This window comes from Glandiceps talaboti, chromosome 14, assembly GCF_964340395.1.
Source record: "Glandiceps talaboti chromosome 14, keGlaTala1.1, whole genome shotgun sequence".
Classification (NCBI taxonomy): Eukaryota; Metazoa; Hemichordata; class Enteropneusta; family Spengelidae; genus Glandiceps; species Glandiceps talaboti.
In genome coordinates, this window is record NC_135562.1 from 18251010 (window position 1) to 18311957 (window position 60948).

Here is a 60948-nt window from a genome sequence, read left to right on the forward strand (position 1 = left end):
GCAAGCGGTACGGGTGGTCGAGTCTGAGTGACATACGAGCGGCAATAAATCGCCATCTAAATTCGCCACAGTTCCACAGAAATATCAACGTAATGCAAGATAGAGAATTAAATTCATCTAACAACACGTCCAAATGCCTCCTGATCATGAAGCAGTTGACATAAACCCATCTGCACTGCAGACTTGAATAAATTGCGCGGGCGATTTAGCAATCACTTGTTATTGATTAATAGTGATCAGGTCATTTCTGGACTCCTTGGAAAAGACGGTGATGGAGATGACGACTTAACAACATCTCATTAACTAAGCATTGCACATCTGATGGGTTAAGAATGAACCGTGGGGGAGAAAAAGACAAAGAGAATGGAAGAAGAATAGTAAGATTCAGAGTGAACACAACCGCGGGGGGGGGGGAGAAAAAGACAAACAGAATATTAAGAAGAGTCGTAAGATTCAGAGTGAACACTTTCAGACATCAAACTTAACGATGGAATCTAAAAGACATTTCACTGCAACCAAGACAACAAATTTAACCCGGAATAAAAAAAGAAGCACCCCCCCCCCCCCCATGACAATATAGATTTATAGCTGATGCCGTGCCTACATCAACTGGTTCTGTTTCGGATTGTTTTCCAGACTGCAAGAATTGATACTACTGACTTATTTAGTACCAGTTGATGTCACAACTTCGGATCATCATGATCATGCTATGACACTTTGCGTATTGTATAGTGTATCTCTATATTATGACTACGTATACACACACCCAGTCTCAATCAGTCACTTTGTTACCAAAACTCCCCGGGATAGCAGCAGTCGGCGAATATGTACATGAACATATAACAGGAAATGTGGGTAAGATTGAAATAGGGATATATTAAAGTTCCTAACACGGATCGAGTCTGAATGTAGAAAGTTCAAATCACATTGTAAACGCCTGTGGATTGTACCGATGAATTATTGCATTATAACCCGAGGTGGGTAAGTCTACAGCACTCACAATCATAGCAAGTGATTAACATTTTAGCTCCGCTGTCAGCGAAAGCTGAAAGCGTAGCTTTAGGTATAGGTTGTATAGAGTATAGAGAGTAGAGTGAATCATAGGTGTCCGTCAAACTTTTATATTTTCATTATCTTATCCGAAAGTGACAGTCAGAATTCTTCGATATTTGGTGTGCATGTTCCCTGGGGGGAGGCTATTCAGATTTGTTCATGTCCCTTTTATCTAATCCTTTCGTATGACAAGGAGTACAGACTTAGGTTTTATTTCCTCTATATTAAACAATTGCAAAACTCTGGAGATGTACTGTATATCATGGCGATACGGTGAATACGATCCTATACGGTAGATATAAAGTCTACTAAAATTGTGTGCTGACATGTATCCTATACAACCAACGCTTGATGTCTTTTAGCTTTAATGATTCATTGGAATAATTAAAGGTTTTTAGGTAATTAAGTAATAATGTAAGCTTCAGATGTCCGATTCCTCCTAAACTTAGGTGCATATACTGATAACAATGAAACATAGTGTCATATAAAGCTTGATGAAGGTTTTTACTTGAAAGGATACTAGGATTTTTGTCATTCGGCTGAAAAATGCAGTCATCAAATTCCCTTTCATTTGGTACATTCATTGATGATAACGAAGTCTGCAAATGTAGCTATACATTTTAATGAGTAATTTGCATGATTAAGGTGTTTTGGGTAATTTGGCAACATGTATATTCAAAAGCTGCACATGTAACTGTAATAACAAGTCTTCATCGAAGACATATCCCCCAACATTTAAACTTTTTTTCTTTCTTTTTTTAATTTAAATTTTTATTACTGAAAGGATACAAAAAAACACAAGACAAAGGAAGACAAAGAAGGAAAAAGTCAAAAAACTGCAACAAAAGAAACGAGAAGAACCTAGCCCAGTATTGCAATATACATTACATTTAGATGCAATCAAGGTAGATGAACAGAAAAAATAGAGTTGACAACAAGATATATTACAAATATTTCTCAAGGCTATCAATTATCTTTTTTGTCTTTGGTTCGTAGGCATAACACTCTAGCAGCTTCTTATAGTTCTTGAATTTTTCAGCATGGACAGTGATCATTGGTTCAACTTTGTTCACTTTGCAACTAAAAATATATCTCTTAGTCAATAAACAGATAATATTCCAACTGTAGACATTAGGGTTTGTGCTAATAATACCTAACAATATTTCTTTTTCTGAAAAAGTCGTATTGCAAAGATTAAATACAAAGTTCCAGACCCGTTTAACAATTTGGCAATCATAAAATATATGTCTCAAAGTTTCAGTTTCTAAGTTACAGAAGGTACATCTCTCGTGATCAAGGAGTTTTCGAAGGAAAAGAAATCTATTTGTACAAATTATGCGATTGAGCATTTTGTATTGAAAAGATTGAAGCGATACATCATCTGTAATTTTTTTAATCAATGCAAAGTAATCCCAAAATTCATCTTTAGATATATTAAATATCTCACACCACTTCTCCATACATTTCTGGGACTTTGTCTTATTTTTTACATTATTATCTAAAAACGTTGTGTACATAGTTTTACAAATCTTGTCTGTAGTAATAGTGTTATGTTGAAAAGTGTTTTGAGATTCAGAGGATAGTGTAATTTTCCTTTTCCATGCTATTGGAATTGTATCAATAATGCCATGGAATGTCAAAAAATCAACAGGTAATCCATATTTTGTACAGAAATTAGTGAAAGATAAAAACTTGCCTTCTTCATCTAACAGGTCACTAATTTGATTAACTCCTTTGTTTGCCCATGATCTATAGTATACAACATTACCATTAATTTTAATATAAGGGTTTAGCCATAAGACTTGATTCAAGTAATCGGCGGTATTTTTTGGAAAATAAGAGACCTCAGACCAGTTTTCTAGGACCTCTCGCCAAAAGACATTGTCCTTAAATTTGCGAGCGGTTACAATTTTAATCTGCTGACTATTATAAAATCTCAAATAACTAGTATCCAAGCCTAACATGGAAGTGAAAAGACATTTCCATGAACTCTTATTCTTAGGATTAAAAACTTTTTGAAGCCAGGAATGCTTTAAGGCCTTCTGATATGTTGACAGGTGCACCATGTTTAAGCCACCATCTATTACCTTCAAACAAAGTCTATTTCTATTGATTTTATCACCGCCACCATTCCAGATAAATTTGTAAAACAACGAGTTTAATGTAGAGATTTGTACACTTGTTAGATTTGGCAACACAGATAGGCAGTGAGTAAGTTTCGGCAATGCCATTGTTTTAATGACGGTAATTTTCCCAAATAGGGTCAAAGGACGCTTGGACCAGGTTATTAATAGTATCTCAATTTCTGAAATTTTAGGATCGTAGTTCAACTTGGATATATCATTTAAATCCACGTCAAAAGTACAGCCAAGCACCTCGAAAGGGTGATCAATCCATTGTAATTTTTTCTCTGGCAGCATAACCTTCTTACTATGACTAGAAGCCCCTATCCAAATTATTTTTGTCTTCTCGCTGTTAACCCTCAGGCCAGAGACATTGGTGAACCTGTCAAGAATATCTAGCACCCTGGCAAGGCTTTGCTCTGTCCCATCAAGAAAAAGGAAAGCGTCGTCTGCATACTGACCAAGGAGAACATCAATATTATATAAACTGATACCGCGGACATCAGGGTCGTTTTTAAAGGCAATGGCTAACAACTCTGCAATAATAATGAATAAATAGGGTGACAGGGGATCCCCTTGTCTTACTCCTCTGCTTAAATTGAAAAATTGAGAGAAGTAGCCATTGTTTAAGATACAACTACTGGATTCACTATAAAAAGTAGCAACCCACTTCCTTATCCCTTCCCCAAAATTAAAGAACTTCAGAGCATTATCAATAGTTGCCCATTCAATCGAATCAAAAGCCTTTTCGAAATCTATCAGTACAAGCATACCGTGAATATTCTGAACTTTGGTTTGGTTTAACACATCATAAACAAGACGAGTGTTTTCTCCGATAAAGCGACCTTTGATAAAACCTTTTTGGTCCGAACTTATTATATCATCCAGTACACTTTTGATACGTGCGGCAATTGATGAAGCAGCGAGCTTATAATCTGTATTTAATAAAGTGATTGGTCTCCAATTCTTGATATTAAGCCTGTTTTTTCCTGGCTTTGGAATACAGGTAATTACCCCTCTACGTTGAGAAATAGAAAAATTTCCATTTCGAAAAGACTCGTTTATACATCTAACAATTAAACGACCAATATTACTCCAGAAGAGTTTATAGAATTCTGGGGGAAACCCATCACAACCAGGGGTTTTACCGTTTTCCATGTTTTTTAGTACATTACTGCATTCGTCATAAGAGATTACACCGTCTAAAATTGAACTCTGGTCATCCGACAGCTTATTGATATCATTACTATTAAAATCCCTCATAAACGATGAAACTGATTCCGTAGTGCCACGACTGGTATAGAGATTCTTATAGAAATTTGTAGCTTCAGCAAGAATCTTTTCTTGCTCTGTTAAAACTAAACCATTATTATCAGTCAACTTTTCCATCGTTTTGTTAACATATCGACGTTTTTCTAAATTGCAAAAGTATTTCGTTGGTTTTTCACCATGCTGAACCCATCGGGCTTTAGAACGAAGGAGTACTCCCTTCATATGATGTTCATGTAAAGATTCTAATTCTAGTTTTTTCGTTTCAAGTTCACCAATGTTTTCCTGATTTTGCTGGCATTGTACCTCAAGGCTATCAATTTCTTTTTCTAGCTCAGCTGTTCTTTTATTGCGTTTCCTTTTTTGTCTAGCAGTATACTGAATAATGGCACCGCGGATTTTCAATTTCATTGTTTCCCATAACAACTGGTCGCTAATAGAAAACTCAGTAAAATCGACCTCTGCACTGTCGACATTACCATTGATAGAATACTCATTTAAAGTTTCATGAATAATAGTCTTTACCATAACAACATAATCTTTATCTGTAATAAGACTGGTATTCCATTTCCAGAACCCTTTGCCTCTATCTGTTTTAAAAAGATTAAGGTTGAGAATAACCAAGGAGTGGTCTGTGCGGTAACCAGATTTGATACCACAGTTGGTAGTCCTAGCTTCTAGATCGGGAGTGATGAGAAAATAGTCAAGACGTCCCTGTTTTAGGGAACGTTTCTGACGCCAGGTGTAACAACGCTTCTCAGGGTTCAGCGAGCGCCAGATGTCCACTAAATAATATTCATTAATTAACCCGTCAAATGACCGTTTTGCATTTGGATTGTTTGCATTCATGTAACCCATTGTGTCCAACTGATAATCACGTACAACGTTCCAGTCACCGCCACACAGGACGGATTCATTACCCATATCATCAATAAAATTACGCAAATGATTTACAAAATCGGGATCGTCCACATTTGGGGCATAAATATTAGCTAAAGTACACCTATTTTCACCAACAGACATATCGACTACAATTACTCTACCATCAGAATCCCTAGAGGTTCTGTGAATGTTGTATTCAAAGGAATTATTAAATAGTATGGCGACTCCTCCTTTCTGACCAGAGACAGAATTTATCTCGCAATGTAAACCCCATTCAATTCTCCAAATATTTTCCTGGCCAGGAGGACAATGTATTTCTTGCAGAAAAATAATGGAAATGTCTTTACTTCTTAACCAGTCAAAAACATCCCTTCTTTTTTTTGCGTTGTTTAAACCCCTTACATTAAGGGAAGCTACTGAAAAAGGTTTTAGCATAAAGTACAGAGAAGGTCGATAAAGTTTGCATAATTGTGGGTTAGGAAGAGCAAGCACGGAAAAGACAGCAAGAGAAAATGAGAATCAACAAGACACGAGGAAAAAAGAGCAACAAAAGAGGAAAAAGCAAAAACGGAAAAAATGTGAAAAAACATCCCGAAACAAAAACAGGGGAGGCACACAAAAAAACAAAACCAAAAAAACGACTAGGAGAAGCACAGAAACGCCCTGGCAAACATATATAAGCGAATGACGTTTAAGACCATTCTGGTTTACGAGAAAAAAAGGTCATGTTAACTAAAGCGATAAAGCTCGACTTATCTAAAGTGTCAATTTCAAGTTCTACTTGACCAAAGTGTCAATTTCTATGAATTTCACCGGTGAACTCGATCCGGTCTTCTTTGCAAAAGTCACACCATTTGTTGTCCACGCACTGTGCCATTTCTTGTCTTTGACCATTTTCCTGGCGGCATAAAACACCGCAGCATTTTCTTTAGTGAGATTTTCGGACACGAACAGACGTTTCGATCCGTCTGGTAGGCCGATTTCAGTTACGTTCACATCTTTCAACTTTACACGTGCCTTGTATACCAATCTTGCCAAATGACACGATTTGAATTTAACCAGTAAAACAGGCAAACCTTGACTCTTTTTCTTTAACTGGTGGCAGACATCAAAGTCATGTTCTACGGTATTAACACCAATGGCTGAACAGATCTTCATTGCACACTCAGTGCACTTTTTAACAGACTGGTCCGGCACACATTTAAACTTACCAATTCGTACTTTGAATCTTTATGATAAAATATGATCCCATTTGATCTTTACCATGAAGGTTCCTATAGTGATGTGCATTATTAGAATATATAGTATCTGATAAATCAAACATTAAAAAGCTCTCCATGGGCACATTTAACATTTTTGTTCTTTTGACCCTGAAATCAGTGGTTATGATCAAAGGGTACATTGTTATCTGAAAGGCATCATGGATTTCGTGGAGACATTCAAATGAGGACACAACTACAAGGCTTCCAGAGAAAATGGAAAACATTTGAATTTTTAATATTTTAGCTGTCTGACCTTAAACGTAAAGGTCAAAGTCAAAGGTCAGGGCCTCATTAGAAAGCTGTTGATTGGGGAACATGGGTGTAGATAGCCATGAGGTATAAGCTTATGTATTGTGCGTTAAGTGTGTTGTCAAAATGAATGTTTATGACAAAAATGGTCGCAACCAGACATTACCGCAAAGGTAATAGAATGAAGTGATGAGCCCATGTGAACTATTATATACCTGATATTTTAACAAGGTTTAGTACAGATCATCCCACTTATGTCACCTATGCATATGCATTTTAACAACACATTGCCTATATGACATTGAAGTTGAGGGTGCTTCCGGTGTTACTCAGCAAAATGTGAATTTTTACAACAAAAATGGTCGCAATTTTGGATGTTATTGCAATAGTCAAGAATTGAAGCAATGTAAACATGCACAGGATAGCTACAGTATTTGATGTTTTCTAAAAGTTTGGTTGAAAGTGGCACATGCATATTTTTCACACGGAGGTGGACACGGACAGATGTGTGCATGGTACCTATGGAGTAGCCCCCCTCTCCCCCCCCCACTTTGCCTTTGGGGGCTTATTTAAAATGGTACTAAAATAAAGTGATGTACATACGTCACCTACAGTACACAAAATGTTAGACTCTCACAATCCTTGGAGCTTTCCATGGCTAAAATTTGAGTTGTTTGTATGTACCGAATATCCTTGTACTGTGCGCCCTCATCGATTACATAGGTCTAACCATTCGTCGACGTGTTAGTGCAAAGCCGGAGGACTGTTAACACTTGTTCAAATTTAGCCTGATAATGGCTAAGTTGGATGGTCCTTTGAAAGACCACCCAATTTACTAAATATGAAGTCCATTGGTTGAAACGATTGATGCTTAAATAACAGCATGAACTTTGTAACAAGAGGTCAACCTGTGTTCTTAATCAACTATGCAATAAAAAGACATTATTACGTTTTCCAATTATGAATAATAAATTCCATAAATTTCAAGTACGCCAAGTAATGCTTCCTGCATTAGATTATATTGAACAACAGATATAATTCTTCAACATGGCTTCTGATGCAAACTTACAAGAGGTTATTGAATATGCCAGAATTGAATGTAATGTTCAAAGTTTAAAGGAAAAACAAATGGAAGTTTTTTCTCGTAGCGCAAACAGTCACTCGACCTAAGAGAACAGTATGTAACAGAGTCTTTCTATAAATCTATTAGGCACACCATTAGTAAATAATTGTAAAATTCCATTCCCTATCACTATCAACCTGAAAGTAAACAGTCCGTTTATTTAGTTATATAGTTTTCATATCATGTTGTGAAGGGTCCAAGAATCCCAGACCATCTTTGTTCTCAAAGCCCAAAAAACTAAGCCATTATCACGCTAAATTTGAACAAGTGTTAACAGTCCTCGAGCTTCACATTAACACATCAATGAATGGTTAGACCTATGTGATTGAGGACGCACAGTACAAGGAATTTCGAGTACAATTATACGGTAGATATCGGTTCATACAAAACAACCCAAATTTTAGCTATGTGAAGCTCCAAGGACAGTAAGAGAGTCTAACAAAATGTATGGCATGTTTGATTGATCTGGATTTATACATATAAGGAATAGGGCACTGATGATAGATATCAGTCATTCCCATAGCCCTCTCCTCACTCTGCCTAGTGGGAGCAAATAAGGATGGAAACTGTCATAAGAATGAGTATAATAATAATAATGCTTTATTGAAATTTATGAAAATATATTACATTTCAAAAACAAAATAACAGTTGAAACATTTTCATGATATTAATAATTAATATACTAGTACATGCATATATACACATGTGTATATACTGTATATGTATGTAAATATATAATAAATCAATCATGAAAATAGCTACAAAATGGCAATTTATACAAACATTTTACGTATGGTTGAGTATACTCTAAACAATGTTCACAAAAATCATAATTATACAAGAAATTGGTTTTCATGGAAACAAGACTGAAATGTTTATGATGGGGAAATCAATAACAGTGGTTTTCTATCACAAATAGTTATTATTTGTACAAAAATATCTTCATATTTAAGAGGTGACCATGTTTCACATCATGTGACAATCTACTGAAATGTTGCTCAGTTACAGTGGTAGCCAGTAGTTTACTGTAATACACTGCTGAACCACTTTGGTTTGTTTGGCACAAAAATAACATAGTCTTATATATTCAAGGGTAACATATAGTGCTTATTCAAAGTACAGCATTAGGAACAATTATGGACAACGTAATGGAGAACAATATAAAAATTGGCATATTGCCCAGAATTTTTACCATTTAGCATTTGTTTTTTTTATAATACTGTATTATATTATATTTAGGGGCAAACAGAGACAAGTAGATGTTAAGGGTTCTATTCTAATGAGAAGGGACACTATTAGTGAAGTAGATGTTGTCCCTTTTGTTGGTCTCCTTATTGATAAACATTTAAAGTGGACTAATCACATAGCACATGTCCATAGGAAAGTCAAGACGATGTGTGGTATGCTATTCAAACTAAGACATTTTTTACCAATAGACACTTTGATTCTCTTGTATTCATCCCTTATTCAGTCTCATCTTACCTACGGTCTAGAAGTTTGGGGAAATGCATATTCGACACATTTACATTGTATTTTGACAGCACAAAAGATGGCAGTCCGTGCGATGACGTTTAGCTCGTATACGGATCATTCTGCCCCATTGTTTAAACAACTGAAAATCCTAGATATTTTCAAACTATACAGATTTTCAGTCAGCTCTTTTATACATGATTTGATGTATCACAAGTCTGCACACTCTATTACAGATTACTTTACTTTTATAGATCATCCCTATGATACAAGGCAAAGACATAGTGGTAACCTTTTTCTAGAGTATAATCATACATTTGGTCAATCTTCCATATCATACTCTGGCGTTAAAACCTGGAACAATATGCCTGTTGAGATTCGGTCTATTGGCTCACGCACGAATTTTAAAAAGAGAGTGAAAGAGTTGTTATTCTCAGAATATGTATAACTATAATGTCATGTACAACTTTATATTTCTTTCGTGAACTGACTGTGGTGATTGTATGTGTATCAATTTTACTGTTCCACTGTTATTGTTGTACCTTGTCATTTTGTTATGTTTCTTATTTGTTATAGTTTCTATGGCAATCTTGAACATCGAATATATACACCTACAAGTATGAATGTGCTTGTTAGTCACTAAGGGAATACAAGCTTGACTAGCTTTAATATTTCTTGATCCCTTTTGCCATTTATTCTGTATGTGTATCTTTTTAAGAATAATTTTTATTATTATTATATTGGTGAATAAACTTATTAAACAATCCAAGTAAAGTGTAACTATTGCTCAATCCAAGAAAAGTGTAACTGTTTTACAATCCAAGTAAAGTGTAACTGTTTTACAATCAAAGTAAAGTGTAACTGTTTTACAATCAAAGTAAAGTGTAACTGTTTTACAATCAAAGTAAAGTGTAACTGTTTTACAATCCAAGTAAAGTGTAACTGTTTTACAATCCAAGTAAAGTGTAACTGTTTTACAATCCAAGTAAAGTGTAACTGTTCTACAATCAAAGTAAAGTGTAACTGTTTTACAATCAAAGTAAAGTGTAACTGTTTTACAATCAAAGTAAAGTGTAACTGTTTTACAATTAAAGTAGTGTAACTGTTCTACAAAGTAAAGTGTAACTGTTTTACAATCAAAGTAAAGTGTAACTGTTTTACAATCAAAGTAAAGTGTAACTGTTTTACAATCAAAGTAAAGTATAACTGTTCCCTTATCAAACTAAAGTTTAAAAGTGTAACTGTTTTCCAATCAAACTAAAGTATAAATATGTAACTGTTTCCCAATCAAAGTTTAAAAGTGTAACTGTTCAAAAATCAAACTAAAGTTTAAAAGTGTAACTGTTCCAAAATCAAAATAAAATTTAAAAGTGTAACTGTTTCCAATCAAAGTAAAGTGTAACTCTTCCCCAATCAAAGTAAAGTTTAAAAGTGTAACTGTTCCCAAATCAAAGTAAAGTTTGAAAGTGTAACTGTTCCCTAATCAAAGTAAAGTTTAAAAGTGTAACTGTTCTCGAATCAAAGTAAAGTGTAACTGTTCCCAAATCAAAGTAAAGTTTAAAAGTATAACTGTTCCCCAATCAAAGTAAAATTTAAAAGTGTAACTGTTCCCTAATGAAACTAAAGTATAACTGGTCCTGAATGAATGAAAGAAAAGTATAACTGTTCCCTAATCAAAGAAAGTGCAACTGTTTCCCAATCAAAGTAAAGTTTAAAAGTGTAACTGTTCCCTAATCAAAGTAAAGTTTGAAAGTGTAACTGTTCCTCAATCAAAGTAAATTGTAACTGTTCCCCAATGAAAGTAAAATTTAAAAGTGTAACTGTTCTTGAATCAAAGTGTAACTATTCCAAGTAAAGTGTAACTTTTTCCCAATCAAAGTAAACTGTAACTATTTCCCTATCAAAGTAAAGTTTGAAAATGTAACTGATTCCCAATCAAAGTAAAAATATAACCGTTCCCAATCAAACTAAAGTATAAAAGTGTAACTGTTCCCTAATGAAACTAAAGTATAACTGGTCCTGAATGAATGAAAGTAAAGTATAGTTTCCCAATCAAACTAAAGTATAAAAGTGTAACTGTTCCCTAATGAAACTAAAGTATAACTGGTCCTGAATGAATGAATGAATGAATGAATGAATGAATAATGAATGAAGGTAAAGTATAACTGTTCCCTAATCAAAGTAAAGTATAACTGTTCCCCAATCAAACTAAAGTATAAAAGTGTAACTGTTCCCTAATCAAAGTAAAGTATAACTGTTCCCCAATCAAACTAAAGTATAAAAGTGTAACTGTTCCCCAATGAAACTAAAGTATAACTGGTCCTGAATGAATGAATGAACGTAAAGTAACACTGTTCCCCTATCAAACTAAAGTATAAAAGTGTAACTGTTCCCTAATGAAACTAAAGTATAACTGGTCCTGAATGAATGAATGAATGAATGAAGGTAAAGTGTAACTGTTCCCATATCAAACTAAAGTGTTACTATTCCAAGTAAAGTTTAACTGTTCCCCAAAGTAAAGTTTCAAAGCGTAACTGTTCCCCAATCAAAGTGAAGTTTAAAAGTGTAACTGTTCCACAATCAAAGTAAAGTTTAACAGTGTAACTGTTCCCTAATGAAACTAAAGTGTAACTGGTCCTGAGTGAATGAAATAAAAGTATACTGTTCCCTAATCAAAGTAAAGTGTAACTGTTCCCCAATCAAAGTAAAGTTTAAAAGACAGTGTAACTGTTCTCCAACCAATGTAAAGTACAACTGTTCCCCTTTCAGAGTAAAGTGTAACTATTCCAAGTAAAGTGTAAATGTTCCCGAATCAAAGTAAAGTAGAGGTAATTGACAGTTTTAAGTAATTCGAATTGGCCCCTAGGTTACACAGTTTAGAATGAAAGTTGTATTTGTGACAGTCCATGTCTCTTGCTGTTTTGTACTGCTATTACATATTGTTTCACCAATGCTCTTTTGGTTTCTTGCAGCCAAAAACGACGTCTAAGAAAGAGAAATCCATACGTAAAACGTTCCTGCCACCATCATCGCCACCTGCTAATCAACCAACCACGCCACAATCCACCCTGTCACCAATTCCTCCGGACACCTCCTCTGGATAGGCCAACGACACCAGCACTGTCGACGCCACGTCGCCCCCGTCAACCCGTGTGCCGCAGTCAACCCATACAAATGCCTTCGCCAAACAGGTTAAACAGGTCGAAGCAGAGGGATAGACCCAATGACAATTCGGCAGTGTTGTCAATGCTAGCTCATCTCACCGAAATGTTTAAAAAGCAAGAAGAGAAAGTTGAAGACATCGCTGTGGAACTGCGAATGCTCAAAAGAGGAACTCGGTCAATGGATGTGAGTGCAACCATACCTGCAGATATCCCTGACAATGATAATACAGAGACAGCACGACAACAACTAACGCCAGATAACGAGGGTATCCATAGATTTGGAATTTCGGAACAAACACTATGCCAGATCAAACTGGCGTCTAGATCGCGTGCCAATTTTGCGGCTAATCTAAACAAGCGGTTATTTACCGACTATGAAAGAAAGCATGGGAATATAAAAGGAACGCAGGGCAAGGCACAGTTGAACGGAGACAAGGTGTCTTATATATTCGAGCAAGCTTTCCGACATTTCCCGTCCGCAGAAAGTGAACGTGCGCAAGCATGGAAAGGGTGCACAGACGCGATTCACGAAGTGAACAGAAGACAAAACCGCCAGCAAAAGCAGCAATCAAATGAAAAAGTGAACTTTTCAAACTGCGTGTAACCTTGAGTTTTTACTTTTTTTTAACATTGTTATTGTATGGTTTAAGGGTGAATTTTTAGTTTAGCTTTGAAATTTTACTTTGAAGTTCCTTATTGTATTTTCGAGGTTGATTTGATGACTATTTTGAACTATTTTTTTTTTTAACTTTTGAGAATTTTTCGTGTAACTTTTAGATTTTAACATTTGCATTTTTAAATAAATTTTCCGTTTGTGTTAAAGATATTGTGACTTGTGCTTCTATATGTATATGAGTAGCCTACCTGTAGACTCTGAGGACTAGCACAACCATCCCTTTTCCTCTCTTAAGTCACTGTCTCCCCTTGAAATATAGAGACGGCGAAAACGTAGGTCAGGATAACAGTTAGTCTGGTTCCCGACGACCGTATTGCGATTAACTTTCAATGGTTTTCGCAGTACGATCACCGGGAACCAGACTAGATAACAGTAAGAGTGGTGGTAGTATATTCTTACGAAATGTGGTATTCATAATCAGACAATCAATTTAACACAAAAAATCGATTCGTGGTAATTTAGGAGAATACCCCCACGCCCTCCCGTGAACATCCACAAATACGTTTAGTCTGTATATAATTTTCAGAAAATTTGAAAATTACCCTGGGCTTACTACTTGCCAGGTCTGGCAGGGGTGTGTGATCCACGACTCCATTTTAAACCAGTAGTGAATGGTTGAATGATGAATCGCAAGTTACACATGCGCAGTCAACGTAACAATGCATTATGGGGGAGACATTTAAGAACAAGCTACTCAAGGGGTGAAAATATCCGCAGGGGAATATTACGAAGTACATGCAGTCTAGAATTTGACGAAAGTTTTTTTTTAAAGTGACAATTGGTCCACTTCTTATACACCTTTGTACTTCTGAAAAGACACTACCCATTTTACAACTAAGGGTGTAAAAACCTGCCCTAAGGTAGGTGACACATATACATATACCGCACAGGCGGGAATAGCCTAAGAGGTCACACCACATGGCAAATATTATAAATATTACCGGAAACCCAGCTCTACGGAGAAAGTAAATTTCAATAAACTTGTGAACATCCAAGTATCTGAACTGAACCGTACTGTAACTGTAATCTTTAGAAGTTTGAACGGGTTTCGACAATTAATGAATTTCAGCAAATTGATGCCATGTTAAAATTAAATGTAACATCTTGAAAAGTCGCAGTTCCAGAACAAAATTCTGTTTATTTATCTTTAAAGTTCCGGAAAGAAATTCTTTGCATAAAAATGAATTCCCATATTACATGTATATTTACAAAATAATATAACCTTGATATTGGTTGATATACTCAAGGTTCAAGGATTGGATCGGCACTCTGAAGGCCTGGTTACACGATGCAGCTCGTCGCATTCGACGAATTGTCCCGTGTAGCCGCTCCGTCGCAGGGCCTTGCAACGTTGTATGCAACGATTTGATTCATGGGTTGCAACGTCGAACCAGGTCTTTAGGCGTAGCGCCGATCATACCTTGGCATCTCGGGCATATAATCAAAAAATAACTTGAAGGCAATAATATGTACCGCCAATCTTCATTACATATGGGATAAAAGATTGAGAAAAGAGGAATGTACGGAATACGGTCCATTTGTCATGACCTATGCCATGGATCATGGAACTACATACTGTACGTTTGTGCAGTTTTCTTGATTTCTTAAATTTTGTACATTGGTGGATCGTGTAAACAGTGGGCTCATTCGTCCGGAGTGGACATCAGGAAATGGATCCTCGAAACGATTAAAGTGATAAAACTGATAAATTGCAGGTACTAGGAATTTGAGCAATAGGATAATGTCCACAGCAATAGCTACAGTGAGTGGTATGCCAAATAACTAGTACGTAGTTGGCATGTAAGTTCGTCATGTAACAGCAAACTTGAATCAATATTATACCCCTTGGTCAGGATTTGACATTCATGCACCGAATTTCAGTCTTCATCTCTCAGTATAACACCAAGACAATTAGTAAACTAGCACTGTTTTAATAGTTGATTCCGTTTTATAAGAGTTGAGATTTTGACGCATCAAAACTGAAATGAACCCCCACCCCGCCCCTTGCGACAGAACGAACGGCTTGCATTTATTTTTAGATGTTTTCAATGGCACTGTGGGGGGGTCACACTGTATTTCCCGACCAAATCGAAAAAAGGGGGTGGGGTCACACTGTATTTTCCCGACCAAATCGAAAACTTCACAAACAAATGCATTCAGGGTTTGTTTGGGTGTTTTTACATATTATATCGTTGGTATTGTAAATATTATATTCACAAAAATAAGACGTTGTCTACATGTGATCCTACGCTAAATCTGATATATGATATGATATGATATATATTTTATTACCCGATAAAAAAATGACATCACAAAAGTAAATACCAAAAAGCAATTACATCGGATAACAGGAGTCAGAAAATAGCTATGCTAATCGTGTCTGACCCCTGAATCTAGCTGTCTCCCTCCGAAATGTATGTCAATGTACAGCTGTTTAATGAGCAAGGTTATCGGCCACTGCTTATGCTGGGTGTCACGCATAGGGATTTCTACAGGTCGATTTGAAACGATAACAACCAAACAAAAACAAGAACACATATTTCTTGTGATGTAGACCTAAACGTTCACTCCTAATTTTGAAACACTGGCCATGATTTTGTAAATCGTACAGATCTTAATTTACCAAATATTCAGCTGGCACACACAGAACGGATCTAGTAAAAGTCACACTCTATTCATGTTCAAATTTTACATATGTACCACATACCTTCATAAATTCTATAACGGCAAGTACACTCCTTTATTTTGGAGATAAATAAACACCTCCATAATGGTATTGGATTGGTGTGTATGTGGGTTTGAAGTAAAATCTCATCAACATACTAAAATTTGCATAGAAATACATAGGCGATGAGCTGTAGTACGTCTTGTCGCTGTATGATCATGGAGGTACATGGGTACAGGTGACGGATCAACTCGTCCCATTTCAACTCATCTCACTCAACTAGTCCAATTTTCAACTCGCCCCATCTCTTTACAATATAATTTACCTGTGCATATATGAAATCGAAGCAAGTAGTACTCAGTTTGGAGGGTATGTGGTATCTCGTATTCCACTAATGATGTACCACTTACTTGCACTGTAAACACAAACTACTGTAACAATACTTCGTTGCGTTAAAGTAACTTGGGAGAAGAGACACGTCTCCAAAACCCGTATGCGCGGAAGTCGCAAGCGTGTCAGTCAATAATATTCTCCCTGGTTATTATCATTATTATTTCTTATTTGGGTTGTAAACATTAAGTCCTAAAAGTGTGAAAAGTGATATTCCATGACTGAGGAAAGTTGATGTGCTAGTATAAGTTCTAGATCTACCAAACACTGCACTCAGCCAAAACCCACGCCACTTTCTGCTACGAAATGTTACATTTGCTATGCTTGAACTGGCTACGTAGGTAAAATCATGTAAATTTTTCGGTCCCTGTACTTCGAGTCCATGTATCGTTTAGATTTATAAACGTTTCCTAGTGTTGTTGGGGCGAGTTGAAAATGGGACGAGTTAAAAATGGGGCGAGTTGAAATGGAACGAAGTGAAAATGGGGCGAACTGAATCTCAATCCATGGATACAGCATCATTGCTGTGTAACTTGTACCGGCGTCTATGGGTGATATGCCGCAATGCGGAGACATAAATCAGGATACACTGCAATTCATATTTCTACAAAATCAACAGTAACATAAAAAGCCGAGATGGATGGATATTATTGACCTTAAATTGTTTTGTCAAAGAACGGCTGTCGTTTCACCAGACGATCGACGAGTGTGTGGTCGACAATACAGGCCATGACATAATTATTCTCATGTGTACCGTAGCTACATACCGTTGGCAAAGCGAGGCACCACAAGCCTGTTGTTCCATTTTATGTGTATACCCCCTCTCTCACTTTATGCACAGCACAGTGCACTACGGGTAGCGCTGGTCTTTCGATTGCAAAGACGGGTAAAGGAATATTTATATCGAAAAATGACCAGATTTCACACACCCGGCTCACACGCTGCTTACTGTGAATTATTAAAGGTATTTGAAAACAAGGTTTCAAAATAGACATGGCATGAAGGGAGAGAATGAAGTGAGACATATTCGTAAGTAACACAAGCAGGACAATAACAATGCAATGGTAACATGCAACGATGCGATGGGCTTCGATGTGTCGTGATTACAATCCGACATGGCATGTGTCAAGACGAAAGTGTCGTAAAACACACTACATTTATTTGTCTCCATGAGCTAGTGTACTACTAAAAAGATAGGCTTGCACCCGTTTCACAACCTGTTTGCATAAATGTGCATGCTATCCACACTCCCGGTCATACTGAAATTCATCAACTCGCGAGGAAGTCTCTCGCGATGTACCACTATACTCGCGTGTACGTGTGTTTACTCGAGATTACTCGAGGGGCCGTTGAATATGCCTTGCGTGTCCCCTCGATTTCATCGCGATTTACTCGCGGTTTCCTCGCGAGTTCACCCGAACTATTTTTCTTCCAGTAGTGTAAGTGATCGCCAATCAAAGTAAAGTTTAAAAGAGTAACTGTTCTCCAATGCATGTAAAGTACAACTGTTCCACTATCAAAGTAAAGTGTAACTATTTCACAATCAAAGTAAAGTTTAACTGTTCCCTAATCAAAGTAAAGTATAACTACTCCCTAATCAAAGTAACACATAACTGTTACCCAATCAAAGTAAAGTATAACTATTCACAATGAAAGTAGTGTAACTGTTCCCTTATACGACTCCTTCCCCTATATAGCACTCTAAATTCAGCTGTTCCTCCTATAAAAATAAAGTGCATGTGCACCTGCCATAACAGCCAAAAAGGCAGTATAACTGCCTCCCCCCCAAAAAAAAGCATAAAACCAAAACTAAACAGTACTAAATCTGCTCCATCATAGAATAAAATTATAGACGTTCTCCCAATAAAATTAAAGTATTGCTGTTTCCCCCATTAACGTTATCTGTTCTAATCAAAGTAAAGTATAACTGATCCCCTTATAAATGTAGTATAGCTTTTCAATCATAATATTAAATCATTGCCAAGCAAAGTACAGCTGTTTCCCTAAAAATCATCATTATATTAAAAATGGTAGACCAAGTTGCTTTTTTTTCTTTGCCTATGCTTAACAACCACCCAAAGTTGGTTTGTGTTAGTCTTTACAGATAAGGTTAGTTAAATGTATTAGTTTGGTTAATGGTTAATATCTAGTGTTACGGTTAGGTGCCTAGACTAGGGATGGCAAAAGCATACGCAAAGGGACTGGGCAACATAGTCTACCAAATAAATACAATGAAAATTTTGAAGGGTTAGGTATTCTTTGATTGTAATGAAAGTTAATGATATTCAAACTTTCAATAACTATGACTAGCAATTTGTATTTTATTTGCAAATGCTCAACAAATATTCTCCATAATCAAATGAGTGAGAAGGTATTTGTTTTAAAAGTAGTTTTAGAATATAACAAGATGGCACTATTTAAGTAACATTGTATCGCAATTGCTGTACTGAAATTATTTGTGTCAGTTGATACATTGTATAATTGCAGAGTTTAAAGTTGCATGTGCTATTATTATGGGTGTTGGCGAATACATACATTAGAGTAATACCCAATTAATCTAACTTCTTTTGACCCCGACATCAATCGGTTAACATGTTGCCAGGAGTACGACGGTTGTGGTTACTATGTTTCTCATGTTGCCATTTTGTAATATAGCCATTAATGTGCCCTTTAAGACTCACTGGACACCTCAGTAAATACACAAATCTGTCAACCATTTTAGGGTGCAAGCCTCCTATGAGATATCCCATTTTGTCACTAAATTTGCACATCATCTTACACTGAGCAGGTTATCATCTTTATTATACCAATAGATTATCAAGGCGTAGCACCAGACATATCAACTAAGCTGTGTCAGGGGTTAAGTTGTTTACCTTATTAACATCTAATATCTATGGCAGTCACTTCGTGTTTAACAATTTTCACAAGTAGATACCCTAATAACACCTAAACAAATACATCACCTTAAGCAGTAGGTCCAGGAGTTCAAGTTTTTAAGTTATTCACAACCCCCCCCCCCCCCACACACACACACATGCACTACAGAACTTTATGAGTTCATGTAGGTCCCTCATCTTCAGGTCAAGTCAATGTAAAAGATGGTGGCCATGGCAGGGGAGTAGGGCTTCGATATATATAACCGGTTATATATATATATTGGTTAACCCCAAGAAAAATTTAGAGACAGACTGCGCTTGTTTGAGAATACAGTAACAGTGATTTTCTCAAAGTGTAAAATTTCTCAGAATTTATAATCAATGATTCCTTAACATCTATGTTCCCTATAACATCATATACCAGGTAACCAACAAAACCTTCAAGCCAGTATGGTTTTTAAAAAGAAATCTCAAATATTGAAATCCTAGTAGCTGTAATCATTTAAAATTCTTTTTGGGTTTGTCAAATACATATTACTTGGGGGTGGGGGTGGGGGGTGGGGGTGTAGCTGTCCTTTCAATGGCTGAATTTTGTAATTGTTTACTAATTATTGTTGATGACACTATTTGATTTTTGATCCTGAATTGACTATGGATATGTTGACAAGTTATAAATAGATGCTTCACACGAAAGTTGACTATATGAACAAATAATTATGAAATATAAGTTGTTCATTTTACAGCTTCTGGTTCTTATAAAGATTACCTTTATGTTCTATGTCACTCATTTAATACACGTCATTGTTGGTGCAAATGCTACATAGTCTTCCAAATGACCCGGAGATATTAAAGACTGTTAATTCTTATCAAGAGAAGCTGACCAACCCTGAAATTAACTGGTACATTTCTTCCACTTCGTGTACATTAATACTGCAGTGGACTGCAAAGAGTATTCTTAATGATGTAACTGGTACATGTAGTCTTGATTTCTTCCTCCTCCTGCAAAATAGTTACATCTTGTGGTGGATTGTAACTAGTGTTCTTGGTGATATAATGGTACACTGTAGTCTTGACCTCTTCTTCCTTCAGTACAATATTTACTCTGTTGTGGACTATGATGTGTTCTTGGTGATGGACCAGGTCTTTCTGCAGCACCTGTAGCTAATATTGGGCATACATGTAGTTCACACACTTGAGGTGCTCTGCTCAGAGGGATGTTGATGCCTACAATTCAAAAATCATTAACACCTATATATCAATGAATGCAAAAATTAAGACATAACAAGCCATGTACATTCTAAAATAATGTGTTCATTAAGGAGGGATATGTCATGATCAGAAGGGCAGTGGACACCAATTTTGGCAGCTGTGTGCCATTGAGAATGTACGACACAATAGGTAATGACGACCTCATGTTTTGTATGCATTTTTAATTTGAAGACTGGTTGGTCATTTGGCTGCTCATTTAATTTTTTTTGTTTATTAATCTCTAAAGAATACTATCTGGCAATCAAATTAAAACCAACGGTGGTACAGAGCAAAACAGGTTTTCTAATAGAAACAATGTGTGTTGATCATGTAAAACTAGACAAAGACTAGCACAGGTTTTTAAAGTAAGAAAGAGATGTAGCATAAAAAATGTGTGTAAAACAAAAAATCAGCTCTACATACCTGTGTTCATTTAGTTTGTAAAATATTTGAATCCTGCAGGTTGTTATTGCACATTTTGATTTTGTTGTGTTGTCTGAGTAGACAGAGAGATATATAAGTAACATGTCATGGTCATGCTGAAACACTAAATTGATTCTAATTATACAATGATTATCTGCAGATACCATTCTGTCTTGGACATTAGTTTATAACTGATGAACATAATAGAGATCTTGTGAATGATCATCCAATATCTTCAAAATATCATGCTGCCCATATGGCAATTGCCACAAGATGAACATTTTGCAAAGCTGGACTGAGAATGAAAACAACTAACCTTGCAGACTGCATTTTGCAACTCATCAACAAAGAATGTCACAGTGGTTTGTGAATAAAAAACAGTAGTCTGCAGAGCAGTATGCAAATTATGATCAATATTTTGAGATTGATCATTAACTGTGGCTGGACAACGGGAAACAGTTAATGAAGTACCCATTTCATTTCACATGGTGCAATACATGGCTGCATTGCTAAACAAACCAAAATGGCTACACATTTTGCAGATATATCCATATACTCCATCCTTTGTATTTTCATTAGTACTTTTCAATGTAAGATCTAATCACATTGACAAAAAATAAACATGAAATTGGGGAAAAAAGATAGTGAAATAAATGTGAATTTCAACGATCATCGAGCATGTTATCTTGTGTGTGTCAGATGAAAGTTTGTGCCATAAACATTGAGATAGATATATATAGGAAATATGACATTATTGTTTCAATACATTGACAGTTGGCATTGAACAACATATTGGAAAGAGATGGCAATGTGACAAACTCTTACACACTGAATCAGGCAAATCAGTTCATTTAACACTTCCATAACTTCACCAGTATGGTTACCCCCTCAATTTGTATGGCCTGGCCTGACGGACAACATATCTGGATATCAAAGGCATCAGATTTTGAAAAGTTTGAGAAAAACATTTTCTTCATTGAAGTTGGTAGAAGTGAACAGAAGAACCACACATCACAGAGGCCAAAAAAAGAAAATGCAACTGTTCATTCTATGTTATCAGCGAGTTTTGACCAACCCATGGTGTACATAGTCACAACACCCTCTAATCTAATTCAATGCATCATTGATGTACAACAATATTTGTGACTCACAAAACCAACCAACAAATAAATGAACTTGACAAGCAAACCGACTAACCAACAAACCAACCAACAAACTCAAAGGACCAACCAACTAAAAACAAGATAATAAATGCCTTAACCAACAGACAACCAACTAATGCAGACCACAAACCAACCTAGATAAAAAAAACATCAACCAAAACCAACCATCTCAACAGACCAGAAAGTGATGTGTTTATATAAACTGTGAGTCTGTCAGAACGTATTGATAAAACAGAATGTATTCCATTTTCTTACTAGACTTCATTATGTTTGGTGCTTCTGTACACTTGTATCAAGAAAAGTTGTACCCAAAGTGATCAACATCTGATGCATTAATAATATACATGTATGTTGTCATCCAGGCTGTGCCATAACCAAGGGTTTGACCATACTGGTGAAGTTGTAGAAGGTTTTTGAAGTGCTGTGCACGATTCAGTGTGAAAGAGTTGATTATATATGTCTTCTTATTCCAATATGTCTTCAAAGGCAACTATCAAAGTATTGCCCCAATAATGCCCTACATCCAATATATATCTGTCTCTGTGTTCATGCCATTAACTTTCATCTGACACACTCATAATAAGATGTTACATGACTGGTGAAATTTGTATTCATTGCACTGCATCTTTCTAGTCAATTGCATGTTCATTTTTTCTCAATGGAATTCGATTTTGCAAGGAGAGGTAAAAAGTATCAGTCATAATGCAAAGGACAGAGTATGAACAAATCTACTACATTTGTGGAAATTCCTTTGATTCTTTTAGTGCATGCTACCATCCAGGTGTTGCACCATGCAAACCGACTTGAATAAGTACTATATATGCACCTCAAATATTTCCAAATATGAAATTTACACATTCTCTATTGTTATTTAGTTTCCATACATTTGGCAGTCTGGATATGTATATATATTAATAAAAATGTAAGAGAATTTGAAAAAAAAAACATGCTGTCAACTTCCATATTTAACCTTGAAAGTTACCAGTATCTGACCTGAAGAGAAGGTCATGGTCGAGACATAACTCCAGCTGATAGATATTACATGTACATATCAATCAGATAATTCTAACATCCAGTGAGTTTAAATCAGTTTTGTGTATGTGCAATCTGACTAGAGCAAAGCTTTAAGGTTGAGAATTCTAAATGTAACAATTAGCAAAACTTAACTTGGTTGTCTCAAATCTTCATCTGCTTTCAGGTTGCTGTCAATTGTGTGCAAGATATTTTAAATTTCTTGATTGATTTCCATTCATTGCTGCATCCATATGTTTTTATCTAAAAGGAGAAACAAATAAAAACATTAGCATTAAATAAAAGTGGAACATTAAGTAAACAGTAACACATTCTTATATATATATAGAAATTATTGACATGTACAATTATCACTACTTGGTACTCAACAACTGTCAGGGCTTTTGCATTCCTTATCCTTCTAAAATTGTTTCTTGATGAATATAATTTGGAGTTTGGATTGATTTGGGTCATTGAACATTTCTCAAAGCTTACAGGCAGTTGGAGTTCTGTGTTGTGTGCCTGTGTATGTGTTTCATGATGATCAGATATACATGTAGCTGTTTTGGTGTGACTTGCTAGCCCCTTGGGAACAAGCATATGCTATCGCCCTCATTGTCAGTCAACATATGTGCACTGAAATACATTTGACCACTACATCGATTATCTGCCTTTGTTTTTCCAAACAGCAGGCTTTCTTCAACATAACCATTTTTGGGGACAGCCTTAGTTATCTCATCTCTAAACTTACCTTTTAGCTCTATAACTAAGAGAAAGGACCACCAACCTGCTTGTTCTTAACTAATATACGTAACAAGTTAAATAAAATAAAAATGTCAATGATTTATAGTAGTAAAAAGTGCACTGGTACTGAACAATGGGTCAATGACAGGGAAGGTGGCTTACTACCACACTATAACAAAATTTTGGTTTCAAAATGTAAATAAACACGGTCAAATTATTTTCATAGGTAAACTTGGGATAATAAAGATTTTGGGCATGCGAATGATGAAAACTACTACTGGAAGCTACAACTGGGGACCGAGTATTTAATTTATTCAGTGCTGTGCTAATTTATTCAAAGAATGTTTTGCACTGAACAAAGGAAAGCTTCTGAATTTGCTTTTCAGTCAAAATTTTGCTGTAATTACATAAAATACCTATAAATAAAGTTTCAAATTGTACTAAACAGGTGACAAGGTTAATTGGGTGAGCTGGGGTAGGTAGCAAGGATCGAAAACTTCTGCACCCAACCCTGCAGTGACGTCGACGTGGCTATTTGTTCTGGCTACATATGGGCGGGAAATTTAAAGATGGACGGAGGCACCTGCTCAGCTCAGTCGGTGAATTTTGCTGCACGTGGACTTTTGGTTCGAAACAAGTGGCGAGTTTAATGAAATTTAGTAGAAATTCTTTGCTAATTGTTATCAGCACGACGGTAGCATTCGGTAGCAACTACGTACGTGCAGGCTACCAACATTACATAATTTTTCAGAGAAACACTTTGCAGTCTTCAAACCAGTGGGAGTGTTATACTCAACTACAAAGCCAAACAGCTAGTTCACGTAAAACAAAAACATAACTGGCTAAATCATCTTCAACGTAACGTCGACGAACGCGAAAACCCAATGGAGGAAAATAATCACAACTTCAAGTCAAATAAACTTTCGCCCGTAACATGTACAGTCAAGACTGTACAGTCCCAGTCTCTGAAAAATCACGCCAGCTCGGACGTGGAAATATCGGTCGTGTTTTAAATTTCCTGAACAACGAAAGTAGTCTTACCTAATTAAATTAATCGCTGTTTAATAGCATGCATGGTTAGGTAGGTTAATCCAGATAAATATCTTCGTCCACGTGTACATGTGCTATGAGACTCGACTTTGACACCCAACTCGTAGTCAAGACGAGGAAGATCTAAGCCGTCAAGACGACGTACGTAGCGTAGTCCTCAGTCGTCGTTGAGGGCGCCAGTCATGTGTAAGTCACCTGACACGAGCTATCAGCACAGTTGGTTTATCCATGGAAGTGTAACCCACGTGGGTTATACTTCCATGGTATATCGTATGAGCGCCTATATTCTCTAACATAGCAAAGTGACTTTACTATCTGCAAAAGTAATGTCACTATACCAATGTTATAGATGTTAGTTACAATTTATATGTGACATGCGAAACTTACATTAACTTTTAATTCAAAATAGCTTCTTGAATTTGTGGAGGTATTGAAGAGAAAGAATGGGCTGTTGCAAAAACGTCTAGGTACTCCCCCACACACTATTCAAGGATTCAAACAAAGCAGCAGCAAACGCGATTTGGAAGGATTGAGTAGATAGTATGCAGAGAGTTTGTAGGTGAGTCGATGCCCATTATTTGACATATGTGAAGAATTTGCATTGAACCACGTATCTCCTACGAATGTACAACTACAAGTAAATACTTTGTATACGGAACTTCACGGATATTCATTGCTTATACCTCAACAAAGAGTTTTTAATAAGTAATGAGAAATTAAGATGGTGTCATTCATTTTGGTCAGGATGGTAACACTTCAACAGACTAAGGGACTGGTCAGTTTCTCGACCCTGTGGGGGGGGGGGGGGGGGGGCGGTGGATTCTTAAATCGGGCCGACAAAAAGTTACTGAGCCCCCCCTATCTGTAAAACCCAAAACAGGCTGACCCCCCCTATCACTTAATTCTAAAACATGATGACCCCCCCCCCCATATATTCGCATGAGTGACAGGTATTTTTTGATCGTGACTCAGTGTGGACTGCTTGACTGTCTTGCATCTACTTTATAAGATCCCCGGTTAGCACTATCAAAATTATAATTATTGACTACACAGGGTAAATATATTTGAAAAGGAGTTTAATAGCATCTTGACAGTGAAAGGTAGGGGGAAAGCTTGAGAAGGGAATATGTACAGCTGTCATGGGTGGTCCTAGGGGGTCTCCCCCTAGAAGCCCAGGAGGTTTTATAACTTACACTAAGGGTTGAAATGTGTTCTTAAAAAGTTAAATGGCATCATTATATACATGTAGTAAAGGTCAGCACATCTAATGGTAGTATCATTGGTAGGGGAGATTTGGAGATTACGGCAATTTTAGACTATCTTGGCAAACATTTCACATCTTGAAAATACAATATCATCTCATTTTAGAATAGGGTGAAAATATTTAAGAAAAGTTTAATACCATTATGACAGTAAAAAGGTTGTTGGTGCATCTGATTGTTGGTTGAATGCATGAGTGACCTCTGGGGGTGAGGAAGTCCTTGGGGTTTCCCCCCTGGCTGATATGGAGTTTTTTGCTTGAGATACTAAGGCAATGTTTAGGTTATTCATAACCTTTGAGGTAATATTTCCAAGCTTCGAAAAGCTAACCTAAATGTACGTTTTAAATGAGTTTCCTATATCACATAAAATAGACATGTAACATTAGTATAGGGGCATTAATATATGTATAATAAAGTCACCGGTATGTTAGAGAACTTTAGGTGGTCATACCTAGTGTATAATAGAAACTGGAATCTGATGAGATGTGGTGATTTGTAGTGTCAATAACATGACAAGTAGAACAATTTAGATTAACTTCATTTATAAACTATCTATGAAAATTACCATTACGAAACTTTCAAGTCACAAGTTCACTTTTGCCCCAAACTGCAATATATGTGAAGCATTGATTGTGAAACAGCCAAGCATTTACATGACATGTTCTGCAACTAGTGTGGTAGCTAGGAAATACATGTATATGTATATGTATAGTTATGTTTGAACTAATAAGTAATATTAAAGAATTCATGTAAGAAACAGGGACAAGAACAAATATTGACATGTACCACATTTCAGACAAGGCTATATGCCATTGTAGAAAGGATTTTTTTCTTCCATCACAGTTTAAAACACAATGACCCCCCTATCCACAATTTTCAAAACAGCATGACCCCCCCTACTGCCAATTTCAAAAACAGGATGACCCCCCCCCCCCTAGGCCGGCAAAGAAACTGACCGGTCCCTAAGGGAGACAAAACAAATGCTAAAACAACAAATAGTGTTTTTCTTCTGTTTTTATTTAATTATTTCCTAGAAAAGCTCATTGTATGGGATGGCCAGTGTTTCATTATTGTTTGACAATGAACAAATTGCATAGTTTCTGACCACAGGCACTTGTTTCCCCGAGACATGTCTCAGAATATTTCTTTCAGAATACAATAAAATGTCGATAATATAGCCATGTTTAGCAAACTATATATGAAAGGAGTAAAAATAAATTTGCTTATGTGATCGCGTAAGTTCACTCACCGCGAATTAAACACAAGGTATGAAATAGAACCACCGTTACTGTACATCAACATAAACTTTCAACCGACCATAAACAGAGTTCAAAATATCATGAGACTAATAATTGACCTTGTAATAGCATTAAATGTTTACACAGCTGTGTTTTGCTAAAATATGACCTACCAACCTTACAAAAGCATACTTACATTATTATCAGTTACTTGTAGGGCTAATGGATCCTTTTAGATCTGTCATTTTCATGAAAATTTCAATTTATGTGAAGAGTGTATAGTTAGCTTGGAATGGTATATTGAATACTGTGGAATATTTTATTCTTAACTGAAAATATTATAATTAGAATATCATTGCAATTAGTTTTTATGACATGTTGATATATTTTCAGTTTCTGTAATAAATAGTCTCAAGATAACGTTTGTAATAAAATGTTCAGTGAGTTGCTATTTCTTTTACCTGTAAACAGAATTTGGCATGAAAATACTGGAAAATAAATTATTCCATGGTATTACGATATTTTGTACATTTTCATTTTATAATTTTTTGTGAAGGACTTTGTAACTTTGTCAGAATGCTTCATTGCAGTTGGATTTGGTATCAGTGGCGTGTTTTGTCAACCAGGTATTTCTGTTTTGATACAACATGAATACAAAGCAGCAGCAAGCAATCGAGATTGCACTTGCCGGGCATAGTTTTCTTCTAAGCAGCAGTGCTGGGACTGGTAAAACCTTTGGTGAAATTGCTAAGGCCCTATAAAATCTTTAAAAAGTCAGCCTCACAGGGACAACAGGCCTCAGCAGTCTACAGTACAGTTCAGGAGGAGGGATGACAATCCATTCCTGGGCCGGGTTGGGAGTTGCCAACCATACCAAGAAAAAGCTATGTGTGTTGGTCCAGAATGAAGAGAAATTTGAGGCCTGCAGGGTGAGGATAAAGGAGACAGATGTACTCATCGTTGATGAAGTGTCCATGCCGAGTAAAAAAAAATATTTGAAGATTTGGAATACCAATGCAGACACATGAGGGAGAATGAGGTGGTGTTTGGAGGACTCCAAGTAATTATCGTGGGAGACTTCTTCCAATTACCACATGTACCAGATAAATGGTTGGGAGACTCAAGCTCTGGCAAGTATGTTTTCCAAAGCAGTATCTGGAGAAAGAGTGTTCCCCACACTGTTCTGCTTGAGAAGGTTGTGAGGCAAAGAGATAACAATTTGGTAAAGGCAGTTACTGAGTTAACGCATGAAACTACGTCACAAGAAACAGATGATCATTTGCAAAGATTAGACAGACCAATAGATCTTTGTCCTGATTGATAATCTTATTAATGGAGATGGTAACACATAAGTACTTTCCTTTTTTCAGGGGTGAAAAGGCAGATGTCAGCAAAAAAAAAAGATGAAGGGCTCAAGGAGCATTCTGTTAATATTTTTTTTAAACATGTTGGTGAAATACACTCATTTATTCTTGATCTCCAAGTACTTGCACTTACTGCCACTGCCTCAAGAGGCCTACAGTTGCAAAATAAAAGAAAGTTTAATAATAAATGATTGTATAGTTCTTAATGTATGTCCTAATAAGAACAACATTGTGAAAATTCCAAGTGACATACCATCAACTCTGTTTTGGATGGTGGACAAACTAAGAGATGGGGAGAAGATTTTCCATGAACTATTCTCTATTGCTCATCCATCGATGCACAAGCAAAACTCTACAACTATTTTAAGGACAAATATCCACATTCAGTGAAATTCATTAAAATGTATCATAGCGAGAAAGACTCGATAATCCAAGAGTCTCATTTGTTTGAAATTACAAAAGAGTCTGCATCATCACTGCTCCGCATAACATTTTGCACAACAGCCCTTGGTATGGGAGTTGACATGAAAGATATGCATCATATAATACATTATGGTCCTTCAATCAATATGGAAAGTTACATTCTGGAATCTGGCTGAATTGGGAGAGACAACAAACCTATTCACACACCTTATTACTTGATCACGGGAGAATGCAACATGACTGTTGCCCAATTTTGAAAAAGGTATATTTTGAATGAATCTGTTTGCAGAAGACTTAAATTGTTTGAAAACTTTGCTTCTAAGGAAGATATTGACAAAATAAAGAGTAAAACAGAGCAATGTGATTCTTGTGACATTTGTCAAAAACATTGTAAATGTGGCAAGTGCCTGTCATCATCAAATTACATTGAGATTCAACTTATTCATTTTTGTGCTGAAACAGATAAGTGGAACAGGTGGTGAAGATGGCACAAGCAAGACTGGTAATCTAGAATCAGATACAGTTCTGGAATCTTGAGAAAGCTGTAGTAGCTCTGATTACTAACAGGTTAAATCAAGCCTAGGGTAACAATATTTGTCAAATTTATATTGGGCACTCTCTTCATTCTTACCCAAATTTAGACTTACAGCAATTGACATGACTTTCAAAATAGATTACTTTGCATTCATTGGGTTCACTTTTTTTTTTAATTTCAGGAAAAAGCAGCACATTTTTGTATTTCCCTGTTACAAGTGGCAATCAATGAAAATTTGAACAGTTTTTAAAGTGTAAATATGGGTATACCAGTCTCACTTGTGACATCATATCTGATTCAGCCCCCCCCCCCCCCCCCCCAAAAAAAAAGCGTGATTCTCAATATTTTGGTTGATGGTAACGGAGTGGTTAGACATAGATCTCTTAAAACCTTTGCTGTGATTCAAACCCTGGTGTGTGATTAACTTAACTTTGCCCCATTGTAAGTAAGAAAATAGTTGCTCAGTTTGACTCTTATATTAAACAACACAGGGTTTCCCCATGCACTCGTTTCCTCCTACACAAACACAAGGGGTGACGCTCACTTGACCGCTTGGGAGATAAGTTGACAAAACCAATAGAACTATCTGGTAAATTGGAGTATTTTTTTCACATTTCACCAAGGTAGGGGGGGGGGGGGGGGGGTTGTTGCCTTCATGAGAATAATTTACACAATTGTGTATTTTTCAATCTTGATGTTAATAATATTCTAATATTTGAATGACAATTTGATGACCATATGAATAACTCTATTTGATTGACAGACACATCTTACTAAGGGAAAGTCACTAATACTAGTATCTGCAAATATAAAGGTAGAGTTGTTGAACATAGTTTACTGACAGCTAATAAATACTGCCTTCTCTCCTTGTATGTCTTTCTTGATCATTGAATTTTAAGCTAAATACAAATTTAAAAAAAATGGTGAAACCACATGTACAAGAAGCCAACATTAGCAAAATTTTACCATACACATGTTAAAGCCCTTGAACAAATTGAAGAGAATTTTTCATCTCTGGTACAGTCTTCAGAGTATCTTATATCATTAGAAGCAACACAGAGGAAACAGAATACCCGGAGTAGTCTCGCTCACATTGAAGATAACACCTTTATGGTTTGTTTTTTATGAAACTCGAGGAAAGAAGTGTCAATGAAGAAGCTGTTCATAAAAAAGAAGGTATAGGTGCTGAAATTCTGCAGAAAATAGAAGATAGTATTCTAGCAGATACCAGTTTGTTCCAAATGTGGACAAAACTGTTAACCATTGTCCAACTGTTTTGCAAATACATGACAAAGGAGAAAAAGTTAATATTGAGAGCAATTCCGATATGGAAGTCTGTAAAGTCACTATAAATGATATCTGTACTGGTGCAGAAGTTGTAACCAATTGTTATAGTACCATTGTATCTAAATATATACATGCAACAAATAGTCAATTAAGGAAGGACATCTTATGTAGCCTCAAGAGAAAGACGGCTCTTGCACACTGTAAGACAGTTATGGCGTTGAAGGCAAAGAAGAAAAATGACTTGACCATGACTATGGTAAAAGAGGATAGTTCATTAAATAAATGTTCTTCACATTATAGACTTAAGGCTATCCTGGTAAACGATAAAACATTCCTAAAACATAGCGCTTTTACCAAAAGTGATCTGAAAGTCCTCTGCCAGGCATATGAAGTTGAATATACAAGTAGAGCAACAAAGGAAGAATTATTTAGTACTCTAGGGACAGTGATATGTGACAAGAATGAGATGCTAATACCATGCTTTTATGCCTCTTTCCTCATCCAATGAAGAACTTGAATCCTGCTTTATACACAACACTGTTCTTGTAATAAGACATGAGCCTGCTGGACGGTAGGACAAGAAACCCACTTTCACTTTTTTTTTGCTCCAATTCTTCTACATGGCGTCAGAAATCGGTTGATATCTTTGGTGTAGGCATGGTCCGATTGTAACAATGACACGATTTATCTAAAGTTTATTAAATTTGGGAACTAGGAAATGACGGAAGGTAAAATCTTCGAAATGTTTGCCGAGTAAAATGGCCGATTGAATGTTAATGTTGACATACGGTAATGGCAGTTCTCTTTCATACCTTGTGTTTACTTCGCAGTGAGTGAACTTGTGTGATCAAAGAAGCAAGTTTAATTTTACCCCTTTCATGTATAGTTGGCTAAACACGTCTATATTATCGATATTATTGATATTTTATTGTATTCTGATAGAAACATTCTGAGACATATCTCGGGAAACAAGTGCCTGTGTTTCTGACACATTTTGTCCGATCCAACTCCTTCTGATGCTGTATGCTTGAGATACATTTGTACCTGATAGAACCTTTGAATGTGATCGTACCCAGGTCAATTTTCTATTTCTTTTTCTGGTACAAAAATTTGACAAAAAAATCTTCAAGCAACATCTACTGGCACAGTATAACTGATCAACTCTATATTTGTAATTGTAATTGTGTACACATAATACATTATATATTTTGAGTCATATTAAGTACCTTGCTGTGAATTTCTGTATATAAATAAGTGAGGGGACAGGCCCAGACAAGATGTAAGCTATTTCCTGACTCCCTATTTAACCACTGCTGATTATGTAATCACTATGTGACAGCCACTGCTTCGCTGTGATCACCGATGGCGACAGATTGATTTTGATTTTCTGAACTTTACAATGATTATCTAGCACAGTCTCTACGTAAAATATAATAACTTATCTTTCCAAATTTGAAGCAAAAAAAACCTAGTTTTCATCAACAGCCATTTTACACTTGAAAGTTAATACAACTACATATCTATACTATCTCTACATGATTGATGTTACAAAATTTTTCCAGGAAAATTGTCAAATTTAAGGGAAATTTATATAGTGTTAAATAAAGTATTGTGATTCAAATTAACATTAGATTTATGTGGTACACAAGATTCAAATGGTTAATAAAGGTTGATGGAGAACCTGTTTAGTTCACAGGAATTTTTTTATACATTCAAAAGTGAATGTTCATGGACTCTTGAATCCATGGTTTCAAATGAAAATTTCTACTCACAGAGTCAAACACTTTTTGGTGGAAGTGAATCCCAAATTTCCATTGACGTTGTTTTGTCAGTACAGTCAGTGGTGTACTTCAATAGGCAGTTCTGAGAATGAATGTCATTGTAAAAATAGCAACAATTTGGGAATCTTTTCCACAACATTTTTTGACTCTGTGGTTAGAAATTTTCAATTCAAATTACATGTCAGTCACATGAATAAATATAAAAAATAAATATACATAATTACAGACTTTCTAGTATACAAATATAGTAAGGTTCTGCACTTTGCATTCTTTGCTAATAAATGACTATTCTACATGACTTTTTACATTGTGACCTTTGATTTGACCTTTGACACCATTGCTATTACCCTGGTAAGCTTGATGTTCCAGCATTTTGTATATACCACTTATATTATGATATAGTTCTCTCATAAGTTTGCAGCAAAACGTGTTGTTACTGGTAAAAGGCTGTGGGTTCACTTCTGAGATGCACTGATGAAACATTAAAAGCCTGAAAAAAACCCAGGTAAGAGCGTTACAAACAGAAACTCAAATATGATAAAATGAACATCAAATTAATAGTTCATACTCTGGGGAAATAAATTTTGACAAATTAAGACAGGAAGATACCAGAACTATTATCATATACACTTAGTATCATTTCCAATGTAATTCATGTAGAATCACACCCAGGCACACATTGCCCAAATAAGGCATGTGCGCTTGTTGATATTCATGGAGTCTGTGATCTGACTCTCGCTAGCATTACATGTTTTCGCATATCGGTAATATAAGGTTTCAATGTCAAATTTGTGTAGTTTTCAGATACAAATGATATCTCCGTGCCAGTTTACTACTACAGTGTACAAAAAGCCTTTCATTTTGGATATTGGTTAAGCCCTTCTACCATACAATTACAAGTAGGGTCCACAACATGACAACAACAAGATTTCAATCACAGTGATCAGTGCATAAGAAGACCAATGGATTAGTTCATTTATGTAGACTTCCATTGTACATTTTCTCTAAAATCATTTTAATCATGATCCTAAAATATCAGTTTGTGTCATTTACTAACTTGTCAAAATGAAGAATGCCTTAATATAGTCATACAGGCAGTCACCTGTGGTTCTGCAGTTAATACCAATTACTTACAAAGATGTCATAAACACTGCCATCTAGTGGTAAGACAGGGCAATGATATAATGATGTGGATTGCTTCAAAGTAAATCAAAGGTGAATTGTGTTTGCATTGGCACAGTAGGAGTCAGACAGACATTTTAATCTCAATGGATTACTACTAATAAAGAATAATGTCTTACTGGATCCTTTGAGTAGAGCTTTCAGTTCAACCTGTTCGTGCTTCACTCGCAGTTTGAGTATATAATTCAGCAACTCTGATCTATAATACAATAATGCTGAATTTCAGTAATGCAGCAAAACCATTATATCAAGCAGAATGGATTAATTGGTACTTATATATTGCATAATTTTTGACATTTTTGTTAAACATGTATCATAAAAAGTTACTTATGTTTAACTACTTCCTGAAACATGTCTACGCATCACTGGCAGAATTCTTACATTATAGGCTGGTGCAATACTGAATTTACAAACAAAATATTTTCTCATACATCTTTTTATTCATAGTACTTGACCCCAACTCAAATTGTAAAACGAACAACACAAGTATTTATTTGAATCATACAAATGTCGCCATCTCTACCAATAAAAGTTCCAGGTATTCATTTTCTTTTGTCTCACATGTTTATGTTTGAATAAATGTATTTTGTTTTGAAGGATAATGAGAATTTAGCTTTTAAAAGTTGTTTTATATCATGTTGGGTCATTTATTTACCCCTGGGGTCAACCCAAACTTGGATGCATGGAAAACAACACCATAAGATGTATTGTAATACAATTCAGGACATGTATCCTCAGACCAGACTAGTCTTATTTTAATATTTACTGTGCACCAAATTACAGAAAACATGTTAAATTCCACCACATGGAACATTAATATCTTCTACAATACAGGTATTTCAGACAGTCTTTATCAAAGGACCCAGAGATGTCACACAAACTATATTTTATAGTCAAATATTTGAAACCGTCTTACATGTAATCTTGCATTTTAACATAATATTTTATTTCTCAACTATTACAATGCACAATATTAAATCACATTCACCACATAATTGGGGAATCATAAATAACAGGAAACATGTTGAAAATAACTTAAAAGTCACAGTTTCAATCTCAGGTTCTCACATTAATCTTATGACATTTGGGAGCCATACTGATTTACATAAATAGGACAACTCATTGTTCCGGATAAAAATATTCTATAGCTCTACTGGACAACCATTTTTCACACCAACATTGCAATCAAAATCTAAAATGGGCCTTTAAGGACAGATTTACAAGAACTTCTATGCCATACATTACCTGTGTTCTCGACTGGGAATACCCATTTGTTCTAGTTTCCTCATGTCTAGTTTAACCAAAGCACGGCCTGGAAAACAAGACAAAAACTAGTAGTCTAAATAATAACTCTGTGGTAACTTTTCATGGGGAAAGTTTCAGATACTACACAAGGGTAAGAATGCCACATTTGTAGGAATGCTACTCAAGGAAATAAAGTCATTTTCATAAACTTCAGGTTCCCAGGAGTCACTTCCTGCCTCACTGAAATTTTATGTTATTACTGAGAACAAAGTTAAAATTGGCTTCACATCCATTGTCCCAACAGTGGTCCAGCATTGCCTCATTGGAATTAGCAGACATGCATAAAGTATTTGATAAACAATAAATATTCACAACTATTTATCTAGAGGTAATAAGCACTTAGGATTCATGAATATGTATTGCTCATCTATGTACATGCATGTCTACTGACACAGTGTTGGATCACTAATAAGACTGTCATGCAAAAATTAATGTGGAACAAGTTCCAATTTGGTGTTTTATGGTAAATGCGTAAAATTTATTTGATATAAATTCATTACATATGACTCTCCAGAACCAAAAGTTTGCAAAATACTTTTCCTGGAGTGATATTCCTCTTTGACAAGATCCTCTATTTGAAAATGAACTTTACAATTGTGTAAGAAGTATTGCAGTGACTGTTTCTGTTTTACAAGTACAGATGAACAGTTTTGATCCTTCTCAAGCTATGACAATTGCAGCTGAAAATGGAATATGGTTAGCCCAACATATGTCATACATGTATATCACACTTGTACATCTTTCATATATTAACCATGAGTATACACAATGAACTGCCCTATACTCTGTACTGATCATGTACCGTAAACCTGGAAAGTTTTGCTAAAGACTTATTTTCGCTAATTTCACTGGAAAACAAAAATGCAAAAATAACAAGTAGTGACTAAGATGCCATCTTGCACATGAACACAATGTACCCATCTGATAATTAGAGAAAATTGGTCTTTGAGAACTTGCTGAAGACTGTAAAACCGCAAAATTTTGTAGTAGTGAAAATATCTAGGTTTACAGTACACTAACCTGATATTTCATGCTCTTCAAAGATGTTGCCATAGAGACCATAGTAAGTAGGACAGTATCTTCGTAACCATTTTGTGACATCAACGACATTCCACATAAACACAGACTTGGATTTTGGCTTCTTCTACATCATACATGTATATAAAAATACCTTGGATGAATATTGATTCAACATGAAACTCGTTACTGAATACACAAGCTTTCTATCAAAATATCAAAATACAATATTAGGAAAAGATTGCTCACTAACGTCAGATAAATATAACTTGATTTGATTAGGAAATTGGACTAAGAATATGGATGAATATTAAGTATTCTTCATAATGAAGGTAATAAGTTCCCTTCTAACTTCAGTGTCTTCCCTATATAGGTAACAGGAGTACTTGATGTCATCTTCTGATTTCAAATAATATTTTTTTTACTGGCAGACATACACGGGTACTGTGCCATTTTGTATTCTTCTTCAACCAGTAAACAGGCCTGCTGAGACTTTCTTTGTAATTTTATTGAATTTTTGGATGGTAAAAGGATAATATAATGTGCCCTCTGGTAAAAATCTGAAATAAATGGGCCAGACCCTAACTCTCTGAGCAAGGTACTTGAATGTAACTGATCAGGGCCTATCGGGTAGAATGATAAGGAACTAAGTGCATACAATACAATACTTTGCTCGTTATACGTATGTATTGTGTACAAGGTTTGATAAATTTCATGTACATAACAAACATACTACATACATGTACAAGTATGTAGATTGGAACTGGCACTTATAAGTTATTGTTCCACTTCTTTTTGCAGTAGAATTAGATTTGTGGATGCAAGATAACATTTTGATGTCATCATGCAATACTGACCTTACTGGGTGACTTGAGGCTTCCACTCTGAGAGTCTGGAGAGGGTATATCCCTACATGTTGTACTCTTGCTACTCATTGTAATGTTTTAATTTTGGAAATTATATGGATAAGCTACCTGCAAAATAACAAACTGAAGACAAGGAAATGGTTATTAGCCCTAACAGTTTAGTAGTTATCTATACATGTACATGTACAATGTACATGTAACTTCAATGTACATGCTAATATACCTTGATTAATGGTGTACAATATATACATGTACATGTGTAACAGGGCCAGGGCCCAATGATGTTTCACTTTAACTGTGATGCACTCTTGATATTTGCATTCAGAGCTTGTGGTGTTCTTTGCAGCCATTTGCATAATTATGATTCATGATTGAAACGAGTAAAACTGCAGAGAAAACTGCAAGCATTAGTGCAAATACCATTCGTCATGTAGTATCCATACTGAGACACAAGCCTGGCACCATGATATCACACACAGAACATGGCCTAAATGTGGTGCAAATTTTGATTGGCTGTGAGACACAAGATTATTCAAATAAAGACACCAATGTGCTGTATATGATCAATTACATAAGGGGTGAGAGTAATAGTTGGATATGGGATAACAAAGTAAACTCATTTTCTTTTCGTTGGGGGGGGGGGGGAGAGCTATTTTAGTTCTCATCCTACAAAATCGATTATTTTTTACATTTAATGGATCTGTTTTGTACCCCTAAAACTTAAACAAAGACATTTCTAAAATATGTCATCAAATTGAGAAATTGAAGAATTTTCGCAATATATAGTAAAAGCATGATACTAAAACACAGTAAAATGTCAATAAAAGATATACAGACTGGGTATGTATTCATAGTAGTTATATACCACTGCATTTGGAAGTGATTGTGTTGTCTAAAACATTTTCAATACTGGGGTGTTGAATCAAACTCACTGGGGTATTGAATCAGAAACACAGCCAATCAAAATTTTGTTAGCAATGCTTTTTGTAAGAGAAATGAATTTATGTACAATGTTTAAAGATTTGTATTACTTTAGTGTCTTGTAAGCTTAGCCCTAGGGGCTGGGTGTGGCTATGGGTAAGTCCACACATGACACTTTAATAAATAAACATAACATAACAAATTAAACATAACATAACATAACTGGGGTTGATTATTATTGGTGAGAATTGGTTGACAATGTTCAAAGTATTTCTTCTCTGAATCCCCTTTTATATCATTCTGTAATGATATATGTACTACTACAATAAAAAAGGTGGCCATTTTCGATCATGATTCGACGACACTGGTTGCTCATCGCCCTACTTATTTACAACTGATTTTGCGCAATCACAGCCCTGTGCCGCGGTTCAACTGCAATGTCTACAGTCTAGCTCGCCTCTCGGATTATCTTGTCTTGTCTTGTCTTGTCTTGTCCATTACTGTACAAAACGCCAGATGTGGCTATACACGTACAGTTCGTCATGCATCACACTTTCAATTTTTCCCTTATTCCACATTGAGATTGACTAGTGATTTAAAAACTGCCACATCTTTTGCTGCTTTTGTACTTGGTGGTAATGAGTTCCATAGAGGTATAGTACGTGGGTATAGTGAATAGTGATAACAATCTTTATTGGAGCGAATGGTATTGTAGTTTAACTTCTGTGTTTGACGGGTGTTGTGTTTGGTTTGGTTTTCTTGATGAAGGTGTTTTATATTTGTAGGGGTGATTTCGTGTGTTTCTTTGAAAATTGTGACGAGTCTTGACTTAGTTCTTCTATTCTGTAGTGATTCCCAGTCTAGAGTTTTTAGTATGGCTGTGATGCTTGTTGTGCGTCTGTAGTCATTGGTAACGAATCTGGCTGCTCTCCTTTGTACTTTTTCAAGTTGTTCCTGATGAGTTTTCTGGTATGGATCCCAGATTGTACTACAGTACTCAAGTCTGGGTCGAACTAGTGTTTTGTAGGCTATTTCCTTTGTGTTCCTGGAGCAGTTCCAAAGGTTCCTTTTGAGTAAACCAAGTATGCTGTTTGCTTTGTTTGTGGTTTGGTGAATGTGCTGGGCCCATGAAAGGTTGCTTGATAGTTGTATTCCTAGGTATGGATGATGTTCTACTTTCTGAAGGATGTTATTGTTCATGTGATACTGGTATGGAGTGAACTTTTTCTTGTGTGTTACGTGCATAATGAAACATTTTGATGTGTTGAACTTCATTTGCCATCTTTTTTCCCAGTTGCATAGGGAGTTTATATCATTTTGTAGTATTTCAGTATCAGCTGGAGTATTGATTTCTCTGTACACAATGAGGTCATCTGCAAACAGTCTTACATGTGAATTAACATAATCAGGTAAGTCGTTAATGTATGTGAGGAACAGTAGAGGGCCAAGCACGGTCCCCTGGGGAACACCGGAGATGACTGCTGTATGAGATGAAGACTGTCCGTCGATGACTACTCTTTGATGACGTTTGGTGAGGAAGTTTTCTATCCATAGCTTGGTACTGGTTCTTACTCCAAAATGGTCAACTTTAGCAAGTAGTCGTTGGTGGGGGACCATATCGAAGGCTTTGCTAAAATCCATTATACACAGGTCTACTTGCCCACGCTGGTCTAAGATTTTTGCAAGGTCATCAATCAAGCCTGTGAGTTGTGTTTCACATGAACGTCCACTTCTGAATCCGTGTTGTCTATCGCAGAGTATGGAGTACTTTTCGAAATGGTTCATTATGTTGCTATGTATAATATGTTCCAGTTGTTTACAAGCGATACTAGTGAGTGATACCGGTCTATAGTTACTTGGAAGAGATCTCTCCCCTTTCTTGTGGATTGGTGAAACATTTGCATTTAACCAGTCTTTTGGTAGGGTTCCTGTTGATATTGATTTCTGGTAGATTTTTTGTAATATGGGTGCAATACTTGTGGCGCATTCTTTGAGTATTCTTGCGGGTATGTTGTCCGGTCCTGATGCTTTGTTTACTTTCAGATTTTTGAGCAATTTTTCTATTCCTATAGTTGTGATTGTGATGTCTGGCATTTTTGGGATCTTGCTAATGCCTAAGTTTGGGATGCAGGTAAGATCTTCATTTGTGAAGACGGAGCAAAACTGATTATTTAGGATTTCAGCCTTTTCCTTTGCGCTAGATGCTATGCGGCCCATGCTGGACAGTGGCGAGACACCAATGACATCTCTGCGGAGCGCTTTGATGTAGTTCCAGAATGGTTTGGTGTTATCTGTCTGGAGGCTTTGACCAATGGTATTTATGTGTTCTTGTCGCAGTTTTCTCATCTGTTTGTCGTTTCGTCTTCTTAGTTCTTTGAATTTGTCCCATAATATAAAGTTTCCGGTCTTTCTTGCTTTGTCATATAGTTTGCGTTTTTTCCTGATATTTCTTTTAAGAGTAGAATTTATCCATGGTACGTTTGGTTTAGATGAAGTTATTTTTGAAGGTATATTGTCATTCATTGCTGTCTGAATTTTATCTGAGAACTGGTTCCAGAGTTCGTCTATATTCAACTGGTTTACTATGTCTTCAGTAAGGCTACTGTTAAGAGCATCGAGTTCATTTGACATCTTGTTAAAGTCGGCTTTATGATAGAGGTACACTTTCCGTTTTGGTAACTTGACAATTTTTGGCTTGATAGAAGCATGTAAGACAACAATGTCATGGTCACTTATGCCAGGCTTTATCTGGATGCTGTTTACAAAAGTGGGGTTGTTGGTAAAACACAGGTCTAAGATACTATTTTCTCTGGTTGGTTCTAATACCATCTGTTGCAAATTATTGTTCATGGTGATGTCGATCATAGCTTTGCTGGGTCCAGGGTATCTACCACAGGGTTTGAATGAATTTGAGTGCCAATCAACATCTGGTAAGTTGAAGTCTCCTAGTATCCAGACTGATGCATTTTTTGGTATGACTTCTAATGAGTTTTCTAGAAGACGTACATACTCAGGACCTGTCTTCTGTGAGCGATAGAAAGCGCCTATGAACATTGGTGCAATACCGTTTACATGGATGCTAATCCATTTCATTTCACAGTCAACTTGATCGAGGTGATGTTCGTCTTGGGCAATGAGATTATTTTTAACTGCAACAAATACTCCTCCATGGTAATCATTATTTATTGTCCTGTCTTTGCGGAATACATTGAAGTTTGCAGGAAAGATTTCACCACTATTAATGTCACTATGAAGCCAAGATTCAGTTCCAACAACTATATCTGGGTCTTCTTCCTGTAGGAGGTACTGAAAACCAGCAAGTTTTGCGCGTACACTCTGGCAATTTACATTGATGATTTTGAGGGGATGTATTTTGGATTTTGCCTTACGAGGCTTTGGTTTATTTACTTTGGTCGTCTTTGTAGTTGTGGTTCTATTAGTTGGGCTAGATGTCTTGATTGGGTTTATATTGCTTAGATCTGATGGTAGACTGTCAATGGTATCATCTTCACTGATGTCAGATAATGTATCAAAGCTATTCATGGTTTCTATATCACACATATCAATGAAGTATGAAGAGTGAAAGTTCGGTAGGCCACAGTCACAGCAGAGCCAAGTATAGGATGGGTGTGCAGTAAGGGTGTTGTACACTTCATCATTCATACTGAGACAGTATTTATGAAACCAGTTGTCACATTGTTCACACTGGATGCATTCTTGTCCCCATCAATGGCGGCGGACTGCCCACTCGTCTGGAATCAATTGCAAATAATAATTTTATATCCTTTGCTGTCGACTTACCTCAGTGATTCATCATCACGAGCGTTATATTACTTCAATATATGGAAGATTAGCAGATGATATCACACAGCGTTTTCCTAGTCAACATAGGTATACGTATGTATCACCAGCTGCTGTCAAAGGTTGCTCAAGGTCAATTCCCAACTCTCGCAAACTCTCATTTGGCAATGTTTTCACGGATCGAGAACAGTGAACGAATTGTTTGACTACCACCAGTGTAGAAGTAATTTCCACATTCAAAAGTATTTTGCAAAATGACAACAGAAACAGCAATGCTCGTTAAACATACACAAACATAGGAGTAAAACCAAAGTTTTGTTCTCGCAGCGCCCTCTTTGGACGAGACCTACTTAAAGAAGCAGCAAAACAAATATGGCGGAAGGGTGAGTAGCTGGAATCTGCGACATCTCTCAAATATGTCAATTTATACGTTTTCCAGGGCGTGTTACTTGATTCTGCTACAAGTAATGGATTTCTAAAATGCAACTTAATCTTCTTTTGCAGTGGCGAAGACGGAAATTGGTGGGGCGGTTGGATGAAAGCTGCGAAAGATAAGGTGCGTAACAGTCGAGGAAAAAGTTAATGTTTTGGTCACATGAACAACACAATCTGTTACAAGGATTTAGAGAGGATTAATACTTGCGTTTTATTGAATATCAACAGATGTAACAAACACTGTAACACGCTAACAATACACTCTTGGTGAACGCTCTGACGACATCGAGAATTTCACCAAAATAAAAACATTACGTACCCATTCGATTCTGGCGTTATCGTAAATAATGGTTCGAAATTGTGTCTGTTCGGCTCAAGTCGTCCCTTTAATATGTGTATTCTTTTGAAATATGTTTGGTATGTGCAGATATGATGGATAAATTTTACGTAAATTCACATGTAATATTTGAACACCAGCATATATTGAAAATTATAATATTTTAAATATATCCAGCAACCCCATTGAAAAGTAAACATTCCAAAAAACCACTTATATAATACTGTACAACAATAAAGAATTTGCATACAATTGAGGGTGTTTAACTGTTTTTGAACAAAAACTATGATGGCTTGAACTCCTTTTAATATATGACACCCCCCTCTCTGTCATCGAGTTTATTGTAACATTTATTGTGGAATATATCATGTATACATGTACATGTAGGTAGGCAGCTGGTAGTTAAAATAGAATTATCTTCGGAATTAATCATTTTCAACATTCATCATTGGCTCGTGAAGTTATTGTATTGTATATTAATGAGACACATATCTATGCTTATTCAAATAATCTTGCAACTTAACTCACTGTTAAGATGTTTAAAATAGAATTTGCTGGCTGGACATGCAAACTGCAATCATGAATAATTCATGATTATGGTTTTACACAACAGGATGAGGTAATGTTTATTTACAGAAATTAGTCCATTGGTATTCAATAGTGTATAGTGTAGAAATGGTTACCTGCCATAGTGTTGACACAGTATGCTAAAGACATCAAGGACAAATATGCCATAGCCAATCTAAATATATTAATGAAGGTCTTTCTTTGTTACTTTATTCAGAACAGAAAGGGATGTAACAAAAAGTTGTTAACGTAGGTGTACAGTTAGTTGGTGTGGTTAGGGCAATAAATGTGGGGTTTTTCCCCCACTTGGCACTGTTGAGAGTAATGGAACCCTTTCCGTTTTTACTAATACTATAGTATAACTCCAAATTATTTAGCATATAACAGTAATAAGGTCACCTGTACATGACATGTAAGTCTTGTGAAATGTGCTAAGTGGTAGTATTATTGTTATGTAAATTTGTTTTATTTGTGTATGAAAAATCATGGGATGGGGTTACCCAGTTTGATAAATACTCATCAAATCACACCATTGTTTACAAACTTGTGCCTGCTGATAATTGTTTTACAAGGACAGTTTTATTTTGCAATATGAAAGAGTACCAATGAAATCATATCAGTCTTATGATAATACCACAATAAGTTATTGTACAAATGTATATTCGGTATTCAACAAGATGTTTTCTATTTACAATTTGAATGTACTATTTGAAAATTATTTCTATTCATTTACTCTGACATCTTCTGTGTTGAGTAATTAAAAACCTGGCGTTTCTTTGTTCTGTTACATTGCTGACCTGTTACACTTCTTGACCTCTGTTAACAGGGTAAAAAAACTCAGCTTTTCTTTGTTCTGTTGTTATATTGCTGACTCATTGTTACATCTGTTGACCTCTGTTAACAGAGTGAAAGGTAATCAGTGTTAAAGGAAATACACACTTCATTTTTGACAAAGTCCTTGAAAATCTGTATAGCTATAAAACATACATGTACTGTTATTGACACACATTGGTATTGCTTTCCCAAAACATCATAATGAGAAACCGACAATCCATGTAGCCTAGAGAGAACCTTTGAAATCTGGTGTATTCTTTAGAATATTTTTACGAAGGGCCCAGAGATTTGAAACATCTTCGGTTGCCAGTTGAAGACCAGGAAAATACTTGTCATCTGGGGTCGTTTTGTTGTGTGATACCAGCAGTTACATTGTTAAAATGAATAAATGTACTTTGGTGTATTATTTTCATTTTACCCTGATGGAACTCACAGATAAAAATAGGCAGGGCCTGTCCGATTACCTTCAATTTTAAAATGCAATGTAGGTGGGGTACGTAGATTTTTTATTTTATTTTATTATGTATTTTTTCATGAGTGAGTGTCTAGTTCAGGTTTTCCTTTGTTTTCCAAATGGTCTCTGTTCTGTTTATTTCTTCCTATCAGATGTACAGCCATTACAGATTGGAAGAATAGTTTTAAAGTGTCTTTTTAAGTTGATGTCAGTTTCTGCATCCACTATTTCTTGCGAGACTTCGCGATTTTCGTGATTTTATTATTATTTTTCTCGAGTACGTAAAAAACAGAAGTTAGGTTCGGCATGAAAAACTAGGTGGGGTCGGGTAACCGGAACCAGACAACTTTTTTATTTGGCCTTATCAGTACACCTGGTCCTTGACAATGCTGATGGGATGTTAGTGAAAATTTGTGATTTGCTCTCAAGAAATTATATGACTCTATGAGTATAAATTGTCCATAAACCACAAGCATTCATTCTCACTGGGCTTATCCCTGGACCCATGTTGCCCTTGTTCAGGGAGAATGCTGGTTAGAGTTAAGTTTGTCAATGCTAACCAGTTTTCTGTCCATGTTTATGGAAACCATAAGAGACTTGGTATAATGGTATGTATTTTTAGGGTTTTGTTTTACATTGAAACTGACCTTACAAGATATATGCAAGCAACGTTGTATGCATTTGAATTGAAAATAGGGATATTTAATGTAGTTTTTACCTCACCACAATATGCATTAACACCATTGGTCGTATTGTCTTTGAAATATGAGTCAAACATTAGGATCACCATTATTTACCCACCTTTTCTTAAGTTACATGTAGCTTGCACAGGTATATTGACGATGTCATTCTCCAATATTTTTCTTCATTCAGCTAGAAAATATTCAAAGATATGAGGGTTTTGTCACTATTTGGTTGTCACTCATATTATCAATGCCCCTTAAAGTGTACATGCAAATGTTGATAATTTTTTTCGTAATTATGTTTATTTTGCCATAAAAATAAATGAAATTGCATTCATACCTCTAAATATTATGCGCATTGGCAAGAAATTTGCAAAAATACTTGCCCCCTTAATCCCCTGCGCTTCGACTAACTTCGGCACCTCAACCAGCTCACGAAAGGTGTCGAGGTCCCACGTGTTACAAAAGCCTTCTAAGCCTTTGTGTAACGTTTACTTATGAATTACTAATTACGCTTGCCATATATAGTATTATCTGTAACTGTACATATTGTGGTGTACCAGTTTAGTCTTCTGACAACAATGGTTCCTTGGTGTTTTGTCGGCAGCACCCGCAGTGAAATGATCACCTTACACACATTTCCGAGTGATATAACTGAGTAGGTAATAATGGGTGAAGGCAGTTGAAACCACACGTAAAAACTTGACAGTGACGCCATACAGTGAAAGCCGGTAAATGTTATTGGGGCCGGGGTTCTCCACGCCACCGGTGTAGCCATGATCAAAGCGAAAAAAAGGAAAACAAATAAAATAATTTGAAATGATGTTTTCAAGAAAGCAAGTTAGCTTCATAAAATATTTTCAGTACGATAGCAATTTTTTTGGAAACAATGTGTAGTCTGATTGTATGTTTTGCTTTCCATGTTGCTGGGAGTTGATCGTTTTCATTGTGATACATCACATGTACATACAGTCGCAATCATATCAAAGTAAAAAGACGCAACGCTCATTATAATGTTGCTTTTTTTGTTTCCGTTGTTTTGTCTACCTGAACAATTACTGTGTCATGCCAATCACATGTCAAAAGTGGATGGACACAGCAAAGCATACAGTCAGCACTTCACGCTCCCAGGTCAAATAACTTCCACAACGTAAGACATGTCTATCCATCAAAAACTCAAACAAAAATGGTCAGAGACAATACGCAATACACCACAGTACGGCCGGCTTCAGTGAACACGGGCCGTGCTTTGAAAGAAGATGAAACCACTTCATGTCACTGTGTGGATGGTAATGAACGCAGTAAAAAATGAAATAAAGTGTGTGTACACATAGCTTTCAAGAGGGATGGTTATCCAACAAAACGTTCTGCTCTAACGAATTTGTGGGTCAACTTTCGCGAAGATTTTGAATGGCCAGAGATCGAATGTACTGTTACGACACATGCTACATCTGTACAACTTGAGACAATATTATGGGGAACTCTTGAAGCCATTCTCATCCGATCTTTGTATGTTTGATGGGTACAGAAATATTAGATAATTTTCATTTCGATTAGATTGTCTGTGGGAGCTGTTTTCAACCCATTGAATAGTTATGTCATAAAATGACGCTGATAACAGCCTTCACTTTATGTAAACAACACGGCTTCACTAGGACGTAAACAATACGCTGGATGGTCCATGTTGCGGTACAAGACAGCAAGGCATAGTCAGAAAACAAGCACTAAACTTGCATTGTGGATATTTAAACACAGGTATACTATTACATGTAATGTGTACTAGCCATGACTACATTTGTCTGTGAAATTTACATGGGGAAAAAAACCTTATAAAGCAGTGTCATTCAGTCTCTGTGGTTGACCACACCTTCCTCACTCATTCATTACCAGAGGAACTATCGTTACTGCTAGTGGTCGGTTCGAATGAATTTGGCTAAATCACACCATCAGATGTTAATGCTGGAGTGTATTGCTCTACGCTTGAGGAATCTGACCAATATTCAACGTCGGGTTCTGGCGAAAACGAGTTGTGAAGTTGACCTTCTGGTTCGACCATAATGGCTTGCATGTAAAGATACACTGACGAACACGTTTGTGTTCCTGCAGTGACGTCACAATGTTCCAAACGCTGTCCTATCCATATGCAAATGAGAGGTACTTACCTGAAGGTGCTCTGTGGCTGAGCTGAGAGTGCCTCATTTTTCGCGCAATTTCTCGTGTTAGAATTATATTGTACTATTACAAACCCGATTTCCTTTATTTTTGTGGCAAAATAAACATAATTACGATAAAAATTATCAACCTTTGCATGTACACTTTAAGAAGGTTACTTGCATTTTCCTTAACGGATTGAAGAAATATGCTGAGAGCAATATCTGTGAGTGTCTGATAATTTTCCAACTGTTTGTCTTTCTGTTATTTTCATACAGTCATCAGAAGCATGGGGCTTTATGAAGAAAGACTTGGCCGAGTTCTCTAGTGTGGTACAGAAGGATACATCAGTTGCTGTAGCCCAAACAGCTGATAGTGTCAAAAGCCAACTCAAGGTAAAATATATCAGAAATTGTTTTCTCCACAAAGGCCTTAAAGGCCAGGGATACAATCCAGATTCTTCAATTAGTATTATCTCATTAGTGGAGCCGTGGTGCCGTAGGTGCTAAAAGAGTGTTTCAGCAGTTTGTATTTGTATTACAGAACCAGAAATGTGACATGTACACCAGGAGTGTTGCTAATTTCTGGAGTTTCACTGTGTGTGCAAGATCAAAAAATCATTGATAGAAATATCTTTTACAAGTCAGTGGCAATTTCTTATAAATGGCTACACATGTAGTAAATTAGCAGGTTTATTTTGCTGGGTTCCAGCTGTTATGTATGTTCTTGTACATAGGTGTGTGGTTGTTGGCAATTTGTTTACACCCTTTCAAAATATTATCCTCACATACATGTACATGTCACAGCCCCATTTTATTTGTTGTTTATCCCATTCTCAGGTGGAAGAAACATCTGGCGGTTCATTCCGTTCTGGATTTTCCAACTTCCTGTCTACTTTGTCAGAAACACTGGCACCTAAAGATTATGGGAGAGAAGAGGAGGAGGATAACATCCCCCATAAAGTTATATTTGACCGGGCCAAGGTATGTTACGAATAATATCCACAAATTTGTTAAAGCTGCAGTAGCTGCAACTGGTACACTTTTAGCACAACTGAACTGAGGTTCAGTAGTGCTATAGGGATCGACCGGCGTCTGTCTGTCTGTCTGTCTGTGTGTGTGTGTGTGTGTGTGTGTGTGTGTGTGTGTGTGTGTGTGTGGATGTGTGTGTGTGTGTAAACAACTCAAAGTCAAAAACCGCTGAACCGATTGCCACGATATTTGGTGGGTCCATTACCTTGGGTGTCTAGTTGGGAAATTGTTCAAATCAAAATGATCGCATCACAGATGTGTGATTTGGGTCAAAAAATGTGATTTTTGGTCAAAAAACTTAAACTCAGAAACTACTGGGCAGATTGGTGCAAAATTTGGTGGGAACATTCTTAAGGGGATGTAAAGTAAGATTTGTCCATGACGGGATGATTCCATCAGTGATATGCAAATTAGGGCTAAAAATGTGTCTTTTTGGTTAAAAATCTATAATTCCAAAACTACTGAGCAGATTGGGCTGAAATTTAATGGGAATGTATCTAGGGATGTATGGACAAAGAAATATTAAGCATACCATGATTCCATGAGTGATATGCAAATTAGGTGTAAATTTTGGTCAAAAACTTATATCTCAAAAAGTACTTGGTCACCGAGTCTGAAACTTGGTGAGATGTTTCTAGAAGTGTTATTCTATATCATTGCTTTTCCTCAAAAATCTTCAACTCTGAAATTACCCAGTAGATTGAGCTTAACTTTGTTGAGAATGTGTAGATTTGTCCTCATTAATAGCTGACACAGTGAGAACAGTACATTGTTAATTAACTATAATGTTTACTTTACTATTTCCTCTGCTGGTAAAGCCTGTAGCATGGCCATTTTGGTTTATGACTTGAGTATGTAATATGTTGTAAGACAGCTGTTTCATCACCTACCCATATAAACTGAATGTAGCTTGTGTTTAAAATATTACAATAAGACAACCAAGAAAGTTAAACATGTTACATTGGTATGACTTGGTTCCAAATTGATTAAAAAAAATAAAGAAGTACAAAACCTTGTAGACACATCCCTTTAAAGTTTGGTTAGGATGTTGCTATACTTGTCTTGTACACTTCCAACATAGGATGGCTGGATTATGATGATGGAAATTAGGTATGAAAATTTTGTTTTGGTTACAACTTTAAATCTTCAAAAAATTATATACATGTATCTATCATTGCCCTGAACATGAAGTTGTGCGGCAACGCAATACTTGCGCTATTTTTTGAAATTATTTTGTTAGATATAACAACTTAATCATAATATTGTACACCCACCCTGTACAGTAATGAATCACCTGTAGGTAAACATACATTTTGTATTTGTGTAGTAGTACACATAGTATGGTGCAATCTAGTCAATCAAACCGATTTTTGTGTCCTCACAAAAATTTGTGTCCTCCAATATATACATGTATCACAGTTTCAAATTATTACTTTACTACTTATAAAGTAGACCGTAAATTGACATGTACATATAACTTATTATTGGTATCATAACAATTTTTAGTGAATACATTATTGTCTGTTCTCATGGAAAAAATAATACAGCTAGTACAAGTTTAATATAAAAAACAAAACAAATTAGCTTGCAATATCTTTGGGATCTGTCCCCAAAAGAGGCGAGATCAATAGTTCAATGTAGGATAAAACTAAATTCTTGTACTTAGGCCTCATTCCCACCTCCATTCTAACTAAACTGGCCAAAATTTAAAGGCGCTTCAAACCACACAATCAATTTCAAATCAGTATGTAGTGTTACTAGTAGTGCTATGAATAGAAAGCCAGTATGTACATTGTAGTGAGGAAAAAATATTCTTTTGTTGACACTTTACATTTTATACTATAGCATAAATTCTCCCATTTCTCAATTTAACATTTTTTAAAGAAATATTTGTATTTGGGGTTACAAAACATCTATTAAAAGTGAAATCGATTTGTAGGATGAGAACTAAAATGCGCCCCCCCCCCCCCCCAAAAAAAAAGCGTTTTATCCTACATTGAATATTGATCTCATCCTTAAAAAGTGTTGTAATTATGAAGTGTGCAAAATGGCCATTACAAGACCTTTGTTGATTCAAAATGTGTAAAAACAAGAAACACCCATTGCATGTTAATAGAAAATTAATAAGAATACCGTGCTGTATACAGTGTAGTTCTATTTTTATGCTAAAACGTGTGAGCACAAGAAACACCCATTGCATATTAATAGAAAATTGATAAGAATACCATGCTGTATACAGTGTAGTTCTATTTTTATGCTAAAACATGTGAGTACAAGAAACACCCATTGCATGGTAATTCTGTATACAGTGTAGTTCTATTTTTATGCTAAAACATGTGAGTACAAGAAACACCCATTGCATATTAATAGAATATCAATAATCGTGCTGTGCACAATGGAGTTATATTTTTATGCTAAGAACTGTACAATGTACAGTGGATGGAATCTGCCTGAGTTCCCAGTATTTTTACCAGGGTTCTTTTGGTTGTTTTTGTCTGTCTGTTTGACTGTAACTGTTGTGAGTTTCCCGACTTTCCTTCATCATGTGGTTATATTATTATTACACATCTTTATCCAAAACACCAAATTTAATTGAAAATATAACCGTGACAATATGTTCACACGATTTTGTGTACTTGGACCAAACCTGTTTTCATTTGAATACATATGCGATATGTTCTCGTTATTGCATTATAACAAAAGTATGCATATGATATGTGTTGATGCAAGTAATCTCTAGTATAAATATATTGTATATTTAGTTTTATTCTTGTTTTATTGTTAACACATTGAAAATGAAAAGGGTATGCTTGATTGTGAAACAGCCAAGTGCTAATAACAAAAGTGTGCACATGTTCTGAATGATGCAATAATTTCTGGTACACGATATCATATGTAATAATGTGTGGAGTATTGTATTGTCTTTTTGTAGGCCCGTCTGCATGATATTCAGATTGATCCAGGTACATACCTAAATGAACCAAATGGACCCTTAGAGGAATATGTAGCATGGAAGGAAACATACTTAGTGGATGAACACAAAGGCGATATATCAGACCTATTGGTTGCTAGTGATGAAGTCCGATCTATTTATACTAAACTAGTAAGTAAAATGTGTAAACAAATGTTGTGATTGTAGCTGAGGATGCAAACAGCCACTCTTTCAAGTTTTTACAATTTTGGCATTAGATATTGTGTTAATATTCATATATATATGTGATGTTACAGAAAGATAGTACAGTACATCATCGCCAAGATGAAAGATGTCACAGAGAACACTAATTACGAAATGGGGATGAAGTACATTAATCCAAGAAAACAAAACAAAAGCATTGGGTCCTTGCCCATGTGAGGACAGTAACACCACTGAGTAGAGTATTATTGAAGAATAAATGATCGACTGTTCCTTTTATGAAAATGATATGTCAATGACCAATGTCCATCCATAGGCAAAACAACCAATCAGTTATTTCCTCTCTGGAAGCGATATGTCATTGACAAATGACCATACAACAAAGGTGTAAAGACTACCACAATCAACATTTGTCACAATTGAAAATAAATGTGATCACTTGACTATAGAGAAGGACATGTTTGATTCCTTCTAGGTTCCATCAGCAGCTTCTCATGCTGATTTCTGGCATAGATATTTCTATAAAGTACATCAGTTAGATCAGGATGAAGCAAGAAGAGCAGCATTGAAAGAAAGAGCTGAAATATCATCAAAAACATTTACAGAGGAAGACCTTGGCTGGGGAGATGAAGGTAAGTCATTAACTTTTACACTTGCCAGTACTTTGATCATAACTATTGTTGCCATGTACTTGGCTGTGTTGTTGCATAAGTGTTGTAACCCTGGTTACAGGGGATGAGGGTTTAGGGGAATCTTTGGGTGTATGCTTACATACCTTGTCTCAGAATGTTGTTGGAATCCAGTTAAAAATGTTGGAATGCAAATATCTTTTCAGTTTACGTAGATTACCCTTGACTAAAACACTAAAACACTACGTACCAGATTTGATCAGAGTGACTCTTATAAGTCACATGTCTTTACCCATAGACCCTCCACTGAGGGTGGAGGGGCTATGATTTACCATTGTAAAGATGCCAACCGATGGTGAGAGTGGATATACATGTGTATAGAATATTCTATTTTGACATTTTGACATACTACATATGCAAATTATGTGAATTATCTTGCATAGATACTTGCCCAAAAATTAATCGTTTTAGCCACTACCACAAGAATTTTGAGTACAAAATATCGTTTGAATTGAGCAATTTTTTATTAAGAAAATGATGACACAGATAGACAAACACTCATACACACAACATACACGTAACCACAAAATCTCTCCCTCAGTGGAAGTAAAAACGTATGATTCTGAAATATATACAATGTAACCTAACCAGCACATTGAGATTGTTTTAATGTAATGCGCTGTATAAGAAATAAATATCATTAACCTATTCAAAATCTACCATCAACCCTTCCATGCTTCAGTTGTTACATACACATGTTCTCTGTAACATGTTCTGATCATACAAATGTTGATTTCCAGATGACACCTGGGAGGTGACTGAAATACCTGAAGACATGTCAACAGACAGGTTGAAACCAGACTCTTCTCAACTCACACCCGACCAAAAGGAATCTGACAAAAATATTACATCAAAGGACTCAGAAACTATTGAACCAACAATCCCAGATGACCAAACTGAAAAATTAAAATCAAAGGACTTAGATAAAGACAAAGAAACAATAAAAATAACGGATGATGCCAATACTTCCAATGATAAATCACCGGATGCTTCCAGAACAACTGAGGAAGCTATACCCAGCACAGTGGAAACCCAGGAGCAAAATGAACTGGATAAGACAGAAATTGCAAAAGATGTAACAGGTGACAGTGAACAAGGAAAAGCTAGTAATGAGGAACATGCTTTGGAGAGTGTAACATCTGAAGGGAGTAGTATAGAAGAATTGAGATACAGTGATGATAACAAGGGGAAAGATGAAGACAAACAATCTCTACAACTACCACTCACAAAAGAAGATTTGAAAAAAGATGGAAGCGGAAAATCCTCTCCTGTGCATTCTGATAATGGAACAGGTACAAAAGGTAAGGAGTATAGTGTTTCTCTACATTTGTACACATTTATAATAATAATATAATAATAATAATGATGATGATGATGATGACGGTAAAAAACTTTTTGGCTAAAAAGGCCAGTCTTCCACAAGATCGATACCATCAGCATTGAAATATACATTCAACAGACTGACATGACATGACATGACAAAAAAATACAATTATGGGTACATGAAAAGAACACTAAAGGTTACCTGACTGCTGAAGTATGTTGCATAAAAAAGTATGTTACATCGCAAACACATACATGAAAACATAATGTTTTCTAACAGTAATTTGTAAAAAATGTTTTATAGAACTACATGTACATGTAGATTGGCAGTGAGAAAGGTCAAAGTGTTTCACCGAGCAAAAGTGAGAATTAACTTGTCTCAACCAAAGTCACGGAGTACTACGTTTACAAATGTATTTTCTAATTTGAAGCATTGTTTTTTTGTCTCATAACTGATATAACATAAAAGCTGAGACTGATGTCATCCTTCTCAGTAAAATATAGTAATAATAGTTATTTAATAATCGTAATAATAGTTCTGTGACCTACATCATGAAACATTGAAAGTAATGAAAACTTTAATGTGAATTCTAAATTTTCAGAGAGAAAGTACATTTTTGTATACAACATGTATTATACATTGTGTTGATTTGTACACTGTAAAAGTAACTGGTGCTATGTATTTAATAACAAATTACTGATGTTGAGTTCAGACAACTTTCAGGGATGGATTGGTATGAATAGACACTTTCAGTAATCTGGTACCACCTGTGACATGTTTTTTTTATTATTTGAATGCGTCATTTTATAGGAATTGGCAGAGTTGAGGCAATCAATATACAAAATGAATAGGGAAAATGGAAAGATATCAAATTTGATGGAATGTGCATTTGTGTGTGTGCATGCATGCATGTGTGCATTTGTGCTTGTGTGTGAGTGTTTTCCATGTTTGTCTTTGCGTACTATAAATGACCAAATTTGCATAGATTTTTTTCCTGTAAATACAATGTACTTATCAAAACAGACTACTGATTTATTATCTTATGTAGCCATTGTCTGTCTCTCTGTCTACTCATAGTCATTCATTTTTATTCTGTCAACAACCACCTGGGTCCAACCACAAATGAATGAGCCATGTACATGTACATTTTGTACATGTATGCTATTAATATACAGCCAGTGAACATGTATATATATACACCATGTAGCTTTTAAAGTTTTACTGTAACTTTCTCTTTGAACACTTTACTGACAAACATATGAATAATCAACTTCCTTAGAGTCTAAAATATAAGTACTGATTTGTGTAATTGTGCTGTCTGTGTGTCACAGTCATTATCATGAATGTAGAACAGTAGACGAACTATACAATCAATACACAATTCTCACTACCACCTACAACAGAGTTTACCATCTAAACGTGTCCTAAAAATAATGATCATACAATGTATATCTTTGTCGGTACCATTATTTCAGCTCCATGTGATATACATGTACATGAATCAACATTCGTGAACATTCTACAATATTTTGACATGGTCTGGCATGAGGTAAAATAATAATATGGGAATTAAGAGTTACAAACTCATGGTTTGGTAACGGACTCGTTTCATTCCCAGTGTTTTTGCTAAGGTTTGGGAACCCCGGTAACAGAAAGGGGGAAAGAGGTAAAACTGGTAGTGCTTCCCATGCAATGTATCATAGTTTAGGTGGGGAACCCCGGTAAAATGATGTGGGAACCCCGGTAGACTTTACCTACTTACCGCCCTTAAATAAAACACTGATTCATATTGACAACTGGAAATAGATACATGTACAATGTACATGTGTACATGTATTTGACCACGGATAGTGGTACTGAATAAAATTTGTCATGTCAAAGACAGGAGGTCCACTGTTGTACATGTGTCCTGAGTTATTCCTTTTGTGGATTACCATCCATGTCTGTGTCTCTATTCTTCTTGGCAACTACATGTATAATGTAGTATACATGTACTATACTCACCTGTTTGGATTACACATAGACTAATGTACATGTATACATCCTAACAAGTGAGTATGGTACTTGAAGGCACAGGGACATGTACACATATTATTATGTAGATTTTTATTTCCTAAAGAAACTATTACATGAATTGTGCTACTACAAATGTTCCTATTACAATATGCTGTATTCTACTACTAGAGGATACATTGTACATGTAATTAAAGAGTGGAAACTGAACCAAACATCTGTAGTAACTCCTTGGTATGCAAATTAAACATTTTCTTCATTTTCCTATACATGTACATTTGTATGAAGGGGTTATTTATGTCATCGGCCATCACCCCTTTTCTCTTAGATTCAGCAGACTGCTGTTGGTGGCTACATCACCAGGTGTCACGTAATGCATGTTTGCATATGTAGAGATGTTTGTACCAGACAACAATCTATGAAAATTGTTGTATTTTCAAAGTTAATAGTACTATTTACATATGTAGGGCCATTTTTGGCTGGGATTGATTTATCAAACTTCTGTGATTGTCTAGATACATGTATGTTTGATTGAAGGTACAGCAGAAATGGGTTGAAAAACTGTCAATAATACACATTTTATGTTCCACTTAGATAGATAAGAAACAGGCTTTCCATAGACCAATCATCACAAATATAAACAATACCATCTGACACCAACTGATACACAGGCACACACACAACATCCTTGGAACAAAGAAGTTATTAATTCTCATCACATTGTAGGGTCAGATTTTGACACACATATTGATGATTGATAGCAACAATTTGAGGCTGTTTGCATGGTTCTCCGTAGTGATGTGTGTGCCTGCTTGTTGGCAGAAGTGTGGTGTTGTTTGTATTTGCAATGACTGGTCTGTGGGAAGCCTGTTTCTTATCTAAATTGTTCTTGGCAACATAAAATGTGGATGATACACTGTCTTTCAACGACCCTTCAATATTTGTGCTGTAAATGGCCAGCAATAATTTTAATGTAGCCCCCCCCCCCCCCCCACCTTGTGTTCTTGCCATAAAGGTAGGGGAATATATTGAAGTCAAACATCCTGTACACAAATAGAATAACAATCTAAGAAATACTACGTTCCCTTATGCTGGAGGAAACATTTTCACTTTAGAAAAAAGTATTCGTCTGTTATTGATACTTAACTTAATGTACATATACATGTACTATATCTTCTGGGTCCATCTGTCCATTCATGATACATAGCGTACTATTACCTTATTCCATACATGTATGTGTATTTGTCTTGTTTACCTTTCATGTACTCTATCGTCTGGCTCCATCTGTCTTTGTCTGTTGTTGACATTTCATGTACTGTTATGGAGGTCATTGTTGGTATTTGATGTATTGTTAGCTAGATCCAACTGTCCATCTGTCTAAATTTTACGTACTGTCACTCAGATAGAGCCATCTGTCTATTTGTCAGTTCTTGATAGTACTGCCTAGGTTCATACAGTCAATGTATGTTGAATTGAGTCTTGTTAATAATTTATATCTGAATTTCTGTTCCTAGACACAAGTAGTCTAAGTGACGACTGGGAAAGAGACTTTGACATTGAAATCACAGAACAAGATCTGAAACACGCCGCTGCACTATCTGCCTCTGGAAAGGACAAGGAGAAGGAGGAAGATCTAGATGATGACTGGGAAAACTGGGAATAAAAGACTTGGAATTTTGCCGGACTGATATATATATAGACCTTCCAAATGTAATGATTACCATTTTTTTGATTAGCATAATGCTATTTGAGAGATAAGGGTATACATGATTCAAACATAATCATATTATTTATAAAGAAAAGATCTGTGACTTGTTTAGAATTTTTAAAATATATGAATTGCACTAATGCTATCATGGCGATTTGAAGTAACTTATAACCATGTGGGTGAGTTGAAGTACAGGCTGCTAGGGAAGTTGAGATACTTGTTGACCCCCTACAATGTAGGTGAGTTAGGGTATTATTTAACTCCAAGGTGAGTTTGACATCCTATTAAACCCCTAATATTATGAGATACTATGTAACCTCCTAGGTGAGGTAAGATGATATTGAATGTTACAACCCCTAGGTCGGTTGAGATATTATGTAACTCCCTAGGTCAGTTGAAGTACTGTTTAATTCCCTTAGTCAGTTGAAATACCATTTAGACCCCCTAGGTGAGTTGAAATACAAGAGACAATGTAGCTGAATTATCACTTAAACTTGCGTGAAATGAAATACTATTCACCGACATGGGGTAAACTGAAATACAATGTAACCACTGATACGAGTTTAAATAACACTATTCAACCAAGTGAGCTGAATTACAGTGTAACCACTTAAGCAAGTTGAAATAATACTCGTCAACCACCTAGGTGAGTTAAATACAATTAAGCTAATTGAGTTTGTTACAACTCATGATTTGCATGTTACAGGCTGTCATTGACAGCCAACAAAATGAAGAGATGATCACATTGGCTGCGTTGCTATAAACTTGGAGAAAATTCACTGAGGAATAATTTATCAATTTGGCACAAAAAGTAGTAGAGCAGCTCAGACATGAAATATGACCATGCATGAGTTTCACATTGGTTGTGTAGATTGTTGTGAACATTTTACCCAAGATGCAATGCAGGCTTAGCACCCCTAGCGTGGAATAAAATGTTGATTTAAAAAGTAAGAATTTATATCAAATATTGTTTAAACTCTGGTGTTCATAGATGATATAGCATTTCTGCGTCATCACATACATGAAAATCATTAATTGTCTACAATGAGTTCTGTGTAAAACAAAGCTAGAACATACCTGAATTTACTACATAACTGGTGTCTAGATGCATGCCAATTTAACCCAGTAGGAGACTTTCTAACTAGCAATGTTGCATGGGCATGTATAAAGTGAGGGCAGTACGATGTAGATGTACATGTAGATAGCTGAATATACATTGTACCTAATTTCCCCATTGTTTTACTAACATTTAAACCATCAGTGAAAGCTATACAGTCACTCACACTTGCATGCAGAACAAGCTTTAACTTTCAAGATAGTTTTATTGGTAAGACACCTCCCTGAGTAGGGTACAAAATGTAAATGTAAACAAAGATGTATGGATAAGAACAATTAATGTATACACAAAAGTTATACCATGCATGTAGTGTTACATATTTGCCAACAATAATGTAATGAATTGAAGAAATCTCAGAAATATGTGTCCTTCTAAATCTGATCACATCAAGATCAATGTCTGTAAAAATCGTAACACTATAACAATTTAAGAAGAATCACCACCAAGAAAAGAATGATTTTATTTATTGTATGAGTTATTGGCATTATTTACTGTGTTTCTGTTGGTGACAGACATTATTTTGTTGTTTGATAGCTTTAGCCATTCAGTAGTTGTATCTGAGATGAGAATTTTGATTTATCCAATCAGTGAAGGGTTTACATTTCAATTCAGGGACTTGACCAGTATAGTAATGTAGCTTGGCCAATCAGTATGATCAAACCAAACAAATTAGCTGGTTGACCAATAGCAAACAACTTTCATAAAAATGGATATAAAGCGAATTTGGATTTGAACAATTTTGTAACAATAACAGCATTAACAAAATGGGTTATGACTTGCATATATAAGCTAAAATGATTTTGATGTTGCAGAAGGTTGACGTTCCAGTGGAAACTTGAATCTAAGCAAAGTTTGATAAAGAACATAATTTGAAGACAAAAGTTTTAATCCCATGTTCTCATATTAGTGTTATCTTAATAGTGGAGCTGTAAGAATCTCTTGATTTTCTGGACCAAATTTTGCAATAGCTTGGTCAGACCATTTTTTTCACCCCCTTAATTTTAATCTTTGTCCAAGCTGGGCCGTTAAGTAAAGCTGCTTGGCCAATTGCTTGATGAAGTTTAATTGGAAATATGTCAAAAGCCCACTGCATGTTCTTTTAGAAAGAACCTGTGAAAACATATCTTTTCAGCAGCGCTTTTCAATACTTAATTGTACAACGCCTCTGAACTTTACTTAGTATTAGAAACTGGGGCCTTAGAATGACTTGATTGATTGATTGATTGATTGATTGATTTATTGATACCGATTTAGTAAAATTGCTTAGATCTGTATCAATCATGTGCTAAGAAGGCATTGTTCTACCAGATAGGCCATCAGTAAAGGACTCATATTTGAAAAATATGGTTTTATCACTCATAGAAGCAAGCGATTTACATTTGATACATCTTGGCAAGTAAATGTTATGAATGTTCCAGAAACTTGGCTAATCGCGAAAGAGATAAATTAATACAGCTATTGTCTATCCTTGGCCAATCAGGTAAAGGCATACATCTAAACTCATTTGCATATATCTCAGCCAATCAGAGTAATACTTGCATCTAGCAGCTCTAGTTCAGAATTAAGTGTGTTTTGGGATTCCATGGCAACCATGTCTTGTAAACTCTAATTTTAGCAATATCGTTGTTTTAATTTCTACTGCAGGGTATGCATGATTAGTTAGGTGCCTGGTTTTTAGTTATACCAACAAAACAAACTGCAAAGAGTAACATCATTCATTGTGTATCGCTACGATACATGCTTCGTCGTAAACCACAGCCTCTTTTATGGCACCGTCCAAGACGGGACCGCCAATAAGTATATCGTTGCTTTAACCGAAACGTGCTTCTGGCATGCGAGAATGCAGTACATTGTGTACAATAATTGTATTTCAAGGAAGTTCAATTCTATATCTAGTTCTTTTAATTTTTTTTCGAAATGAAAGATTCCAGAGTTTTTGTTACTAAATATCAGTGAATTGTAATGGTTATATTATCAATTTGTCCTTCCCATATTATAATATTTCTTCTACCCTCAACAATATTTACAAGTACACTGTGATTTTGATTCCAATTTTTAAAAAGCATTTGTAGGAATTATACTTTACACTTTCTTGGTATAACATCTTCTGGACGTGATTGTTTATGAGAAAGATATTTTTTCTTTGCACATGGATTTTAATTCTTGCAAAAAGTGAGGTTGTATCATGCATGTGTTACTGCCCCTTTAGTACGATGAATACAGTATTAGAGATGTCCTTTTTTTGTCATTCTATTTGTTTATAATTTGAGCTAGGGGATTAGACTAACAATGTAGTGTATCTTGTTTTCATTCAGGTTATTATGTTCTATTTACTGCCTGTAAATAAGCTGTACAGTAAAATTAAGGATCATCTTTATGGTGAAGCATGTGCCAGTGTTTTATGTGAGTGTGTGTGTGTGTGTTATGTGTACTTTGTGAGTATATGTATGTATGTGTGTGGTTATGTGTATGTGCAACAATGTATGCTTCTTTGTATGTGCAAGGCTGCATGTATGAACCTTTGCCAGGTAAATGTGCATGGATTGTGTGCATACAGGTACATTGCACCTGCATTGTGTGTGTGTAGGTGTGTGTGTGAATTCTGTCTGTATGAACGTGTACACACGAGCATAATTTATTGTCCCCCAA

At 35.8% G+C, this 60948-nt stretch overlaps 2 protein-coding genes across 3 annotated transcripts; one reads left to right on the forward strand and one right to left on the reverse strand.

The window, feature by feature from the left end:
• Positions 1-31832: 31832 nt before the first annotated feature.
• Positions 31833-41932, reverse strand: LOC144445744 (sterile alpha motif domain-containing protein 12-like). The gene is made up of 6 exons (XM_078135387.1): positions 41824-41932; positions 37093-37224; positions 36239-36362; positions 35159-35225; positions 34033-34112; positions 31833-33221 (listed from the first exon to the last, which is right to left on the reverse strand). Exons 2-6 carry the CDS (start codon positions 37168-37170, stop codon positions 33214-33216), a joined length of 357 nt encoding a protein of 118 aa, XP_077991513.1. The 5' UTR covers positions 37171-37224; positions 41824-41932; the 3' UTR covers positions 31833-33213.
• Positions 41933-42194: 262 nt separating this feature from the next.
• On the forward strand, positions 42195-60685 carry LOC144445594 (BSD domain-containing protein 1-like). Of its 2 annotated transcripts, XM_078135202.1 has the most exons (8): positions 42195-42206; positions 42328-42379; positions 47563-47679; positions 48124-48267; positions 51248-51418; positions 51924-52080; positions 52878-53438; positions 56989-60685. In XM_078135202.1, exons 1-8 carry the CDS (start codon positions 42196-42198, stop codon positions 57135-57137), a joined length of 1362 nt encoding a protein of 453 aa, XP_077991328.1. In that variant the 5' UTR covers position 42195; the 3' UTR covers positions 57138-60685. The 2 variants fall into 2 exon arrangements, with proteins under 2 accessions (XP_077991328.1, XP_077991329.1); XM_078135203.1 differs by lacking the exon at positions 48124-48267.
• Positions 60686-60948: the final 263 nt, after the last annotated feature.

What these genes read in the sequence shown, in the direction of transcription:
- LOC144445744 (XM_078135387.1), bottom strand. Translation starts at nt 37,170, where the DNA reads ATGAGTAGCAAGAGTACAACATGTAGGGATATACCCTCTCCAGACTCT. An exon ending in GCCTCAAGTCACCCAGTAAG is followed by an intron (nt 36,363 to 37,092) that starts GTCAGTATTGCA and finishes TGTATGATGTAG; the next exon opens with AAGAAGCCAAAATCCAAGTC. An exon ending in TGAAGAGCATGAAATATCAG is followed by an intron (nt 35,226 to 36,238) that starts GTTAGTGTACTG and finishes CTTGTTTTCCAG; the next exon opens with GCCGTGCTTTGGTTAAACTA.
- LOC144445594 (XM_078135202.1), top strand. An exon ending in TGAAAGCTGCGAAAGATAAG is followed by an intron (nt 42,380 to 47,562) that starts GTGCGTAACAGT and finishes ATTTTCATACAG; the next exon opens with TCATCAGAAGCATGGGGCTT. An exon ending in GTGTCAAAAGCCAACTCAAG is followed by an intron (nt 47,680 to 48,123) that starts GTAAAATATATC and finishes TCCCATTCTCAG; the next exon opens with GTGGAAGAAACATCTGGCGG.